This window comes from Mytilus galloprovincialis, chromosome 5 (assembly GCF_965363235.1).
Source record: "Mytilus galloprovincialis chromosome 5, xbMytGall1.hap1.1, whole genome shotgun sequence".
In the NCBI taxonomy this organism is placed as follows: Eukaryota; Metazoa; Mollusca; class Bivalvia; order Mytilida; family Mytilidae; genus Mytilus; species Mytilus galloprovincialis.
In genome coordinates, this window is record NC_134842.1 from 91,420,458 (window position 1) to 91,478,107 (window position 57,650).

Sequence of the window (57,650 nt, forward strand, 5' to 3'; positions counted from 1 at the left end):
TTTTGTTCTTCCCTCGCCGGGATTCGAACCCATGCTACTGAGATATCGTGACACCAAATCGCCTGCACTGAAGCCGTCCCGCTAGACCACACGACCACCTGGGCTTCATAAAAATGAAGCTTTCGGTGGCCGGGTGTTACCTTTTCACGTCAGTTTTAATCTAGCGTCGTACTTCAGTACATGATATATAAGGCATGAAGATGTTATTCTTACAGATCAGCTAAATTACCTATAGTAAAGGATCCTACAAATTAATGTAAGATACAGTCACAGAAAATGATTATATTTATAAGTACGTCTGAGACAGTGACAACTCTATAACAGATTTATCCATCGGATCACCAGCAGTGATGATGATACATGGCTGTGTACATTATGTATATACAACTCGTCTAAACATCAACCAAACAATGTTAGATCTGTAAATTTGCTTTCGCAAATTTGTTTGTTCTTTTTTGTTTTCTTTTTCTTTTGTTTTTCCCATTATTGATGTATAATTGATTTGTCACAAGAGACATACACTGTTTATTATCCACAGTCGTTTCCAAATAAGAAAAAAAAATTGTTGTAATTTTTACTAGCAGTATTATCAATAAAATGGTTCTTGTTTCAAGCCGATGCAGAAGAGGTCGTGGTAGTGTATCCTCATAGTTTAAATTTGACCTTTATCCCACTTTAAGGGGAGGGGGGGGGGAGATGATAAGTGTCAACCAATTCAATACCAAAATTCGAAGAAAAACAATCCTATACAGCATAAATTTTATTTTTTTCTAATAAATTAAATATTTTGAATAAATCTTTTTTGTTATTAGCTATTAATGCAGACACACAACAAATCACTTAAAACACAATTAAAATATCTAGTTTAGAGTCAGAGGGGTTGTGGGTAATTTTATTGTTTGCTCTCCAAAAAAAAATGTAGAGTCATTGGTTGGTTGCTATTGTTAACCAATGACATGTTGTTATTACCCATAATGCCTTAGGTTTTGAAATTGGGTTATTTATTCCTTTTCATCGTAAGCGGCATTAACCTCTGCTTTCTTGCGTGAACAACAAGCATGGAATAAGATGACAATCAGTTCTAAAAGTTCTGCTAGACTAAGAACAGAGAAACCTGCCCATAAACCTAGTTGTCCTCCGATATCACTCACAAAATTCTCATCCTAAAAAAAAAGTGAATTTTCATGAGCATTTATTGTTGTGAACAGTAATAATATAAGTACTCCAGGCAAAAGTGGGCTGATTTTTATAAGCTTTTTATGTTGTATTGTAATGATGACATGATAAGAACTGTTTGCTATTAAGTGTGTGCGTTTGTGTGCTTTTTAAAACTGTTTATAAAGTATAATGTTCTACATACATTTCAGGACATGATTAAAAACTACTACGTCAAGACAAGTTCACAAAAAAAAAAATCAAACGTTAATAGGTGCGCAACACATTCGCAATAAAAAAGGGGGAAGTTACTATCAGATAAGTCACCTTTTAATAAGTTTGATAAAAAAAAAAAACGATATTTGTAAATTCAGATTCCGACTAATAACACTTAAGTATTTAATAGTTTCGTTCATAAGACTTTATTTTCAGTGACAAATATTACTTATCTATTCCGTAAACATATATGTTAATGGGATATAATGATCGAAGCCTGAAATCTTCTAATTATACACAAGTGGACTAATTGTGCTTTTGCGTTTCATTCCACGCCATTCCCGAAAGACCAAGAATTATAAATCAAAAATGTATTTTGGTTTGCATGCATGCATGTATCCTGGTCTTAAAGACATTACGTTGCCTTCGCATTTAATGGAGGGCAGGCTGATCGTGGACAGAGTTCAAATATGAATTTATAACAGGTCATGCGCGTAGCTACGTTTACGTCAAAACGCCCGGGCGTACACTTGAATTTGGTAAAAAAAAATATCATATAAATTAAAAAAAAGAATTGGTAAACAGTACATCAACCTTTTAAGTCTTTCTTCAATGGCTTGTAAATGCGAATAAAAGTGACGAAAATTAGTATCATATTATTTCTGTCATATTCGAAATCTACCGTTAATTCTATACTCTCTCCTGTATTTTTGTTTATTTAGCAATTCATTATGAGCTAAAATTCGATATGTGGTTTTCATTTTTTGTCGAGCCATTGACATTTGTGTCGCGAAATCGAGCTATTTTGATTGTAAATTTCGTCAATGGTGCCAATATTATAACTATTTACATGCAGGTTCATTATGCTGTTTTATATACATACTTAGTTTTAAGATATCAATAACTTTGTCAACATTTGTGAAATTTTACGGTAGCAAAAACTGTTTATGCCCAAACGAGTATCCAGAGCATAATGACGAAATTATATATGATGAGTTTTCCCGTATTCTATAGAAAAGAAAGAATTTCTTTTTGTATTTACAGTCTATAATCGTTAAAATTTATTACATATCAATTTCTTTGTTAAACCTTCGTCGAATTCAATTAAACTTCCTTGAAGTGGTTTTTTTTTTCATGGTTAATTTCAGCAGCCCATTTTTTTCGTTCATCTTTTCTTTTTTGCGCAATTTAAGTCAGACAATCTGGCCACCGTTTAATAGTTACATATTGCATAGAGAGGCAAGCTTTCAAATACTTGTAAGATCTAGTAACGTTGCTACATCAGATGCAGAAGCCATCGTTCTGCTAGGTTCAATTTCAGATGAAAACATTTTACGAAAGAAGTCGAGAACACTTTTTTGCGATTGATCCATCTTGTTTTCACCTCAATGAAAGACCACGCATACTGCTTCGGTAATTATTGAAGGTTATTCACGGCTCCCTTTAATCATTCTTTAAGGTAACTGGTTTGGATGTTTACTCCAAATTAACCCAATGACCGTCATTAGATTCTAAATAGTATTAGATTTATTTTGAATCTAAAAAATGTTGTTGATGGTGAGTATTCAATGACATTCTCGATATCTCTAAAACTTCCGGAGGCTTGTCCCTGCTTATCAACTTCCAGCAGGTTTTTTGGCCTGGATCCGCTTGGGCCTTCATTCTCCTTACCGAGGTTCGGGCGTACACGTAAAAATGACCTAGCTACGTCACTGCAGGTTAACAAAATTATTCTGACAATATATAGTTACATTGACACGTGACAGTTGTGAATTTTTATCAATAAAAATATATAAATTTGATTCAATTCACATATTTTTAAAAAAAAACAACACTATCACATATGGCTTTGAAACGTTTGGCGTTTATTGGATAGCTTACAAAAATCTAATCACTTTTCCTTTTGAAAAAATGTTAACAAAAGTTGTTTGACAAAACAGAATATCATTTAGCGGAAAGATGAACATGTGCATATGTGTATGGTCGGAAGAGACCGGTTTTATAGAGCCGCATCTACTCTGAAACCATACAAAGTCGGAAATATTTGTGATATGATATACAAATTTGACTGTACTTAAATTTGTCTTTGAAACAATCCCCCCACAGAAAACGACAGTTTTGAAAAAATAACCCAATTCGGGGACCGTCATCTATCCATGTCTTATACGTTGTCGCTTAATTATGCTCAGTCGACGAAATGCCCGCGAAATTTGAAAACTCTTTTTCTTGCGACACGTGTCCAATTATAGATCGCGATTTCTACACTTTTCTAATAGTTTATTAAAACTTACTGTATATGCGAGATCCTCTTGTATAACATCTTCTACCAACGATGAGAAAAATATCTTAACATAAGACAAACTGTCACTGAAAATACAACGGTACTAGGGTATAGATCTGCTAATTTCTTAAATATTAAAAGTTACAGACTCTCATTAACAGCAATTTTACTATTATTTTTAATCAACATTTTCCTGCTTTGAGGCAACTATATAGATGATGTTCTTTCACTAAATAATTCAAAATTTGGTGACTATGTGGAACGCATCTATCCCATCGAGCTAGAGATAAAGGGTACTACAGATACAGTTAAGTCGGCCTCATATCTTGACTTACATCTAGAAATAATTGACAATGAGAGTCGGTTGAAAACAAAACTTTACGACAAAAGAGATGATTTCAGCTTTCCAATTGTGAACTTTCCATTTCTAGGTAGCAACATTCAAGCAGCACCTGCATACGGGGTATATATCTCCCAATTGATACGATATTCCCGTGCTTGCATTTCCTGTCATGATTTTTTTGATAGAGGGTTGCTGCTCACAAGGAAGCTATTAAACCAAGAGTTCCAAATGGTGAAGTTGAAATCATCCCTTCGTAAATTTTACGGACGCCATCACGAGTTGATTGACCGTTATGGAACCGTTTCACAAAGATATCCGCGGGATATGTTCCTTACGTCGTAACTACAATCCATCCCATTCCCTTTCACGAATGTGACCTACCGAATTAGACTATTTACCGGATTTGTTATCACATAAGCAACACGACCGGTGCCACATGTGGAGCAGGATCTGCTAACCCTTCCGGAGCACCTGAGATCACCCCTAGTTTTTTGGTGGGGTTCGTGTTGTTTATTCTTTAGTTTTCTATGTTGTGTCATGTGTGCTGTTGTTTGTTTGTCTTTTTCATTTTTAGCCATGGCGTTGTCAGTTTGTTTTCGATTTATGAGTTTATTAGGCTAATAGTTGCTCCTCAGGACAATAAACTTTCTATTCCACTCATATTCAGTCAATAAGTATACAATATAACTACTTAGCAACTGTTTCGTGAAATTATATAAAAATATATAGTTGTATATATCAGAATAGGTAACAAAAGAATAGATTTGTGTTATGATTACTATTCTCATCTACAATTTTTTTAGGGTGTCCTTTGGTATCTTTCGTCCCTCTTTTATGGTGTATGACATCAGATAAGTGAAATTTTCGAGTTTATTTCACATGTTAAATCATATTGTTTTTTTTATTTCACTTGGAAATCACGGTTATTCATCAGAACAAATGTAATAAACTTGTTCTTGCCTTTAGTACAACTTGTATGAGTCCTGAAGGAACTTGAAAAGAGTGTGCCTATCGACATAGGTAGGACAGATCACAAGTTATCGTACACCTTATACATTCGTACTATGCATGCTTTTTCAATGGAAATTGAGACGCCACAGCATTTGCATTATTTACGCATTAGGATACGTGCACGGATCGACGTATATGCAAGGATGTATAGTCTTACTATACAAATCCTTGGTATATGTATCGGTAAGATTTGGGTAAATAATGATTTAGCTAGATCTGAATAAAAACTATATCTGCATCGGGATCGACTTGACTTAACTTATCCTTTCCTCGTATACGTGCTATACCGGATACACAAGCAAATACGCAATCGGAACAACTCGGCCTTTCTGGTTGCACGAAGAAATAACCTCGTATGCATTAGGCGGAGGAATCATTGTCCGGAAAATTTTCCGATTCGATTCAAAATTATATTTTTTCGACTGGACTGGTACATTTTTTTTACCACTACTGATTTAACTTGCTCCTGTCCGGAAAATTTTCCGATCCGATTGAATTTTATATTTTTTCGACTGGAATGGTACAAATTTTTTACCATTACTTATTTACTTTGCTCCTTCTTTCGCGCCAAAATATTTGGCAGAGTTAAAGTTCTTGATTACTCTGTGATATGTAACCAAATTATAGCGCCACCTGGAGGATAGAACTTCTTTGTGTCGCGGATCACTACAATTCCGGCCAACAATTTAAGAAGAATTTCTCCGTAGTGCATACGAGGCTATTGTACTGCGTAGCGAGAATGGCCGAGTAGTTACGATTGGCAAATACGTGAATATTATAAATGCAAATGGCGCTCTAACTAAATATTTCTTATGTATTTTCTGAATCATGTTCTTTTTCACCCATACCTTATACTTTCCCTTGAGTCATTTGTTTCCATAACAGTGTTTAACACCACTGCATAGTTCTCAGCTGGGTATTGAGTCATAAAAATATTCTTTTTGAATGATGTTTGCCTGAAATGATACATATAGAACTACTATTATAGATAATACATTAACATGTTACTATATCATCTTCGTCTCTGATAAAAATTAGTTGTGTATTCTTGTTTTTTGTCTTGTTTTTTATTTTGAGAAAATCTCGACATAACCTTAAGCAATAAAACCCTTGCTCAAACTGAATTGAGCATCCGTTTTGCCGTTTTCGATTTAAATATGCAAGCAAGTCCAGATTTGGGACATTCGGTTCCTCGAATAGACAGATAGTCACGTTTTCTGCACGTTTAAGATAAATTTGAGCTATTATTTCTTGGGTCCGTAGATGGTCTGTTGCAAATTAAAAAATTCTGGCTCATATACTCAATGTAATGTTTAGATGCAGTAAATATAATAGAGAGTGTGTCATGCTCTCTGCACGTTTTAGAATCATTAGAAATATTGTTTGTTGGTCCGTAGGTGGTCTGTTGAACGCTTAAACTTCAAGTACTATATATACCATAGTTTTACGAGTTAACATATTTAAACAAACGAATCCGAAGGATGAGTTTGTTTAAATATGTTAATGAGTAAGACACATGGTATATAAAATTTGTAATATAAATAAAATGATTGACAGCTTCAAGACCTTCAACTAATATTGGAAATTGATCACGTTACAGTTTTATCCAATGAAATGGAAGCTCGCGCAAGTCACTTTTGCGCTTCGTGTATGATCGTCTGTGTACTTCATGTAATAGAACCCCTGAATTTGCAGAAAGTAAAGAAAATGTCGGATTTTCCCTGATTTGTTTTTAGTTTTGCGCCCCGTGTATGATTGTAGGCGCAGGTAATTTCATAATGTCATCAGACTGAGGTAAACAAAAATGTCGGATTCCAGCGACAAGGATTTTAAAATAATTATTCTAATGACGGTAAGAATTGTTTTTTTTTTTTGTTTTCAATGTATCATACAAATTTATCATATTTTACAGAATTTTCATCTAATTGAAAAATGCTTCTCTTCCGTTATTTTATTAGATTATTTATTAAAACACAATTTTAATGATAAAATAATATTTTAACAGTGGCGGATCCAGGGGCGTAGATAGTGTACGTCCCCTAATCATGTTTTTTCACAGATATTTGTAGCCGATATTTATTCCTTTTTGTATAGGTACCCCCCCTTTTTAAATCGAATTTAAATTGAATTTTCGCAAAGGAAATGATAGTGTTACATTTTATTTTTTTCAAAACTGAAAAAAGAAACATTTAGTACTTGTTTCCAAAATTAAGGGAATTCGTAACAATTCTATGTAGTTTGAAAAGGGTTTCTTGAAATGTGGTACACATAATTTATTGCTTTTTCTTATAAAATGAAAACAAATGAAGATCTTGACCTTTTAGTACGTTTTACAGTTTCCTAAATATTTTAGAGGCGGATACATTTAAAAAAAAAGGTGGAGCTTCAGCCATGGAATAACATGAAAATGAATATGTTATACCATGGCTGAAGCTCCGCCTTTTTTCCTTCGGATTCTAGTCGAGTTGCATATTTAATTAGCAAAGTATGGTACAACTTAAATTTGCATATAATATACCATGGTTTTCCCTCACCACACTTTTTAAGCAAATTATTTCATAAAAACATCAAAGGAAAAAATCCAATTTATGTTACAAACATAATTTTCTCTAGAGGCAGAGGAAGTTTTCATCATTCATTCCGGTCCGTACCATTTTTCAGAACCTTCCAATTTCGTTAATTTTAAAATGTGTGTTTCCTTGTTCGGAAAATGTATGCAATATTCGCCACTGAAAGTTAAGCAAACAACAACAATCGTAATAATGATATTGACATTTTAAAAAGGAGGCACATGGTCACTCTATATCATTTATGGCGACACTATAGAGAATGGCAAACTATTCGCCATTGGTTCATCAGTTTTACGCCAGTTATCGCCAGTTGCGTTCGTTTAACATGTGTTTGGTTTATCGTGACATTTACTTTATTTCCTAGCTCCTATTCACATGATACACATGTTTAAACACGTTTCAGCTGTAATTAAGTCAAAAAATTTGAAAGCAACTGTAATATGAATAAGCTGTTCCAAAAACTTACTTTTAATAGGCATAACTGTCTTCATGACCTCATATTACATGTGTAATGTGCTTGTCTCGTATTAAGCGGGTACTGGTTCGAACCCAACCGGGTCAAATCAAAGGCTGAGAGATTAATATTTTTGCTGCTTCTCTGCGAAGCACGTAGCGTCTAGGAATAAGAGTAAACACTAGTAGACTCTGACTCTGAGTGACGGATGTGTCCTACGGACTGATATCTTGTGAAATAGCATTTTTTTTTTAAATTATCCGACAAATTGTGTAGGTTCTCAAAACAGGGGTTCTCCATATATATCTAATTACAAAAATAAAATGTGCTTTTTCTTCTCGGAAATTCGGTAACTATAGCGCTTATTTTCCAGGATATTCGGAATAAAACCCCTCACATGTTTTTTCAATGGTTGACATTGTTTCATGTCCATTATAAATAAGGTTGTAAGTTTCTCCATTGAATTATTTCATAATTTTCATGTTGGGGCATATATGGTATTTTTTCTCATTGTTGAAGGATTTACGCTTGTCTTGAATTATTTACGTCTGCTTCATTTTAAATCTGTCTTTAATTATTTACTTCTGCTTCATTTGAAATTTACCGACCGTGCAAAGGCTGTTTAGCCAGTCAAGGTCGTCAAAAACTTCCATTTGTTGTTTGAAATCTAGGGGATAGTTGTCTCGTTGTCTACCATACCACATCTCCTTATTTTTGAACTGAAAATTTCTGTTTTCCTTGATTTTTTTGCCCAAAAAATCTTAAATATTTCAACCTTTTTTTCTTCTACAAATATTGAAAATAAAATAAGTTAATTTCTGAGTCCTGAGTATGATAATCATACCTAAAGTTTGAATGAATTTAAGGGCTCAATCGGCAATCTTCGGTTGACTCCGCTACTCTCCTTCGTCCTTAGATGAGGTACGGAAGCGGCCGAGTTGTGACGAATGTGTAAGGGCTGTCATCTTTGATGAGTTTTTACATAGGAAAAACTATAGTGGGAATAATTTGTCATTGACCATAGTAACCAATCGATGACATGTTCTAAAATAACATATAACGAAACTGTTCTAGCAGACAGAACTGTGAACAACGTTATAAAATAAATATTAAAATATAAGAGTGTGTAAAAGAGTTTTTAAAGAATAAAAAATAACGAACCAATAATACTGAAAAATTGGCAAAAATAGAACAGAGAACACTTGGGTGTGAAAATATAAAGAATAGGGAAAATTTCTAAAAAATTAAAGAATGGAGAAAATGGCAGAAAAAATTAAAGAATGGAGAAAATAGCTTAAAAATTAAAGAATGGAGAAAATGGCATAAAAAATAAAGAATGGAGAAAATAGCATAAAAGAAAGACAACCGAAAATGGCTAAAAGAATCAAAGAATACAGAAAATGGTTAAAACAATAAAGAATGGAGAAAGTGGCATAAAAAATTAGAGAATGGAGGAAATAGCTTGAAAAATTAAAGAATAGAGAAAAATGGCATAAAAAAATTAAAGAATGGAGAAAATAAGGACCCCTTCCCCCACCTAGACCCTCATATAATAACACCGACGTACCTGCATGGCATTTTGCATTTACAATTCAATTCGCTTCCTGATAATGCCTCTGTAGTGGCCATACACTCTATCTCTACAAATTAAAACAATAATGCGCAGAAATCTTACACAGAGTTTGAAAATACCATTGATAATAATTCGTTACTGTGTTTTTACTTTCATGCAGTTCAAATTTCGGTATTTCAACTGTTTGCAAGGTTCTAAAGTCGAGTTTTTTTTTCTTGTCCCCGACTTTCTTCCATAAAAAGTTCAGAAAGATATATTTTAGTAGTTTTATCATACTAAAAAAATATCTCCTTTAGAACATTAATACATTAAAACACATATTTTATTTCCAAATGGGAGCCTCGATGTGGCATACAGATACATTACATGGTATAAGAACAGATTGATCCAAATAGAATAGAGATAGCAATATTAAAAACCGTGTTCTGGAACATATCAATGATTAAGTATTCAAACTAAGTACATAATAACATTCCTACTTTAAATTAAAGCGTTTTGTTTTAATTTTTTTAAAGACTGGTTGAAAATCGAAGAGTAAAAAAAAACAAAACATTAAAAGCATATAATAATATTTGTCTCTATCAAGTTGTAAAGATTAATGCTTTAGTTCAGAGCTTCTATAGCTGCCTTAATGAATAAAATTGCTAGTTAATCTTACCTAATGTTGTTTTACACATGTTCGTAACTGCTAAAGCTAATCTAACCTGATGTTGTTTTGCAAATGTTCGTAACGGCTAAAGATAATCTAATCTAATGTTGTTTTGCACATGTTCGTAATAGCTAAAGATAATCTTACCTAACGTTGCTTTACATATGTTCGTAACGGCTAAAGATAATCTCACCTGATGTTGTTTTGCACATGTTCGTAACGGCTAAAGACAATCTTACTTGATGTTGTTTTACACATGTTCGTAACGACTAAAGATAATCTTACCTGAAGTTGTTTTACATATGTTCGTAACGACTATAGTTTACATCACCTGATGTTGTTTTGCACGTGTTCGTAATGGCTAAAGATAATCTTACCTTATGTTGTTTTGCACATGTTCGTATCGGCTAAAGTTAACCTTACCTGATGTTGTTTTGCACAAGTCCGTAACGATTAAAGATAATCTTACCTAATTTTGTTTTGCACATGTTCGTAACGGCTAAAGATAACCTTACCTAATGTTGTTTTGCACACGTTCGTAATGGTTAAAGATATCTTACCTGGTGTTGTTTTGCACACGTTCGTAACGATAAAAGATAATCTTACCTGATGTTTTTTTGCACACGTTCGTAATGGTTAAAGATAATCTAATCTAATGTTGTTCTGCACATTTTGGTTACAGCTAAAGATAATCTTACCTAATGTTGTTTTACACATGGTCGAAACGGCTAAAGATAAGAAGTCATAACTACTCAGACATTTGCACTCCTTTCTGACTGCTATACCAGTACATCGTTCCATGCAGGGCTGTAATTTAGTACCAAAAAATAACACTAGTTACCTTTGATTAACGAATGAACTTATAAAAAAAAATCAATTTTCATGTCCAAAATGTAGCCATGGTGAATTGATTATTTTCTTATTGTTTTTTTGTCAATGTTTTTTTTTTTTTTTTTTGCATTGGCACATGTTTTTGAAAAAAAATATTACCAACATACTTTATATAGCGTTTTTTTTTTTCAGCGACAAGTGACTGTGGTGTTTAACATTGAGATTGTATGTGAAATGAAATAATTCTTTGCTCTTTGTAATTTGTTGACAATCTAATTAAAAACCGATCTCTCATCGCTCCTGTTTCTGATATGTCGCGTGGGAGATCTAACGAAACCCGCTCTGAGGTCACATGTGAGTGACCTCGTAGGTGTTTCTTTTTCGACCAATGAAATTGAGTCTTCCACGATCTTGAAAGTTTAACGTAAGGTAAAGGGATGTAACTCATTTTATTTACGACGAAATGGTCAGTCAAAGTAATTCATAAACTTTTTTGATTGGTTTATTAATAGGTCGTCAACTCATTTGCATATCATTATAAATTCATTACTTTTAGTTCACTCACAAATTCAAATATATTTTTTATTGCTAATCAAAGCGCCCACAAGGAGCAGAACAATCAACATTAATTACATACAAAGGATTACAAGTGATTCAATATGATTGAGACACAATGTTATAAAAAAAAAACGAAAAAAACAAAAACAAAAACAACCAAACCAAAAAATATTTATTAAGACAAGTACAAGAATACAACAAGCACAGTGTTTAATAATATAAGGGGGGTCACTGGGCATTTCTATATCTATATATCATTTAAGGAAACTTTCCTATATGAGGATAAATTTTCCAATAATTCTCCGAGTTTCTGGAGTATGAAAGTATCTTCAGAGGACATTAGCCAAATAAATTGTGATTTAATATCTAAACCACTAAAATTTTTAAACCGTTGTTTTATTTCATTTAAAAAGTTGAAACGAATATTTGAAAGTTTGTGGCACTGAAGAAGAAAATGAATTTCATCCTCAACCTCAGTACCGCACAATTTACAGATACGTTCTGACACTGTCAGATTTTTGTACCTTCCCCTCTCAATCTCTAAATCGTGAGCACTGATACGGAATTTTGTTAAATAATGTCTATATCTAAAATTTTCCTGCAAAAGGTAATTTTCTAAGCAAAATCTGCTTTTAAAAAGTCTATAAGTTCTGAGCTTGTTACCATATAGTTTATTGCCTCTGAAATCATTATTAAGCTCAGTTTGCCATATTAAATCATATTTTGATTGCATCTTTTTGCATAAATAGTTTTTTAACTTCGTCTTTAAATTAAGTGCATAATTTTCATTGATGCTAAAGTATTTAAATAAAGTTTGAATACTGGTATACCAGCTCTTTTTCTGCTCATCATGTAGAGATTTTGAGAGGTTGAAAGCCTCTTTTAATAATAAGTCATCAGATTTTTTTAAACGTATATAATATTTAAACATATTTAACAAAACCTCCAAAAATAGAGGATATCTGCCCAGTTCACCCATAACTGCAATATTTGTTGCTTTTTTACTTACGCCAAGTATAAATTTACAAAAGCTTAAATGAGCCTTCTCTACTGCCAGGTCTCCACATAGTTTTTTGAAATAGTTATCCCCTTGAGTGTTTAGTTTGTGAAAGTTAATGTCACCCCATATTTCACTGCCATACATTAAGACGGATTTAACTGTATGGTCAAAAACATGAATGAGAGTTTTTATTTTTGGTTTATGACCTGAGAAACATTTTTTTAGTTTAAATAAGGCCTTTAACCCTTTATTATACATTTCATGTTGGGCATCTGTAAATTTGCCATTAATACTAAATTTGACACCCAAGTAGGTATAATTTTTTGTGTTCGTTAGGGGGGTATTATTTAAATGAAATTGAGTAGAAAGAAGTCTACCAGAATTGCTAAAAATCATGACTTTGGATTTAGTAATATTAACTTCCAGTCCCCAATTATTGCAATAGATCTGTAGTTTATCAAGACATTCTTGTAGACCCCTAGGAGTTTCAGAAAGCAAAATTAGATCATCTGCATACATCAGACAATTAAGTTTTGTATTATTTAGTTTAACTGGAAAGCAATCCTTATCAAATATTTCTGGAATATTATTAACAAAAATGTTGTATAAGATGGGACTTAAATTATCTCCCTGTCTCACTCCTATAAAAGATGAAAAAGTGTCAGTTACATGATTAGGGTCAATTTTCACTGACAATAAAGTTTTACTATATATATCTTTAACAACATTATAAAATAGATCACTAACACCAAGTTTTCTTAATTTATAAAATAAGCCTTCATGCCAAACTTTATCAAAGGCTTTTTTGAAATCAATAAAGCAGGTATACAAATGTTTTAAACCTGTTTGAGTATATTTATCAATAAGACATTTCATGACAAACATATGATCTGAAGTACGCTTGCCTTTGCAGAAACCAATTTGCTCAGGACAAATGATATTTCTTTTAATACAAAATTTTTCTAATCTTTTAGTAAGAATTTTTGTAAATACTTTACTGAGACAACTAGTCACAGTTAGTCCACGATAATTTGATGGATCATCCTTTGAACCATTTTTAAATAAGGCAGTTATAAAACCATTAGCCCATATCTGAGGATAGTTTCCAGTTGAAAGTATTTTATCAAAAACATGATTTAAACTTTTAATCAGAAAACTTTGACTGTTTTTTTATCATTTCACTCACATGTGACCTCAAAGCCGGTTTCGTTAGATCTCCCACGCGACATATCAGAAAACAGGAGCGATGAGAGATCGGTTTTTAATTAGATTGATTTGTTGATATTTCCTTGCTTATTATCTGCTGGTGGACCTTGCGTACCCGAGAGACCTACCAAATTACACATATTATCGGGTTTGTACTAACACGTGTAACACGACGACTGCCACACGTGAAGCATGATCAGCTAAAGCTTCCAGAGCATCACCCCAGATTTTGATGGGGTTTATGTTGCGCTGTCATTACTTTTCTCCGTTGTTTCTTGTGTACTACGGTTTGTCTGTTGGTTTTCTTTTCATTTTTAGCCATGGTGTTGTCGGTTTATTTTCGACTTATGAGTTTGACTGTCCGTCTGGTATCTTTCGCCCCTCTTTTACCAATCCAGAAGTCAGCAATTTTATGAGTTATTTTTATCTTCTGTAAATAAGCTGTTTACAAAAATATTCAGTGAATTTTCAAAATACTAAGGTATAGATTGCCTAAGCCGCATTATTAGCACAACTTTTTGGAATTTTCGGTTATCAATGCTCTTCAAATTTGTATCTGAAACAGATTTGATTAGAATGTTACTTATAGTCTCATGCAGGCGACACTCACGTCTGGTGTAGCAAATTATAATCCTGGTATCTTTGATAATTTTGAAACAACCACTGGATCGAAGCCACTGCCGGTGGACGCGTCCCAGAGGATGGTCTGTGTAACACTTGTCAATTCAAAATTTAAAAAAGTTTTAAAATTTAGGTTTTTGGAATATTTATCGAAGTTTTAAAATATCAAAATTCCAAATTCTTAACTCATAAAATTGAGAATGGAAATAGGGAATGTGTCAAAGAGACAACAACCCGACCATAGAGCAGACAACAGCAGAAGGTCACCAACAGGCCTTCAATGCAGCGAGAAATTTCCGCACCCGGAGGTGTCCTTCAGCTGGCCCCTAAACAAATATATAATACTAGTTAAGTGATAATAAACGCCATACTAAACTCCAAATTGTACACAAGAAACTAAAATTAAAAATAATACAAGGCTAACAAAGGCCAGAGGCTCCTGACTTGGGACAGGCGCAAAATTGCGGCGGGGTTAAACATGTTTATGAGATTTCAACCCTCCGCCTATACCTCTAGCCAATGCAGAAAAGTAAACGCATAACGATCCGCATATTAAAATTCAGTTCAAGAGAAGTCCGAGTCTGATGTCAGAAGATGTAACCAAAGAAAATAAACAAAATGACAACAATACATAAATAACATCAGACTACAAGCAGTTAACTGACATGCCAGCTCCAGATTTAATTAAACTGATTGAAAGATCGTGTCTTCATCATATGAATATCAGGTACAATCCTTCCCGTGAGGGGTTTAGTATCATACCATCATAACATATATGAGAAGAACATAACCCGTGTCATGCCAACAACTGGTTTTTAAATAAACGTGTTTAGTTCCAATGCAAAGACCCTATAAGTGAATCAATATTAACGCCAAAATATGCAATCTTTAATGACCTGACAACAGTTTCGTAACTATATCTCTTCTTAATAAGTCTATTTAAAGGTTTTGTTAGCTTCTAAGGTGAATACTGACATTTTTGTGCTTTATAAAGAATATTTCTATAACATATTGGATGTGAAATACCTGAAGGTATAAAATGTTGAGCTATATTTACGAATGATGTCCTTATACCGATGATAAAATTCAGTAAACGTTTTGACTAGTTTGTGATATCGAAAACCCTGGTGTAATAATTTTTCAGTAATACATAAATTTCTCTCGTTAAAATCTAAAACATTATTACATACACGAGCGAATCGTACAAGTTGAGATATATAAACACCGTAAGATGATGATAAGGGAACGTCAGCATCTAAAAAATGGATAATAAACGACATATTTTGGTGGTCTTAAAATTTTTCGCTTGTTCGTTAATATACTGATTGTTGTATTTTGCCAATTTGTGACATTTTGACTGAGCGTTGATTTGTAATTGCAATGCATACTTAGCAAGAGATGTTTGCTTATAGTCCTCTTGACGCATCCAGTATCGGCCCATTTTAAATTCATTCGGTTCCCTTGGGTTTTTCTTCCTTGATTTGCACACAGTTTGAAAAAAGGAATTAATTCAATGCCCCGGCTTTTAAAACATTATTGCCATGCATCATTTTAACTTACCAGAACACTTGAATACGTGTTATTTGAGTCGCATAGTTCTTCCGAGCCTGCGTATCGAATAAACCTTTCTTGCCTCATAGCTATATTGGTCTCAAACTTCGTTGACACAGATATTCCCTCGCTTTTCAGTTGTGCTTTGTATTGTGAACTGTGAATAGCTAACCTGACTCCTGCAGTTGCTGTGACGAATGGTATATAATCATGTTGTTGAACATCAAGCAATAATTCCAGTCCTGAAATAAAATGTATATAAAATCAACATTCAAATGAAATAAATTTTTTTGATTCTCAGGGTGTAACTATTATAATTTGTATATTACACAGTTCAATTTAAAAAAAAAATAACCACTTATTAATAACATAACTTGTGACTTTTATAGTGTAAAAATCAGTGTAAAAGAGAGGCTAAAGATACCAAAGGGACATAACTCATAAGTCGAAAATAAACTGACAATGTCATGACTAAAATAGAAAAAAACAAACAAACAACAGTACACAAAACTCAACATAGGAAACTAAAGACTAAGCAACACGAATCCCATCAAACGTAGGGTGGTCCTAGGTGCATGCACCGGAAGGATAAACAGAACCTGTTCCAAATGTAGCTTTTGATTGATATGGACATCACATTTGCAACTCCAAATGATTTTAAGTACAAATAGTCATTCGCGGACCGTCATAAAACTTTGATCAGTACTCGAAGTCACATAATTTGTAATTGAAACGCCAAATCCTGCAACCAAGAAAAAGTATTCATCCTTCAGTTATTCACAACATGTATACAAGTAACGTATACACAATGCTTTGATATCACCACAAAACACATTATTGAGATTTGAGTGGCGCCATTTTACCATTCTAGAGTTATACCCCTTTATAAATGGAAAAGAAATCTACTGATCTTTTTGTTTCCATTCTCCTTCTTTACTTTGTCTGAACCACATTTTATGAAACTAATACACGGCGCTTATAGCATACAAAGTATAATAACAATATAATATATATATATACATATATATATATATATATATATATATATATATATATATATATATATATGTATCTGAATATAAATTTCAAATAATCAGGCATATTTCATTATCACGACGTATTTGAAATGCATTTTTATAACCAAAGGACTTGACCCGATCAGGTAAAATTCATCAAAATATATACATTTTTCTGGTCATTTTTGTACTTACCATACGCTGGTCCTGCTAGATTTGTCGGGTTTGAAGAAGGTGTAAATTTGTAGCATGTTCCATAGTACTCGTCTCGTACTTTTTGTATTTCTCTGAAAGTATAATTTATTTAAAAAATACTACGACATGTTTTGCGAATATAAATGAAGCAATACTGCATTAAGTGCACAATCACGTCTTTCTGTATAAACAAATCCGTAATCCGTTACGCCAGCCACTTTTATCAAACCTTGTGCAATGTATACATGTTTAACAACACAACATCAGAGCAAACTGTAAAATATAAGTTGAAAAGTGCTAAGCTTAGCACACATCTTGCCAACTAATAAACAGTCAAATGAAAGTATTCTATGACGCCATAAGCAGTCTAAGAAAAGTATTAGATTGTAAAATACCATGATATAAGGGAGTTCGCTTCTCAGTTTCAAAATAAGTAACTATTCAAAACACTAGTTTATATTGATAGCGGATAAATAAAATTTTTCGAGATGATTAGTCATTGCAGTTTTGGCGGGAAACTATTCTCTCTTGACTTTTCATAGCTTTATCATTGACAAGTTTAAGTTCTAAACAAGAGTGCACACAGTGAAAAAAAGACTAAGTGCCTCCGTAAAAACGCAGTCGGTGGACACAGTGAAAAAAAGACTAAGTGCTTCCGTAAAAACGCAGTAGGTGGACACAGTGAAAAAAAGACTAGGTGCCTCCGTAAAAACGCAGTCGGTGGACACAGTGAAAAAAAGACTATATATATTAAGTGCCTCCGTTAAAACGCAGTTGGTGGACACAGTGAAAAAAAAAGACCAAGTGCCTCCGTAAAAACACATTCGGTGGACACAGTTAAAGAAAAACTAACTGTCAACGTCAAAACTCATTCGGTGGACAAAGTGAAATAAAGACTTAAGTGCTTCCGTAAAAACGCAGTCGGTGGACACAGTGAAAAAAAGACTTAGTACTTCCGTAAAATCGCAGTCGGTGGACACAGTGAAAAAAAGACTAAGTGTCTCCGTAAAAACGCAGTCGGTGGACACAGTGAAAAAAAGACTAAGTGCCTCCGTAAAACGCAGTCGGTGGACACAGTGAAAAAAAGACTAAGTGCCTCCGTAAAAACGCAGTCGGTGGACACAGTGAAAAAAGATTAAGTGCTTCCGTAAAAACGCAGTGGGTGGACACAGTGAAAAAAAGACTAAGTGCCTCCGTAAAAACGCAGTCGGTGGACACAGTGAAAAAAAGACTATATATATTAAGTGCCTCCGTAAAAACACATTCGGTGGACACAGTTAAATAAAAACTAACTGTCAACGTCAAAACTCATTCGGTGGACAAAGTGAAATAAAGACTATAAGTGCTTCCGTAAAAACACTTTCGGTGGACACCGTTACATAAAGACTAACTGCCAACGTCAAAACTCATTCGATTGACACAGTTTTATAAAGTGATTACTTACGATGAAGAACAGTTCCTTGACTGGTAAGAACACTTCACGATGAATTCATTCTGCGGTACATTATATCCATGTATATCTGTATCAGCATAATCTCCCATTCTAAGATGTAAAACTTGATTTGCAGTCGTCAAAGGATCAGTTCCTGGTAAATAAACAAAACTCTTATATGTATTTAAGGGTCTTGATGTGGGGTTTCTATATTTAGTTCTTATAATTATTATATATTTAATTGATCCAACTTTTTGTGTACTATACATATGTGGATGTCTATTTTTCTTTTTTTTTTTTTTTTTTCTTTTTGGGCTGCTTGTTTGTTATCTATATCAACCACACTTGTAATAAAATGCATTAGTATTAAAAAAAACCAACATACTATAGATTCTTTATCTACTTATTCTTTAAGAACTTAAATAGTTCTCGTTTAACTTTTTTTTTTTTTTATCTCATTGTTTGTATTGTATTATAAAAAAATTATTGATGTTGTAATGTTTATGCCCTTTGGGGCCCATAATTGGAAATAAAAATATCTTATCTATCTTATAATTTTATTCCAATTTTCCGTCATTATTTTATTATTTGCCAATTATATTAATTTTAGCTTAGCATCCCATTATATTTTATTCTCTATTTCTTTTGGTCCGTGTTTTCTCTATTCTTTATATTTATCACTCATGATTATTCTCTATTCTGTAAACACTATCCAGTTCCTCGTATTTACGAATTATTTTAAAAAATTATTTGTGTAGTGGTCATCAAGATTTCCAGAAGGGAGCTGCACTGTGCTGGTTTTTAATTATCTAGATATAGGAAGATGTGGTATGAGTGCCAATGAGACAACTCGCCATCCAAATAACAATTTATAAAAGTAAACCATTATAGATCAATGTACGGCCTTCAACACGAAGCCTTGGCTCACACAAAACAACAAGCTATAAAGGGCCCCAAAACTACTAGTGTAAAACCAATCAAACGGGAATGTTTATCTGTGTATTTAAACAACGTCTAGGTTTAGATAGGAATAAGGGGGGGGGGGGGGGGGGGGGGGGATTTAACAATCTGAATACTAAGTATTCTATTTTTAATGTGATACTTATGATAGCTGTTAAATAATTGTATCATCCCGAAATTGAGAAGACTATGAATACAAAAGAATAATTTATTGGAAAATCTCGTGCAATAAAAAATAAACAAATATTGCAATTGATTCAATATTCCACTAAAAATATGTATATGTCGTGTAAGAGTTGCGATTTTTGTACATGTTATAGTTTTTATCATTACTTAAGGAAGTTCGCTGCTCATTTTCAAAATAAAAACCTTTCCATAACATTAGAATATATTGATAAGGGATTAACTGAGGAATCAAAAAAGCAAAAAATATATAAAGGTCAATGTGCTTGTTTTTGAGATATTAACCATAGCAATTTTGGCGGGAAAATGTTCTCCCTTGATTTTTCATAGCTTTATCATTCAGTTAAAGTTCTCAAAAATTATTAAAAAATAAATAAGATTTTATAAGACATTTACAAATGGCTTAAAATTATACTTGTAAAAGATTTATAAAAAGAAGAATGGGGATCCATGGGCAATTTTTTAAGGCATTCAAATGGATAAAACCAGAGGATTTCGAAAATCTGACAAAATTCCAAAACATGACAAGCAAACATCCTTTAATAATACCTTTTAAAACACACAACAAACATTATTCAGTATACTCACCTGGGCTGCGTTCAATATCGTAGCGGCTATTTAGCGCTACGTACATTTTCACTATTGAACGTGTAGCTATATACTAATTGTTACATAGATATTGATAGCAGCTACGTAGCGGCTACGTAGCTGCTACGATATTGAACTCAACCCTGATGAATTATAATTGTAACTTTCCACCAGGGACTTTCTATACTAAGTTAGTATACTAAGTTAGTATAGACTGTCCCTGTTTCCTGGCAATAGTAAAATACTTTCATACATTGAGACTTAAGATACCAGTTGATAGCCAGGATAGATATTAAAACAAAATCCTTGGTATGTCGAGAAAAAAATCCTCTACAAACAAAACCCTGTTTTCAAAGGAGAGGATAGAAATTTTAATTATAAAAATAACATTCGACTCATGTAATGATCTTATTAGTTATCAAAAATTAATAAGTTGCTGAATAAGATTTACATCAGTTGTGCTCAGGGCCAAAAAATGTTGAATGAGCAGATTTAGTAATTCCAAAGTTATTCAAAATTTAGCGTGGTCCAATGAAAACCATATTCAGTCTCTCTGACGTTTATAGAGTATGCATATGAGACCTTGATTTAATTTTCGCATGCATGTTTACAAAAAATAGCGGGGTATTATTCAAAATTTTAAGGCATTTTCTTCAAAAATTTCAGATGACCCTGAGTGATCTACTTTGTTGCCATTGGGGAAATGTATTATTTATTAAACAGGTTCACTCTGTTGTAGGCCATGTTGGACTACATAAAACATACAGTGACCTGAAAACCCCAAATGGCAACATAAGCTGTGAAGCAATAAAAACATGTCTGTCACATTGTGATCACTGTGCTCTAATGTATGCTTTTATTAAACAGGGTCACTCTGTTGTAGGCCATGTTGGACTTCATAAAACATACAATGACCTGAAAACCCAAAATGGCAACATAAGCTGTGAAGCAATAAAAACATGTCTGTCACTTTGTGATCACTGTGCTCTAATGTATGCTTTTATTAAAAAGGGTCACTCTGTTGTAGGCCATGTTGAACTTCATAAAACATACAATGATCTGTAAACCCAAAATGGCAACATAAGCTGTGAAGCAATAAAAACATGTCTGTCACTTTGTGACCACTGTGCTCTAAAGAAAAAGAACAACACGTTCTGAGCTTTTGATTATAATTGTTCTTTATTGTTCAATCAATTTCAAATGTATATCCTGCTATATTAATTTGTTTTCAAATTTTGTACAGCTAGGTTAATACGCTTTGTAAGCAATATTTTGTACAAGTTAAAACCCTTTGTAAGCAATATTTTGTACAAGTTAAAACCCTTTGTAAGCAATATTTTGTACAAGTTAAAACCTTTTGTAAGCAATATTTTGAACAAGTTAAAACCCTTTGAAAGCAATATTTTGTACAATTTAAACCTTTTGTAAGCAATATTTTGAACAAGTTAAAACCCTTTGTAAGCAATATTGTGTACAAGTTAAAACCCTTTGTAAGCAATATTGTGTACATGTTGTAACATGTACGAGGTACTTTTGTACATGTAATAACTTGTTACTTTCGGTGTACAATTTATAACATGTACAATATTTCTGTACATATTATAACACATGTACAAAATTGCAACTTGTATACACGACATATATACTAAAAATCTATTGTATTCTAAGTTTAATTTATCAATCATTTTGTTTGAGAATCAGGACCCAGCATTTCAAACTCCTGAAGTTTGCTCTTATTCACAATAATAACTTTATATGTTGAAGGTCATACGGGGACCTATACTTGTTAACTACTATGCTATTTGGTCTATGGTGGAGAGTTGTCTCATTAGCAATTATGTCACATCTTATCATTTGTATGTTAGTCATAAATACGGATATATCATAAAACTAAACTATGTTTATGAAAGGGTAAACTTATTTCAGGACCTGGACGTTATGTAACAATTTGAGAAAAACCTTACCGGTTGTGTAATTCTCAGTGTGTTGATCTGTGGTTGGCTGGAACAAAATATAATAAAGATATGAATTATATAATACATCATAGTATAATATTTTGGTTTTTCATAGGCAAAATTGTTTGTAGGTGTATTTAAACTTTGAAGCAAGGAATACATGGTGATTGATATTAATGTGAACAATTTTTTACTTCTAAATTCAATTTTATTGCACTTTATTCGTAGTATATGTATGTTCAGAGTATACAGAAAAACGCAAACCGGAAGTCTAATCTGACTTAAAATTTCGTCCAATGACGGGACAATATCCGGATGACTTTTTTCTCGTTTTTCTCCCAAAATAACTCAATCAGAATAATCATATGAATGGATGACAAATGCGACTATGTACTGTACCTATAGGACACAGAGGCGTGTTGATTAATTTTTTGTGGAAAGAAGAGAAGCGACACACAAAATGAGGTCTTCTCGTTTAATAGTATAGATTGTGTTATTTTTAATTCTACTTTATTCTATCTATTTCGGAGTTTAGTATGACGTCTACCATCACTGAACTAGTATACATTTTTGTTTAGGGGCCAACTGAAGCACGCCTCAGGGTGCAATTTTCTCGCTGTTTTGAAGACCCATTGGTCTCCTTCAACTGTTTTCTGCTCATTGGTCGGGTTGACACTTTGACACATTCCCATTTCCATTCTCAATTTCATTTCCGTCAAAACATTTTAAATGATGAAATCAGTATGAACATTTATCGAGAAAAAAGTTTATTTCAATTGTAATTTTATAACACATGGGGATGTTCATGAACCGGTTGAAAAAAAAAATAATGCAATCAATTCCCGAATTTTTTTCTAATGAGTATCTTTAGAACATCTATGGAATCATACATGTATGTCATTATACCACATTACATGTATAGAAGACAACACTAGTATTTCATTAAAACACATTTTTAGAATCAAACCTGTATTTCATTGAAAAACATGTTTCAGAGTTAAAATCTGTACATCATTACAGCTAATTCCCTAATGCATGTAAACTGAAACTTTGGTTGGTTTGCTTGCTTTGTTTGTATAAAATGTTTATTATATATATATCTTTATTCTCATCACCAAATACATAGGTACAGAGAAGACATGCATGTATAATACAATATATAAACTACATAAACATATTCAAGCTTTGTAATTAAGATTGACATCTTCAAACAATATATTGGCATAGTGAAACCTGTTGATATTATATCTAAATTTAATTAAAGGTTATCCCAATGTAATTGTACAATATACAAACATTGAAAGCAAGCTAACTAAAGTCTTACTTTACATGCATTAGGAAATTAGCTGTAAGAACCCGTTAAGAATCATACCTCTATCAGTGAGTCTATGTCATTCAAACACCTAAATCTATCATGAGTGAAATTAAACACCCGTATAAAATCATGCATGTGTGTCATTAAATCACCTATTTAGAATAATTTCTGTATGTCATTACAACAATTTCTGTCTGTCATTAAACACCTGTTTATAATTTTTCGCGTATGTCATTTTATTTTATACACCTCTTTTATAAAACCATAAATGTATGTCACTAAAACACCTGTTTAGAATCATACCTGTTTGTCATTGAAAAATCTCTTACAACTTATTTTCTAATGCGAGTAAAGCAAAACTTTGGTTGGCTTGCTTGCTTTGTTTGTATAATTGTTTATACAAGCCTTGTAAATAAAATTGACATCTTTAAACAATATATATATGTATAGTTTAACCTGTATACTAGTATATAATATATGAATTTGGTGTTATCCTAATGATTGTATACACCTTGTAACAGTGAATGGAGATTCAGCCTGGAAACCATCTTGTGTAAGGCAGTGGCGAACTGTTATAAATCATTGGAATCGTTTAAGGTATATGAACACTGATCGACTTAATAAAAGAATTCATAACTGGACGGAAAATAGTTTTAGGCGTTTTAAAGCATGTAAAAATTCAAATTATAGACTGTATCAGCAGTTTGAATCGTGTAAAATTAGTTACTGGTATAATGACAGGACAATTCACAAAACTACAGTGTTAGCCAAAATAGAAGATAAACCGATTTTAAAAATAAGTGGACGGAAGATCTCCATAGAGTTTCTGCAAGACGTATGGATGGTGGTGGTAACAAATTAAGGACATAATAGAACATTTTAAACCGAAATTAGTTGTGAACTTTTTTTAAAAACACTATTATCTCCTGCTCAACGTAGAGCGTATTCGCAATTCAGATGTGGGGTTGCACCTATACGAATCGAAACCGGGCGCTTCGAACGTTTAACAATGCATGAACGGACTTGCTTTATGTGTGAAAATAAAACTGAAACTGAGGAGCATGTACTAATTGAATGTCCGTTTTATGACGATTTAAGGGACGAACTTTATGAATATATAAACAGTGTAGATGAGAACTTTAACATATTTACGAACCGTGAGGAACTGTCTTTAGTGTTGGGGTGCCAAAACGTTAATCTTATTTACAAATGTGCCAAAACCTGAAAATCTATTTTAGACAGAAGGAAACGTTTTTTTTTATATCGATAATTTTTAGACTGTAAAGTTTTTGTAATTTGTTTTAGAAATCTTAATAAGTACTTGTACATAGTTTTATAAAGTCCTTTTATTGTTTGATGAAATTTTACTTTTTGTCTCTCATAATTCTTTTAAAAATGGCATTGATATATATTTATGTTTTATGATATATGTAAATATTGTATTATGTATATTAATGGTGAGACGTTATTAAACTATCTATCTTTCTATCTATCTATCTATCTATCTACAATTAGAATATAAAAAGCAAGCAAGCTAACTGAAGTCTTGCTCTACATGCTTTAGGAAATTAGCTGTAATTAAGATACAAAATACCCGTATGTAATTAAATCGACCAGTATGCTATAAAGACAAATATAAGCTCGAATCCCCATATGGAATTTACTGACCCCATACATGTCATGATAGGTCACTAGCACACTATGTAACGAATCATTATCATACCGACTATCTTGTCATGTGGTATTTAGACTAGTATGCTATCAAAGTGATGAAGTCTTCAATATCGTATACGATAGCATTAAGAACCTACTTCCTTTGGTCTATACAAAACAATTGCCAACAATAACAACTTGTTAGCTTTAAATGTGTGTTATGATTTTTTTTAATCGCTTATCAGCAATTCCTTCGTCTGTTGAAACCTTTCAGATTTTGCCTAAACACCATGTTGTTTTTTTTAAAGGGACGTAAGACCAAGTGCTTCTAACCGTGTATTAAAATAAGCCCCTACTACTAACCCAATGTAGAATATACACGGTCTCCACGCGGTTGCTTAAAACCAATCGTATGCCTAGAGGGTAAGAATGTCTAGGAGGTTAGATAAAGAATAATACCTTAACTTGTATATATAGGGTCATACCTGTATAGCATCATCGAAGAACGTGGGGTCTACTTTTAATGCCTTGGCTGTTTCGTTGACGATTTGATAGAACGCAGCTACTTTCTTGACTTTGTTATAACTCAATGGATTTAAATTACAAAAAGTTATACTTGGAAAATCCAACTTTGAGTAAGTAGTCGATATTTGTGTGTTTACACTTTCGCTGAAAATTAATAAATAGAATAAATTGAAATACGTGTATACCTTTTAACTATAGCAACAACTCTGTTGTATTCGAACTAAAACTGTTGAAGCATCGATCTCAACCATTCGTCACAACTCGGCCGATTCCGTAAGAAGGAGAGTAGCGGATTCTTCCGAGGATTGACGATTGCAATCTCAATATCACCTCCACCGTTACGAGCGCACTGAACTACTTTTCCCAATACAAGGAGGTTCTGGATTTGGAGTCTTTCATTTTTTTTATTCTTTAATTATTTAGGTCATCTTTAGATATAAGAAGATGTGGTATGAGTGCCAATGAGACAACTCTCCATCCAAGTCACAATTTATAAAAGTAAACCATTAAAGGCCATGGTACGGTTTTCAACACGGAGCCTTGTATTTGAGCACACAAATAATCTCTATTCATTGTATAACGGGCTATTTATTTATTTTTGCATTAAAACCATATAAATATAATTAATGTTGTTAAAAAGGGGTGTGGTGTCAAAACCAGAGGATTGTGATAGGGATATTTTGTGTAAATTATGCATCTTCATTTGGAACTATTTGAAAAGGATATTCTTCATAAATATGATACTTTTGAACTTTCATTGACAAACTGTTCGGTCATAAAATGTCATTATATTGTTAAACTATTCATTATTTTATCCACAAATGTAACCGGACTGGCTACTGATTTGAAGTTGAGAACGAGCTGCAACCAACGATCGATTACAGACGTTGGCGATGCCAACGGTAGACGATGACTAGGATCTAGTCACTTGACTGAGAATACTCGCTTTAACTCCACTTGTAGAATTAGACACAAGTCCTATGTAGTAGTTAACAATTTAATGATTCAGTATGGAATACATGCAGTTTTACAAAATTATGTACTTTTAACACATTGAACAGATTGATACAAATTGAGCGGATGTTGTCAGTCCGAATGCCCGACTCTCACTGAAGTTACAAACTTCAGAAAACATATATAAATCAAGAATTTACATGGTGACAATTTCATGATAGAAAGGAGATAACTGAATGACAATGAAATAATACGATAAGAATTTGTAAGACATAATAGTGTCCTATGAAAAAGTGTCCACGTGGACAGTTTTTCCAAGAATTTTGGAAATTTAATAATGTCCATTGCCATGGAATAGTGTCCCTCAAATGGACAGCTTTTTACTTCAAAAGATTGGAAATAGTGTCCACCAATAGGACAAATTTTCATAATAATTGCTATTAAATTGTGTCCTCTAAGGGAAGTAATACAAATGTCATTAAAAAGTTTAATTATACTTGAATTTTTATTAAAATATGAAGGATTGATGAGAAATTGATTAATATACAAATGTAAACAAACAAATAATGGATGGAAGTGAATATAGAGAAATTTAAGTTCTAAGAAATCCCCAGCAAATGGTAATGTCAATGAAAGAATAACAATAAGAAGGAATGTAAAATCAAATCAGAAGATCTTTACTAACTATGTCAGAGAACATGGAGAAGAAGGCAATAGAAAATAAAAAATGTCCATTGCCATGAAATATTGTCTCCTAAGTGGACAGCATTTTACAGCAACAGTTATGAAATAGTGTCCATCTACAGTACTAATTTTTTTTGTAGTGAATGTTAATAAATTGTGTCCTCCAAGGATTAATACTGAACAGCACCTGTTACTTAAAATGTATTACTATAGTATTAATGAATGGGTGTTTTTATAATGGCCCTGTTATATGTCCAAGGTCTGTTATAATGGTCGAGGAAGTCTGTAATGGCCCGAGGCAACGCCGAGGGCCATTACAGACATCCGAGGCCATTATTACTGACCGAGTACATATAACAGAGCCATTATAAAAACACCCATTTCTTAATACATTTATTAACCAACTGAATAAAAGTGTATGTGTTAATATACCAAATATCCAAGATATATCCATGGGAGACATTATTAAATCCTACAAGATTATAACAAAAATCTGTCGTTTGAGCTTTAGGCTAAATAGCGCCGTAATTGAAATGACTAAAGGATTAATTATTCTTTACGTAAGAAAACTTAAGAACTATGTAAAGCTGTGACTTTATCTATTATTTACAAAAAGAATTATCTTGAAACAAATTTCTGACTTTGTGAAAATATACTTGACACTTAATTATTACTTATAATACAAAAAGCTTTACAAAAAAAAAAATCGTTACATCATATTGAAATTACTTTGACGGACAAATATTGCAAAGAAAATGATTTCGATAAAATAATGAATAGTTTAACAATATAATGACATTTTATGACCGAACAGTCAAATGAAAGTTCAAAAGTATCATATTTAAGAAGAATACCCTTTTTAAATAGTTCAAAATGAAGATGCATATATAATTTTCACAAATTAAATTATCCCTATCACAGGATACCGAAAGGTAATTAAATTCTAAAGCCTGAAGTACAATGGATAGTCTAGGACAACAATGATCTGTCAGATTGAACAGAAGCACTTATGGCTCAAATTGAGATTGACAAAATATAACTGATTAATTACCTTGTGTACTGACCAATAAGGCGGTATATCTGAAAAACACACATTGAAAACGATCCTAAACAAATACAAGTCCAGAAAATCTTCTGCAAGATATAGGTAGCATCTCCGAATCGTCCAATTCCGTGGATAGACGTATAACCAGAAAACTCTTTCAGCTTCGAGACCAACATCTTGCTAAGTTGAGGTCGTCCGAAAAAAGGAACCAAATGCAGTTGCCACTGAATTTATATGCATACGGTGTTACATACGGGAATTTTAATTTTAAATTCAATTTAAAATGCACAATAATTCGCTATAGAAAATAGTGTCTAACAAGAATTCAGTCTGTCAATAGATTTCTGTTGCCTATCTCTGGGCATGTTAACAATGAAAGCTTTTTATCCGATTAAATTATTTGTCCAATGGGATATTCAATAATTGATGAAATGAAGTCCTCTAGGGACGATTTTAGTCATTTCAAGACTTGATAGTTACAATTGTCAGGAGATTCTAAAATTGATCTGTTCAAATTAGCAACACCGAATCAATTGAAATTTGAATTTCTCAACAAAAACATCTTAATACGAAGGCTTTTCAATAGTGTTAATTTTGGTTTCAATATTGCTGGTTAATTTAAATACTACAGAAAAACGCGTCGGACGTGTAGAAGAAGATACATCTTAAATAAGTCCAGGAAAAGTACCTAACTATGTTTTAACGGAGATACAAGCAAACCAACATCGTTTGAAATAAAATTGAGAATGGAAATAGTGAATGCGTCAAAGAGACAGCAACCCAACCAAAGATAAAACACAACAGAAGACCACCGATGGATCTTCAACACAGCGGGAAAATCCCGCACCCAAAGACGTGCTTCAGCTGGCCCCTAAACAATAATGTATACTAGTTCAGTGATAATTGAGGCCATACTAAACTGCAAACCATCTAAATGATCTCAAATTCAAAATCATACGAGACAAAGGACAGAGGCTCCTGACTTTGGACAGACGCAACAATATGGTTTAAAGGTTAACACTAAAGGTGAAAGAATGATGAAAGGTATTCCTAAACAATAACAACCAATCAATCATCTCTAAAATAAAAGCTCAAACTGACTTAATCTGCTGATTTGAAAAAAAAAAAATATGTTCTTCAGTTTGATTTGAGGGTCTTGATAAGGGTATTTTTAATTTTTTAAAGCCAATTTTCTTTAGTCTTTATAGATAAATTCCATTGTTCTGTTCTTTATGTTCAAGTACCCCATCATTCTCTAGTTTTGCCTGTTTGTTTCTTTATTCTTTTTTTTTTTGGGGGGGGGGGGTCCCATTTTCTGTAGTAATTGTTCATTATTCTCTATTTTGTAAACCCGCATCCATAGCCTCTTGTATCGATAGATTTCGTAAAGGAAACAATATAAAAAGTACCGAAATACAGTTAATGTTCCGGATTCAAATGCAGAAATATTAAACAAATCTTTTACATTCATCCTTCAAAATGTCTAACGCAATGGTGACTGAATAACATCGATATCAGTTATGATATAATTGAAAAATTCAAACATTTAATATGTAGTAAAAAGAAAAGAAACAAAAAAGGCGTATTTAAAAGACAATAATTCCTTAACTTAAAATGTTGATGGTATTAAAACCATGCAATTGTCTATTGAATTTTAGTTACTTTATCTCTTTTGATATATTAAACCGTGCGTTTGCAAATGTTCCACAAGAAATATGTTTTTCTAATTTTGCTTAGTCAAGAGAAATAATAATGATATTGATAAAACATCTTTTCGTGACAGGGGTATACAATGGTGTGTCCAATCTGTGACTGCATGGCCAATTGAATTCTACATACATGTAGTTATTGGGGTGGTTATCCAATATTTTTGTAACTCGAATAATTCATACCTTTTCCATTATCGGCCTATTTTACTTGCACAATTTGTTATAATTCGCAAAGTTATATCTTGTTTTAATAGTCATCTTTTTTAAAACACAGCGCAATGACCATACGTTCTTCCGGGTTGGATAGGCTCTATTCCTTTCGGAGTATGATCGGGTATTTTCATTGAATTACCATAGATTGATTATATGTGTGTCATTAATTGTTAAATTAATACTTAATCATAACATTGTCCTGGAAACAGAGCTACGGAAGACTTAGTTATTAAATATTAAATAGTTTTATCATAATACGAAGTCAGATAATTGATTCTTAAACAATTAACTAAGGTTACTCAATTAAAGAAATCGGCCTGGGGACCTATATATACGAATTACACAGCAAGACATGTAAGAACTTCATGTATATTAAGAATTATGAATTATGAAAAATAAAGTTTCAGGGAAAAGTTGAAGTAAAGGTCATAGAGATGTATCATAATTATCACCGTGCATATACGAGAACTAAAGTTTAAATCAAAGAACTGAAGTACTGAACATCGGATGACTCGCGCAAGTTCTCGTACTTCAGTACTTTGATTTATTAATATGTGGGGGGGGGGGGGGGGGGGGGGGCATACACTCCATTACAATATTATAACACGAAGGAGTATTTAAATTGCTACAACCAAAAAGCCTGATATGAGTTCTAATTTCCAGCTTTTAACAAAAACAATAAATGATGAAGATTTTTTATATGTCGAAAGTCAGGAGCCTCTGGTCTTTGTAAGTTGTTTTTTTTTAATATTTTAGTTTATTTATATATTTCGGAGTTAAGTATGACGTCCATTGTCTCGTAATGCCAGCGTCACACATTGGCGTATAGACCAGCGTGCACCGAACGTACAGAGAAAATTGACAAAGTCGGTATACGTTAGTTGCACGTCAGAGGAACGCTACGCAATCAATAAATGCGCGTTACCGGTATGCGCGTTGCATAGTTTGAAGTACGTCAAAATACAAAGTTATACGCTTGGTGAACGCTACAACTCGAGGAAATTTTTATGCAGCATAAAAATTTAATCCAGCTCAAGCGTGTGTCTAGCGTATACCTGTACGCTACACGCACGTTATACATACGCTACAAGCGCGTTTAACGCACTACAGATAAGTTTGAGACACGTTTAGGGCACGTTGTATACACTTCGATATCGTTCGACTTTAACTAAAACGTATACGGGTGTCTTTGTAACAGAACGTCCAAGTACGACCGGGACGCGTCTCAAATACGTCCAAGAAACTTTTTTCCTTTGTAGCGTGCATTCCATCTACGCTAGACAAACGCCAGGCATACGCAACCATACGTTTCTTGAACGCCCGATAAACGCTTAGGTACCGTTACGCTTCTCGTATGCCCAATACACGCTTAAAGCTCGATTTACACACGTTACAGATATGATTAACAGGTTGAATGCATCCAAAATTACTAGCGTATTGGGAGCGTATATGATTTTTTAACACGCCCGGCCTACGTCGGAGCTATACGCTGATGTGTGACGCCGGTATTAGTCGTAATGAGTCTTGCATCATATATTAAATCATTAATTAGTCCAGATGTTGCATGATCTTGGTGAGACAATGATAATTATGAAAAGATATTTCTGCTCTGACTTGTTTTTGTATTTTTTTTCTTTTGGGGAACGGTCATTTATCTTCAAGGAGGGGGTATGTTTTTTTCCTAAAACATATAACAATTTGATTTATAGCGTTGGAAAAAATCTGACTAAAATAAAAAAAACACACCTTCCCAACCCCGTGAACTTAAATGGTTGCTTCTTTAGATGTTTGATTTAGGCTCTTTAGTGAATCTTGTTCGGACGACTTGCATCTGTCGTACATTAATCCATCTGCGTTAGCCAAAATTTACAATCCAGTCCCCTTCTTTCTCTGAAGAAGAGGGAACTAGATAGTAACCCTTGGCTAGCGAAGATGACATACATGTGGTCTTTTACAATCACTTCTAATTGGCGTTTCGATCCCGAGGGTATCAGCAGCCTCGTAGTCAATATTGATGTGTTGACATGGACTAGTATGTGTACGGTCATTACTATAAATTAAATATATATAAAATTATTTGATACTCTTAGGTATAATACCTTCAGTCGTAGATAGCCTTATCCGAAATTATATCACTTTTTTTCCTAATTGTTGTTTTCAATGCTTGTAAAACTTTGATACTATTATTTTTCTTCTGTTTTGGATCGAGCGCTACTGGTGAGTCTTATGTAGACGAAACGAAAGTCTGGAGTACCAAATCTTAAGCTTGATTTGAATGGCTGATTTGTTTTTCGGGTCCGGAGTTCAATATTCATGTTACTATGGTAACTCTGAAATGATAATCCCATTCTTTTGATTCCAAACGATTTTTACATGTATTATATATCAATTCTTACCAACTTACACTTTTTTTTATTACTTTAAACAATTTTGATAGAATGTTGATTATCTATTCGGACAGAATTTTTTTTTTACGTAAAATGTTACATTCCAACAAAATATAGTTGTTAAATTTTGCATAAAATTAATGTAAAGTCAAGGTTGTGTTTTCCAAACATGTCTTTTTAATCTGTCAAAAGTACATACGAATGATACTAAATAAAAAGATTGAAATTAATGTCCGATTAGTAGCATCTGTTCGGAATGTTTCCTTTATTAGTTCGATATGCATGCTAAATAGATAAAATATAATAATTTGTAAGTTAACCTGATATACGACAGCTGTGTTAAATTGATTGACAGTTAATTGCGATTATTCGCTCGGTTTCATCACATGAAATGCCTCGAATTTTATTCATAAAAAGGAATCTCATACTAGTTTCTTTATTTTTGTTTTTCGCGGTTTATTTCGTAACCTCTTGGCATGGCTTTAAATACTTGTTAAAAGAAGAAATAGGAAGTAAAATTAAGGAACCTCTATTTCTGAAAGGTAAGCACTATGTATACTGACCCAATCAATATATGATTATCTTACCCCATTCTAAAAGGGATAAGGTATATGGAAATCACACTTTAGGTCCGTCGTCCGTCTATCCACCCGTTCATCCAAGCATTATTCTCCTTACTCTTTTCTTGGGTGTTACTCAACAGAATAGATTCGTATTAAGTCAGATGCTTGATAGTAAAGCGTTGTAATCTGAGTGCTTTTCGTATTGGTCGGACACGTGTTTGTGAAAGTATGGACCTATTATGACAACGATGGGCGTCAAGTTGGTTACCTATTCCCTATTCCCTATTCGTTACCTATTCCCTATTCCCTATTCGTTACCTATTCGTTACCTATTCCCTATTCCCTATTCGTTGCCTATTCGTTACCTATTCCCTATTCCCTATTCGTTACCTATTCGTTACCTATTCCCTATTCCCTATTCGTTGCCTATTCGTTACCTATTCCCTATTCCCTATTCGTTACCTATTCGTTACCTATTCCCTATTCCCTATTCGTTACCTATTCGTTACTTATTTGATTTTTAATATCCTTCCCCCTTTTTAATTATGGCATGGAATAGTTTAATATGGCTGCCGTTACCATGGAAACGGCACAATTGTGAAAAAAATCAGTTTTTGGTTTTTGGTGAACTGTTTGAATATGCATCAACTCAGAATCATCATATTTTAAAACATTGTAGGTGCCCACTATATACAGGTGTTGGATGATTTTGGCGATCATTGGAACTACTATGTTGCCATGGAAACTACACCAAAATTTTCAAAATTCTCAAAATGCTCAAAACTTCATGAAACTTCACAGTAATGATGAGCAACATTGGTAGATGTGGCATTTGGAGTTGGAATTTCCAAAATAGGTCTTGTTACCATGGAAACAATGCAAAAAGGTCAAAAATTTCAAAAATAAGAATTCTGAGTAAACTGGATGAAACTTTCCAGAAATGGTAACTGGCATAGGCAGAGTTGGATTTTGAAGTTAGAATTTTCAAAATGGCCGCCGTAACCATGGAAACAGCAAAAATATAAAAAATTTCAAAATGTTCAAACTTAATGAAACTTTGCAAAAATGTTACTAGACATCTGTAGATGCTCTCTTTGACTTTGAAATTGTCAAAATGGCTGCCGCTCACCTGGTAATAGGGGGAAGGGTGCCATCCGTTATTGCTAGCAATTACAAATCTAGTTGTTAATACTCTTACATATGGTAATAGTTCTAAATTTGTTGAGGTAAAATGATCTTTTTATGACCTATGTATATGTGTTTGTGCTCAACCGATCCTGTTACTTCATGTTCGATACGCATTTGTTCCTTACTTGTTTTTTATACGTTCTACCTTTTAACTGCTTTATGTCCGTATGTTTGAAGATGGATCTTGGTTCGACGGGATGAAATCACCGTGTTAGCGCTTGCATAAAAAAGAAGATGTGGTATGATTGCCAATGAGACAACACTCCACATTAAACCAAAATGACACAGAAATTATCAACTATAGTTCACTGTACGGCCTTCAACAATGACCATAGCCCAAACCGTGTAGTCACCCATAAAAGGCCCTGACATGACAACCTCATACAATTCAAACAACAAAACTGACGGCCGTATTTCATAAACAAAAATAAACGGAAATATGTAACACAAAAACAAACGATAACTACTTAATTTCAGGCTCTTGTCTAGAGACAGGCACATACTAACATAATGTGGTGGAGGTAAACATGTAAGCAGGGTGTACATCGTTTCGGAGCATGCTATTACCTTGTTTAATTCGTTCCATCACTCACTTATAATTCGCTTATAATACGAGTATCTTACGTTGCACCTTTTAAAACATCATTTTCAATTGTTTTGTTGTCTCTGGTGGAAGATTTGGGTTCTTAGAGGTGATATAACTCTATAAGTGCATTTGTATTCGTTCCAGAGCTCGGATAATACCTTGTTAAATATTCGTTACTTATTCGCTTTTAAAAAGTTTGTTGTACGTTGCACCTTTTAGAAAAGAATTTTCAATTAAGTTCATATCTGTGGTGGTAATAATGTGTTCTTATAGATGAAATACCCCTATTAGCGCATATGTACTCGTTCCAGCGCTCGGATAATACCCTGTTACTTATTCGTTCCTTATTTGCTTTTAATGCATGAGGTATACGTTGCACCTTGAAATAAATCGTTTTTTAATTGTGTTCATGTCTCTGGTAGTAAGAATGTGTTCTTAGAGATGAAATGACCCTATTAGAGCGCATGTACCCGTTCCAGCGCTCGGTTAATACCCTGTTACCTATTCGTTACCTATTCGTTACCTATTCACTTATAGTACGTTTGTTGTACGTTGCACCTTTTAGAAAAGGATTTTCAATTAAATTCATTTCTCTGGTGGTAATAATGTGTTCTTATAGATGAAATACCCCTATTAGCGCGCATGTTCCCGTTCCAGCGCTCGGTTAATACCCTGTTACCTATTCGTTACCTATTCGTTACCTATTCACTTATAGTACGTTTGTTGTACGTTGCACCTTTTAGAAAAGGATTTTCAATTAAATTCATATCTCTGGTGGTAATAATGTGTTCTTATAGATGAAATACCCCTATTAGCGCGTATGTACCCGTTCCAGCGCTCAGTTAATACCCTGCTACTTATTCGTTCCTTATTTGCTTTAAATGCACGATGTATACGTTGCACCTTGAAATAAATCGTTTTTTTATTGTGTTTATGTCTCTGGTGGTAACAATGTGTTCTAAGAGATGAAATTACCCTATTAGAGTGCATGAACCCGTTCCAGCGCTCGGTTAATACCCTGTTACCTATTCGTTACCTATTCGTTACCTATTCGTTACCTATTCACTTATAATACGTTTGTTGTACGTTGCACCTTTTAGAAAATGATTTTTAATTGTCTCCCTGTCTCTTGTGGTAACAATGTGTTCTAAGAGATGAAATTACCCTATTAGCGCGCATGTACCCGTTTCAGCGCTCAGTTAATACCCTGCTACTTATTCGTTCCTTATGTGCTTTAAATGCACGAGGTATACGTTGCACCTTGAAATAAATCGTTTTTTAATTGTGTTCATGTCTCTGGTGGTAACATTGTGTTCTTAGAGATGAAATGACCCTATTAGAGTGCATGATCCCGTTCCAGCGCTCGGTTAATACCCTGTTATCTATTCGTTACCTATTCACTTATAATACGTTTGTTGTACGTTGCACCTTTTAGAAAAGGATTTTTAATTGTCTCCATGTCTCTTGTGGTAACAATGTGTTCTTAGAGATAAAATTACCCTATTAGCGCGCATGTACCCGTTCCAGCGCTCAGTAAATACCCTGTTACCTATTCGTTACCTATTCGTTACCTATTCCCTTGTAATACGTTTGTTGTACGTTGCACCTTTTAGAAAAAGATTTTTAATTGTATCCATGTCTCTGGTGGTAACAATGTGTTCTTAGAGATGAAATTACCCTATTAGCGAGCATGCACCCGTTCCAGCGCTCGGTAAATAACCTGTTACCTATTCGTTACTTATTCGATTTTAATGCGCGGGATATACGTTGCACCTTGAAATAAATCGTTTTTTAATTGTGTTCAAGTCTCTGGTGGTAAGAATGTGTTCTTAGAGATGAAATGACCCTATAAGCGCGCATGTACCCGTTCCAGCGCTCGGTTAATACCCTGTTACCTATTCGTTACCTATTCGTTACCTATTCGTTACCTATTCACTTATAATACGTTTGTTGTACGTTGCACCTTTTAGAAAATGATTTTTAATTGTCTCCATGTCTCTTGTGGTAACAATGTGTTCTTAGAGATGAAATTACCCTATTAGCGCGCATGTACCCGTTCCAGCGCTCAGTAAATACCCTGTTACTTATTCGTTACCTATTCACTTATAATACGTTTGTTGTACGTTGCACCTTTTAGAAAAGGATTTTCAATTGTGTCCGTGTCTGTGGTGGTAACAATGTGTTCTTAGAGATGAAATGACCCTATTAGCGCGCATGTACCTGTTCAATCGCTCGGTCACAGTAATACCCTGTTACCTATTCGTTACCTATTCGTCACATATTCGCTTTTAATACGTTTGTTGTACGATGCATCTTTTAGAAAAGAATTTTCAATTAAGTTCATATCTCTGGTGGAAATATAGTGTTCTTATAGATGAAATACCCCTATTAGCGCATATGTACTCGTTCCAGCGCTCGGATAATACCCTGTTACTTATTCGTTCCTTATTTGCTTTTAATGCACGAGGTATACGTTGCACCTTGAAATAAATCGTTTTTTTAATTGTGTTCATGTCTCTGGTGGTAACAATGTGTTCTTAGAGATGAAATTATCCTATTAGCGCGCATGTACCCGTTCCAGCGCTCGGTAAATACCCTGTTACCTACACGTTACCTATTCATTACCTATTCACTTATAGTACGTTTGTTGTACGTTGCACCTTTTAGAAAAAGGATTTTCAATTAAATTCATATCTCTGGTGGTAATAATGTGTTCTTATAGATGAAATACCCCTATTAGCGCGCATGTTCCCGTTCCAGCGCTCGGTTAATACCCTGTTACCTATTCGTTACCTATTCGTTACCTATTCACTTATAGTACGTTTGTTGTACGTTGCACCTTTTAGAAAAGGATTTTCAATTAAATTCATATCTTTGGTGGTAATAATGTGTTCTTATAGATGAAATACCCCTATTAGCACGTATGTACCCGTTCCAGCGCTCAGTTAATACCCTGCTACTTATTCGTTCCTTATTTGCATTAAATGCACGAGGTATACGTTGCACCTTGAAATAAATCGTTTTTTAATTGTGTTCATGTCTCTGGTGGTAACAATGTGTTCTTAGAGATGAAATGACCCTATTAGAGCGCATGATCCCGTTCCAGCGCTCGGTTAATACCCTGTTACCTATTCGTTACCTATTCACTTATAATACGTTAACTTTGTTGTACGTTGCACCTTTTAGAAAAGGATTCTTAATTGTCTCCATGTCTCTTGTGGTAACAATGTGTTCTTAGAGATGGAATTACCCTATTAGCGTGCATGTACCCGTTCCAGCGCTCAGTAAATGCCCTGTTACCTATTCGGTACCTATTCGTTACCTATTCACTTATAATACGTTTGTTGTACGTTGCACCTTTTAGAAAATGATTTTTAATTGTCTCCATGTCTCTTGTGGTAACAATGTGTTCTTAGAGATGAAATTACCCTATTAGCGCGCATGTACCCGTTCCAGCGCTCAGTAAATACCCTGTTACTTATTCGTTACCTATTCGTTACCTATTCACTTATAATACGTTTGTTGTACGTTGCACCTTTTAGAAAAGGATTTTCAATTGTGTCCGTGTCTGTGGTGGTAACAATGTGTTCTTAGAGATGAAATGACCCTATTAGCGCGCATGTACCTGTTCAATCGCTCGGTCACAGTAATACCCTGTTACCTATTCGTTACCTATTCGTCACATATTCGCTTTTAATACGTTTGTTGTACGATGCATCTTTTAGAAAAGAATTTTCAATTAAGTTCATATCTCTGGTGGAAATATAGTGTTCTTATAGATGAAATACCCCTATTAGCGCATATGTACTCGTTCCAGCGCTCGGATAATACCCTGTTACTTATTCGTTCCTTATTTGCTTTTAATGCACGAGGTATACGTTGCACCTTGAAATAAATCGTTTTTTTAATTGTGTTCATGTCTCTGGTGGTAACAATGTGTTCTTAGAGATGAAATTATCCTATTAGCGCGCATGTACCCGTTCCAGCGCTCGGTAAATACCCTGTTACCTACACGTTACCTATTCATTACCTATTCACTTATAGTACATTTGTTGTACGTTGCACCTTTTAGAAAAAGGATTTTCAATTAAATTCATATCTCTGGTGGTAATAATGTGTTCTTATAGATGAAATACCCCTATTATCGCGCATGTTCCCGTTCCAGCGCTCGGTTAATACCCTGTTACCTATTCGTTACCTATTCGTTACCTATTCACTTATAGTACGTTTGTTGTACGTTGCACCTTTTAGAAAAGGATTTTCAATTAAATTCATATCTTTGGTGGTAATAATGTGTTCTTATAGATGAAATACCCCTATTAGCACGTATGTACCCGTTCCAGCGCTCAGTTAATACCCTGCTACTTATTCGTTCCTTATTTGCATTAAATGCACGAGGTATACGTTGCACCTTGAAATAAATCGTTTTTTAATTGTGTTCATGTCTCTGGTGGTAACAATGTGTTCTTAGAGATGAAATGACCCTATTAGAGCGCATGATCCCGTTCCAGCGCTCGGTTAATACCCTGTTACCTATTCGTTACCTATTCGTTACCTATTCACTTATAATACGTTAACTTTGTTGTACGTTGCACCTTTTAGAAAAGGATTCTTAATTGTCTCCATGTCTCTTGTGGTAACAATGTGTTCTTAGAGATGGAATTACCCTATTAGCGTGCATGTACCCGTTCCAGCGCTCAGTAAATGCCCTGTTACCTATTCGGTACCTATTCGTTACCTATTCACTTATAATACGTTTGTTGTACGTTGCACCTTTTAGAAAAGGATTTTCAATTGTGTCCGTGTCTCTGGTGGTAACAATGTGTTCTTAGACATGAAATGACCCTATTAGCGCGCATGTACCTGTTCAAGCGCTCGGTCACAGTAATACCCTGTTACCTATTCGTTACCTATTCGTCACTTATTCGCTTTTAATACGTTTGTTGTACGATGCATCTTTTAGAAAAGAATTTTCAATTAAGTTCATATCTCTGGTGGAAATATAGTGTTCTTATAGATGAAATACCCCTATTAGAGCATATTTACTCGTTCCAGCACTCGGATAATACCCTGTTACTTATTCGTGTTCCTTATTTGCTTTTAATGCACGAGGTATACGTTGCACCTTGAAAGAAATCGTTTTTTTAATTGTGTTCATGTCTCTGGTGGTAACAATGTGTTCTTAGAGATGAAATGACACTATTAGAGCGCATGTACCCGTTCCAGTGCTCGGTTAATACCCTCTTACCTATTCATTACCTATTCGTTACCTATTTACTTATGAAACGTTTGTTGTACGTTGCCCCTTTTAGAAAAGGATTTTTAATTGTCTCCATGTCTCTTGTGGTAACAATGTGTTCTAAGTGATGAAATTACCCTATTAGCGCATGTACCCGTTGCAGCGCTCGGTAAATACCCTGTTACATATTCGTTACCTATTCGTTACCTATTCACTTATAATACGTTTGTTGTACATTGCACCTTTTAGGAAAGGATTTTCAATTGTGTCCGTGTCTCTGGTGGTAACAATGTGTTCTTAGAGATGATATTATCCTATTAGCGCGCATGTACCCGTTCAAGCGCTCGATTAATACCCTGTTACCTATTCGTTACCTATTCGTTACTTATTCGCTTTTAATACGTTTGTTGTACGTTGCATCTTTTAGAAAAGAATTTTCAATTAAGTTCATATCTCTGGTGGTAACAATGTGTTCTTATTGATGAAATACCCCTATAAGCGCATATGTACTCGCATTTGCTTTTAATGCACGAGGTATACGTTGCACCTTGAAATAAATCGTTTTTTTATTGTGTTCATGTCTCTGGTGGTAACTAAGAACACATTGTTACCACCAGAGACGTGGACACAATTGAAAATCCTTTTCTAAAAAGTGCAATGTACAACAAACGTATTATAAGTGAATAGGTAACGAATAGGTAACGAATAGGTAACAGGGTATTAAACGAGCGCTGGAACGGGTACATGCGCTCTAATAGGGTCATTTCATCTCTAAGAACACATTGTTACCACCAGAGACATGGAGATAATTAAAAATCCTTTTCTAAAAGGTGCAACGTACGACAAACGTATTTTAAGTGAATAGGTAACGAATAGGTAACGAATAGGTAACAGGGTATTAACCGATCGCTGGAACGGGTACATGCGCTCTAATAGGGTCATTTCATCTCTAAGAACACATTGTTACCACCAGAGACATGAACACAATTAAAAAAACGATTTATTTCAAGGTGCAACGTATACCTCGTGCATTAAAAGCAAATAAGGGACGAATAAGTAACAGGGTATTATCCGAGCGCTGGAACGAGTACATATGCGCTAATAGGGGTATTTCATCTATAAGAACACTATATTTCCACCAGAGATATGAACTTAATTGAAAATTCTTTTCTAAAAGGTGCATCGTACAACAAACGTATTAAAAGCGAATATGTGACGAATAGGTAACGAATAGGTAACAGGGTATTACTGTGACCGAGCGCTTGAACAGGTACATGCGCGCTAAAAGGGTCATTTCATCTCTAAGAACACATTGTTACCACCAGAGACATGGATACAATTAAAAATCTTTTTTAAAAGGTGCAACGTACAACAAACGTATTACAAGAGAATAGGTAACGAATAGGTAACAGGGTATCAACCGAGTGCTGGAAAGGGAACATGCGCGCTAATAGGGTCATTTCATCTCTTAGAACACATTGTTACCACCAGAGACACGGAAACAATTGAAAATCCTTTTCTAAAAGGTCCAATTTACAACAAACGTATTATAAGTGAATAGGTAACGAATAGATAACGAATAGGTAACAGGGTATTTACCGAGCGCTGGAACGGATACATGCGCGCTAATAGGGTAATTTCATCTCTAAGAACACATTGTTACTACAAGAGACATGGAGATAATTAAAAATCCTTTTCTAAAAGGTGCAACGTACAACAAACGTATTTTAAGTGAATAGGTAACGAATAGGTAACGAATCGGTAACAGGGTATTAAGCGATCGCTGGAACGGGTACATGCGCTCTAATAGGGTCATTTCATCTCTAAGAACACATTGTTACCACCAGAGACATGAACACAATTAAAAAAACGATTTATTTCAAGGTGCAACGTATACTTCGTGCATTAAAAGCAAATAAGGGAGGAATATGTAACACGGTATTATCCGAGCGCTGGAACGAGTACATATGCGCTAATAGGGGTATTTCATCTCTAAGAACACATTGTTACCACCAGAGACACGGACACAATTGAAAATCCTTTTCTGACAGGTGCAACGTACAACAAACGTATTATAAGTGAATAGGTAACGAATAGATAACGAATAGGTAACAGGGTATTTACTGAGCGCTGGAACGGGTACATGCGCGCTAATAGGGTAATTCCATCTCTAAGAACACATTGTTACCACAAGAGACATGGAGACAATTAAAAATCCTTTTCTAAAAGGTGCAACGTATAACAAACGTATTATAAGTGAATAGGTAACGAATAGGTAACGAATAGGTAACGAATAGGTAACAGGGTATTAACCGACCGCTGGAACGGGATCATGCGCTCTAATAGGGTAATTTCATCTCTAAGAACACATTGTTACCACCAGAGACATGAACACAATTAAAAAACGATTTATTTCAAGGTGCAACGTATACCTCGTGCATTTAAAGCAAATAAGGAACGAATAAGTAGCTGGGTATTAACTGAGCGTTGGGACGGGTACATGCGCGCTAATAGGGTAATTTCATCTCTAAGAACACATTGTTACCACAAGAGACATGGAGATAATTAAAAATCCTTTTCTAAAAGGTGCAACGTACAACAAACGTACTATAAGTGAATAGGTAACGAATAGTCAACGAATAGGTAACAGGGTATTAACCGACCGCTGGAACGGGATCATGCGCTCTAATAGAGTAATTTCATCTCTAAGAACACATTGTTACCACCAGAGACATGAACCCAATTAAAAAACGATTTATTTCAAGGTGCAACGTATACCTCGTGCATTTAAAGCAAATAAGGAACGAATAAGTAGCTGGGTATTAACTGAGCGTTGGAACGGGTACATACGCGCTAATAGGGGTATTTCATCTATAAGAACACATTATTACCACCAGAGATATGAATTTAATTGAAAATCCTTTTCTAAAAGGTGCAACGTACAACAAACGTACTATAAGTGAATAGGTAACGAATAGGCAACGAATAGGTAACAGGGTATTAACCGAGCGCTGGAACGGGAACATGCGCGCTAATAGGGGTATTTCATCTATAAGAACACATTATTGCCACCAGAGATATGAATTTAATTGAAAATCCTTTTTTATAAAGGTGCAACGTACAACAAACGTACTATAAGTGAATAGGTAACGAATAGGTAACGTATAGGTAACAGGGTATTTGCCGAGCGCTGGAACGGGTACATGCGCGCTAATAGGGTAATTTCATCTCTAAGAACACATTGTTATCACAAGAGACATGGAGATAATTAAAAATCCTTTTCTAAAAGGGGCAACGTACAACAAACGTATTATAAGTGAATAGGTAACGAATAGGTAACAGGGTATTAACCGAGCGCTGGAACGGGTACATGCGCTCTAATAGGGTCATTTCATCTCTAAGAACACATTGTTACCACCAGAGACATGAACACAATTAAAAAAACGATTTATTTCAAGGTGCAACGTATACCTCGTGCATTAAAAGCAAATAAGGGACGAATAAGTAACAGGGTATTATCCGAGCGCTGGAACGAGTACATATGCGCTAATAGGGGTATTTCATCTATAAGAACACTATATTTCCACCAGAGATATGAACTTAATTGAAAATTCTTTTCTAAAAGATGCATCGTACAACAAACGTATTAAAAGCGAATATGTGACGAATAGGTAACGAATAGGTAACAGGGTATTACTGTGACCGAGCGCTTGAACAGGTACATGCGCGCTAATAGGGTCATTTCATCTCTAAGAACACATTGTTACCACCAGAGACACGGACACAATTGAAAATCCTTTTCTAAAAGGTGTTACGTACAACAAACGTATTATAAGTGAAAAGGTAACGAATAGGTAACGAATAGGTAACAGGGTATTTACTGAGCGCTGGAACGGGAACATGCGCGCCTTTAGGGTAATTTCATCTCTAAGAACACATTGTTACCACAAGAGACATGATGATAATTAAAAATCCTTTTCTAAAAAGGGCAACGTACAACAAACGTATTATAAGTGAATAGGTAACGAATAGGTAACAGGGTATTAACCGAGCGCTGGAACGGGTACATGCGCTCTAATAGGATCATTTCATCTCTAAGAACACATTGTTACCACCAGAAACATGAACACAATTTAAAAAAAGATTTATTTCAAGGTGCAACGTATACCTCGTGCATTAAAAGCAAATAAGGAACGAATAAGTAACAGGGTATTATCCGAGTGCTGGAACGAGTACATATGCGCTAATAGGGGTATTTCATCTATAAGAACACTATATTTCCACCAGAGATATGAACTTAATTGAAAATTCTTTTCTAAAAGATGCATCGTACAACAAACGTATTAAAAGCGAATATGTGACGAATAGGTAACGAATAGGTAACAGGGTATTACTGTGACCGAGCGCTTGAACAGGTACATGCGCGCTAATAGGGTCATTTCATGTCTAAGAACACATTGTTACCACCAGAGACACGGACACCATTGAAAATCCTTTTCTAAAAGGTTTAACGTACAACAAACGTATTATAAGTGAATAGGTAACGAATAGGTAACGAATAGGTAACAGGGTATTTACTGAGCGCTAGAACGGGTACATGCGCGCTAATAGGGTAATTTCATCTCTTAGAACACATTGTTACCACAAGAGACATGGAGACAATTAAAAATCCTTTTCTAAAAGGTGCAACGTACAACAAACGTATTATAAGTGAATAGGTAACGAATATGTAACGAATAGGTAACGAATAGGTAACAGGGTATTAACCGAGCGCTGGAACGGGTTCATGCACTCTAATAGGGTAATTTCATCTCTAAGAACACAATGTTACCACCAGAGACATAAACACAATTAAAAAACGATTTATTTCAAGGTGCAACGTATACCTCGTGCATTAAAAGCAAATAAGGAACGAATAAGTAACAGGGTATTATCGGAGCGCTGGAACGGGTACATACGCGCTAATAGGGGTATTTCATCAATAAGAACACATTGTTACCACCAGAGATATGAACTTAATTGAAAATCCTTTTCTAAAAGGTGCAACGTACAACAAACGTACTATAAGTGAATAGGTAACGAATAGGCAACGAATAGGTAACAGGGTATTAACCGAGCGCTGGAACGGGTACATGCGCGCTAATAGGGTAATTTCATCTCTAAGAACACATTGTTACCACCAGAGACACGGACACAATTGAAAATCCTTTTCTAAAAGGTTCAACGTACAACAAACGTATTATAAGTGAATAGGTAACGAATAGGTAACGAATAGGTAACAGGGTATTTACCGAGCGCTGGAACGGGTACATGCGCGCTAATAGGTTAATTTCATCTCTTAGAACACATTGTTACCACAAGAGACATGGAGACAATTAAAAATCCTTTTCTAAAAGGTGCAACGTACAACAAACGTATTATAAGTGAATAGGTAACGAATAGGTAACGAATAGGTAACAGGGTATTAACCGAGCACTGGAACGGGTACATGCGCGCTTATATGGTCATTTCATCTCTAAGAACACATTGTACCACCAGAGACATGAACACAATTAAAAAACGATTTATTTCAAGGTGCAACGTATACCTCGTGCATAAAAAGCAAATAAGGAACGAATAAGTAACAGGGTATTATCCGAGCGCTGGAACGAGTACATATGCGCTAATAGGGGTATTTCATCTATAAGAACACATTATTACCACCACAGATATGAACTTAATTGAAATTTGTTTTCTAAAAGGTGCAACGTACAACAAACTTTTTAAAAGCGAATAAGTAACGAATATTTAATAGGGTATTATCCGAGCGCTGGAACGGATACAAATGCACTTATAGAGTTATATCACCTCTAAGAGCCCAAATCTTCAACCAGAGACAACAAAACAATTGAAAATGATGTTTTAAAAGGTGCAACGTAACTTCGTAAGATACTTGTACTCGTATTATAAGCGAATTATAAGCGAGTGATGGAACGAATTAAACAAGGTAATAGCATGCTCCGAAACGATGTACACCCTGCTTACATGTTTAACTCCAGCACATTATGTTAGTTTGTGCCTGTCCCTAGACAAGAGCCTGAAATTAAGTAGTTATCGTTTGTTATTATGATACATATTTCCGTTTATTTTTGTTTATGAAATACGGCCGTCAGTTTTGTTGTTTGAATTGTATGAGGTTGTCATGTCTGGGCCTTTTATGGGTGACTACACGGTTTGGGCTATGGTCATTGTTGAAGGCCGTACAGTGAACTATAGTTGATAATTTCTGTGTCATTTTGGTCTAATGTGGAGTGTTGTCTCATTGGCAATCATACCACATCTTTTTTTTTTTATGCAAGCGCTAACACGGTGATTTCATCCCGTCGAACCAAGATCCATCTTCAAACATACGGACATAAAGCAGTTAAAAGGTAGAACGTATAAAAAACAAGTAAGGAACAAATGCGTATCGAACATGAAGTAACAGGATCGGTTGAGCACAAACACATATACATAGGTCATAAAAAGATCATTTTACCTCAACAAATTTAGAACTATTACCATATGTAAGAGTATTAACAACTAGATTTGTAAATGCTAGCAATAACGGATGGCACCCTTCCCCCTATTACCAGGTGAGCGGCAGCCATTTTAACAATTCCAAAGTCAAAGAGAGCATCTACAGATGTCTAGTAACATTTTTGCAAAGTTTCATTAAGTTTGAACATTTTGAAATTTTTGATATTTTTGCTGTTTCCATGGTTACGGCGGCCATTTTGAAAATTCTAACTTCAAAATCCAACTCTGCCTATGCCAGTTACCATTCCTGGAAAGTTTCATCCAGTTTACTCAGAATTCTTATTTTTGAAATTTTTGACCTTTTTGCATTGTTTCCATGGTAACAAGACCTATTTCGGAAATTCCAACTCCAAATGCCACATCTACCAATGTTGCTTATCATTACTGTGAAGTTTTGAGACTTTTAAAAATTTTGGTGTAGTTTCCATGGCAACATAGTAGTTCCAATGATCGCCAAAATCATCCAACACCTGTATATAGTGGGCACCTACAATGTTTTAAAATATGACGATTCTGAGTTGAAGCATATTCAAACAGTTCACCAAAAACCAAAAACTGATTTTTTTCACAGCCATATTAAACTATTCCATGCGATAATTAAAAAGGGGGAAGGATATTAAAAATCAAATAAGTAACGAATAGGTAACGAATAGGGAATAGGGAATAGGTAACGGATAGGTAACGAATAGGGAATAGGGAATAGGTAACGAATAGGCAACGAATAGGGAATAGGTAACGAATAGGGAATAGGGAATAGGTAACGAATAGGTAACGAATAGGGAATAGGGAATAGGTAACGAATAGGCAACGAATAGGGAATAGGGAATAGGTAACGAATAGGTAACGAATAGGGAATAGGGAATAGGTAACGAATAGGGAATAGGGAATAGGTAACCAACTTGACGCCCATATGACAACGTGTGTCTAAAATGACTAAACACAAGACCTTTGTAGGGGTAGTTTTTAATTTGCTCAACTCGTAAAAGTCACACTTGTAAAGACATCTATTTTCTAATGAAGCTTGTGTTTTTGTTGTTCGTTTCTTTGGGTTGCTTTATCATTATTAAAGAAATAATAATAAATATTTAAAGTCACCGAGAAAAAAATTAAGAATATTATACCAGTAACGTAACGTTTTTAAAATAAACATGGTTATTATACTTCATGTTAAAATGCCATATTTTGATTGGCTAATACGAGGGTGTTTATTTATTCTATCACATAGCTAAGCGTGTGACAATTTTTTTGAATGTCACCCTCTCGTCCGAAAATATGATTCAGTATAATATTGAATTAAAAAAAACACATAGCTGAGAGGGTGATAGAGCAGATTCGTTCCCCTCGAAAAAGCATTGTCAACCTTGGCTTATATTTATATATTGTCGTATTTTGCATTTGCGGCACTTGTAATTGAAAGTAGACAGATTTGTGGAACAAAACTCCATGGCCACATTACATCGATATGGTATAATATGTTGTTCAATAGCTTCAAACAAACTTTAAAATAACATGATATATGGTATAAAATATCAACGTTATATACATATAATTTAATTTTGGATGTAACGCGTCTTCTGATTGGCTGACGTTATTTTGTTATGAGCCCATAGACATAATTTAGTCATGTGGCCGTGACGTCATCAACGTTTTTTCATGGTTTTCCACGGTTTAAAATGGAATTTAGAATTAAATTATAAGAAATGACTGTAATATTTTTTCTGTCTATTCGAAATAACATAAAAAATGTGGTGCACACTGTTAAATAACCCGCTACGCGCGTTATTCAGTGTGCACCAAATTTTTTATGTTATTTCTTCATAGACAGAAAAAATATTACAGTCATTCCTTAAATTGATCTCTACAAAATCAGATTCGTGAAAATATACATATCTTTTGGATAGAATAGAGCAGAATAGCTTTAAATATAGGTCAGCGTGACTCACTGTATGTTAGCGCGACTGATACGCTATCCAAGATATATCTTTACTAGGTCAGAGTGACTCACTGTATGTTAGCGCGACTGATACGCTATCCAAGATATATCTTTACTAGGTCAGCGTGACTCACTGTATGTTAGCGCGACTGATACACTATCCAAGATATATCTTTACTCAAAAGGGAGTAGAAAGATACCAAAGGGATATATTCAATAGCATTAGTTAAAAACAAACTGACAACGCGTTTGTAAAAAACTAAAAAAATCGACATTTGACTAGCTACCAGTGTGATTAAAATGCAAAAAGAAAACTGCAAGTGCATACAAACTAATCGTAACAATAGTTGCATTATATAAAAAAATGATACACTATAATTAAGAAAAAATGTGTCATATGGAAACATGTAGTGTCATGATCGGAATGATGTCTCAACCAATACGTTTTTAGGTCTTTCTTTCACACTCCGTTTAGGATCTCTTTCCATAAATCTTTCCAAAGCAAAACCATTGTACAAAGACAAAATTACAAAAAGTAACAAACTCAAGTGAAAATTCAAATCGGGAAGTCCATTATCAAACCACATCAAACTAAAGAAAACAACTACAATATGGGTTCAGGCTTTTCCTTATGTAGAAAATGATGGATTAAACCTGGTTTTATAGCTAGCTAAACCTCTCACTTGCATGAGAGCCGCATACAAAATTCGATGATCATAATGACAGTTATTTTTGTCATACGTAACACAAAAAAGGCAATGTAAAAACAATGTAATTATTTTATTCGTTTTCTTATTTTATAAAATCTTTTTTTTTATTTTTGACAGGCAACAATAAAATGGAAAATTCGGCAACTTTAGTCTCGGTGTTGTACGATATAAAACGGGAAGAATGGAAATCATACAAAAGATCATTCCAAACGTATCTTCGGTATTTTACCAATATACTAAAACTTAAAACAAAGCTGGTTTTGTTTTGTGAAAATTCAACTTTACAACTTTTGAAGTCTAACAGTGAATATCTTGCTCATAAAAATATACATACAATTGTAATACCATATTCTCAACTGGAGTATGCTAAATTTCGGAGCAAAATAGAAGAGACGTTGTCGTCTGAAGAATTCCAGAGAGATAATAAAATGTTAAACAATCCCGAGGGTTACTCAGCTGATTATATTGTATTAATGAACAATAAATTATCATTTATGAAAGAAGCTGTGGAGAAGGACCCGTTTCATACATCCCATTTTTTCTGGATCGATGCCGGATATGGACATGGAAACCGGTGGTTCTTTCCCACGGCATCAAAATACTGGGAACCAAAGAATCTGCTTAAATTGAAGAACAAAATTACCTACATTAAATTGTACGAGAACCCAGACGCCTTTAAAGGATATGAGTTACAGATATATAAAGAACAAGCTGCACCTGTTTTAAACGGTGCCTTTTTTGGTGGAGACAAAGAGTCAATAATTGAATACTATCATCTATATGATTCAGTTTTTAAGGAATATTTATTTACACATAATATCGTAGATGATGATCAAAACATAGGTATTTTCTGTTATTATCGACGACCTGAACTCTTCAATCTAGTTTTCGGAGATTGGAACGATGTGATGAAATTATTTGGTTAATATATTATTTTATAAGTGATTTTGTATCAGACGAAGACTTCTTTTCTATGAATATTTTATGTGATTTTTTTGGCAAACTTCATTTTGTATCGAAAGCTCGCCACACTAACAGTAATGCATCAAATACTAAATGCACATTACATTGTCTTACTACTTGCTATATATGCGGTATGAGTTTTTGCTTAATGTTAAAGGCCGGACGATGACTTATAGTTGCCAACTTCTACGCCTGACTCAGAGGGAGAATTGTTTCAATTTACAAGCACAACACATCTCATTTTTACATGCAATCTTATATGATAGACAGAACAAAGGAATAATCAGATTGGAAATATAATTCAACAATTAAACTTCAAAGAGTTTTAGCTGCGATATATCGATATCTTATAAAGAACTTAACCCTCAATGTCAAGAGAACGATTATATACCACTGAGCTCACATGTGTAACGATTATATACCACTGAGCTCACATGTGTAACGATTATATACCACTGAGCTCACATGTGTAACGATTATATACCACTGAGCTCACATGTGTAACTGTTCATGCATATATTTAAACAGATAAAGCACACATTTGAGTGGTGTCACTTTTACCCTTCTTCAGTTATGTATATTTATAATCTTATATTATCCAATATTATCCAAGCGGGGGCATTATCTGTGTCCCATGGACATATCCCCCATTTATCTTCATTTTTGTTGCCTGTTTACCCGTCATTGAATGTTGTAACCTTTGTGCAGAAATATTGAGGACACATTGAGATTAAAGTGTTTATCAAGTTGTCCAGTTTTTTGGGAGAGTAAAAGTTCAGACATATTTTGTTGAACTAAATAATTGGACCAATTGGGTCAAACCATACTAATACTACATGTTTGCAGGTTCTCGGATACCATCTCGAATATTAAAAACACATCATTCAGAAATGCACATTATCTGATCCTCTTTTTATTTGAGTTTTGGCTGCTATTCAAAATCAAAATGTGGAACATATCTTATCGGAATCATTTGGCAATATTTGGAATCTTCTGTTCCTTTAATTAAATCTCTCCAGAGCACACTCAGCTAGCTGTGTTCCATTGACGGATCATTTAAAAAAAAGTCATAAATATATTAAAAAAGAAGCTATTCCAAAGTTAAAATGTTGAAAGGAAAACCCCCAATAGAACGTTGCACATGCATACAATTTAATTAGTATGGAACGCCATGAATGCCTTATGTTGACGATCAGCATTATATGCAGTGGTCACATTATTATATTTAGTGCTCACAACATCATATGAAGTGGTCACACCATTATACGTACATATTTATACACACGAAGCGATCAAAGCATGTTGGCCAATATGTAGATTTGATATTTAAAAAAGCAATGTCTCACTAAATAAAATCTATGAACGGTTGGCACTGATTTGAATTATAATTGTTTCCTCCATGACAGTCTTGAACATTAATTAAAACTAAATACTATAGTATTAAATAAAAGACACTGCTATTACAGTGTTTGGTACAGGTTTGCACCACAGTTCAACATAGAACCCTATGGGAGAAAACCAGAGACCTCTTTATGTCAGAGAACACTATCAAACATCCAAACATACTATACACTCTGATCTGTGTCCACACTTGTCAATTAAACAATTTAATTAATAGATTTTACATGAATGCGTTGCTAAATTTTCTGTGGAACAATGCAAGAAGGTCAACTTAAAAAAGAAAGCAAGCGTTAGCCTAAACTCAGGCTAGCGAACAATAAGAACAGTCCAGGCGATTATTGTTATTCGTAATATTCCTCAAACTTGTAATATTACGACAAATAGTAACATTACAACTTTGTGTAATATAAGGCCTATATTACAAAAAAGCGTAATAATCAATATTACGAATATCTGTAATATGGTTTTTCTATATAACAAAACGTTTTTAAATTGTTTCGCTCCAATTGGAAATCGAGAATAGAAATATGGACACTCAGGTCCTTTTCCGACCGACAACAAAAGCCTTGCCAAAGATGGGCGTTTCCCGTTTGGCTGTATTGGAAGTACAAGTATGCAGTTATGTCCAGTTAGAATTGAACATACAGAGAGAGTGTCAAGCTCTATAGGCGTTGAGAACTTGGTTTCATCTCCCTATCCAATGTAACCCAATGTTCCAGTGACGGTCTAGATTTGCCGACTTTCACCACAAACGGCCTTTATTACACAACCTTCATATTGTATTTATTGTTTATTTGTTCAATTCCTGAACATGCACAAAAAATATGCCACTAGACGTCAAACAAACAACAATCAATAATCTAAAATTGTCGTTTACAAACTTGAAAATGTTTAAAAAACTTAGGATTCAACTTCCTCAGGCAAAGTTGACCGTAGATAGCTATATTACTTTTAAGTCACTTTTGCTCTTTTTGCTCTTCAATAGGTCCAGTTCTTATGCATCATTGACTTTCAAATATTCAGCTTTGAGCGTTCCAGATGCCGTTAATTGTTATTTGTATCAGCCTTAATTGTTTTACATGTGAATAAAAGATAAAATCATAAAAAAACATTAACTAGGTTGCAAATGATTAAACGGCCTTTCATGGTGTGTTTTTTTTGTCGAAGCTGTGACTTTTGTCGCAGAAAACTCGACATAGGGATAGTCATCCGACGGACGCGGTGGCGGTGACGTTACTTAACTTCTTAAAAGCTTTACATTCTAGAAGATGCAAGACCTAGATGCTTCATACTTTGCTTATATTTGCCTTATGTTACGAAGTTTCTGTTAGTCACATGTCCAATATGCAATAGGTCAACTATGTTTGGTGTACGGAAATATTTTATGATGTTGATGTCAATCTCACAGGTTTTATTTGACCTTTACCTCATTTTCACGGTTCGTTGAAAAGTGTTAAGTTGTTTTGTGTTTTGGTATGTTTTCTAAAATTATAAGTGACAGGTCAACTATATTTGTTGTATGCAAGGATCGTAAGCTGTACATGTCTGTCTAGTATGCTTTATCTGCCGTTGACGTCATTTTCATGGTTCATTGGTCAATGTTTAGTTTCCTAGGTAACGTCTATTTCTTATAAACTATAAGCAATAGGTCAACTATATGTAGTGTATTGAATGATTGTAAAAGAGGGACGAAAGATACAAAAGGGACAGTCAAACTCATAAATCTAAAACAAACTGACAACGCCATGGCTAAAAATGAAAAACAAAAACAAACAACAGCACACACGACACAACATGGAAAACTAAAGAATAAACAACACGAACCCCACCAAAAAACTAGGGGTGATCTCAGGTGCTCCGGAAAGGTAAGCAGATCCTGCTCCACATGCGGCACCCGTCGTGTTGCTTTTGTGATAACAAATCCGGTAAATAGTCTAATTCGGTAGGTCACATTCAAGAAAGGGAAGGGGATTGTAGTTACGACGTAGGGAACATATCCGATATCATTTGTGAAACGGTTATTCCAAAACGGTCAACCAACTCGTGATGGCGTCCGTAAAATTTACGAAGGGATGATTTCAACTTCACCATTTGGAACTCTTGGTTTAATAGTAAAGTATACATGTATATGTCTCGTTTAGTGTATATTAGTAAAACCTTGACCTCATTTTCTTGGATCATGTTGAGTTGATGTGAAACTTGCAAGAAAGCTTCATATTTAGTACTACATGTATCATAATAAAATCAATGATTAGTAAAGAAGGCGAGACATTCCAGCGTGTGCACTCTTCTTTTATTTAATTCTTTAGTTTTCTTGTCCCTATTTTGAAAACTCAGGGGTTCGCAACTGTAATATATATAAATATCAATCATAAAATATTTCAAAAAACGGAAAAAAGTAGCATGAAATGGAAAATATTAGCATTATGTCGAAAATGGAAAAATATTGAGCAACATTGAAATATATTTTGTGACTAATTAGGAATATCTAATTATTCTTCACTTAATAAAAGATATAAACTAGTATAAAAACAGTTTGAAATACCAAAAATGGCTTAATTTTTGTCCACATTTTCTTTTAAAAACCAAGGACCGTTTGATAAAAACCTCGACGTTTTCTAGATTGATTGATTGTTTGTGTTCTAACGAAACTTTTAAGCCCCAATTTTGGGCTATTTCGTGGCGGTCAGTTTAATGGGTGGAAGAAGCGGGAGCGCCCGGATAAAACAAATGACCTTCGATAGGAAAACTGGCAATCCAAGTCAATTATGATTGGAGTTCCTGGACGTTTTTAATGTTGCTATCGAAAAAAAATTAATAATATATAACGCTGATTTCTATTTTAGTGAAATTGAAGAAAATTGTGCATAGTTTGTGCTTAACATATAACTATATAGCATGTCATGGACAAAGTGATTGTACAGGAAAGGCCCAAGTAATTGTACAGTTAACTTGCAAGCGATTGTACAATTAATGAAATATCCGACATTGAGATAGTAATAAATATAAGAAGATGTGGTATATAGTTATCAAAGGTACAAGGATTATAATTTAGTACACCAGACGCGCGTTTCGTCTACATAAGACTCATCATTGACGCTCATATCAAAATATTTATAAAGGCAAACAAGTACAAAGTTCAAGAGCATTGAGGATCTAAAATTCCGAAAAGTTGTGCCAAATACGGTCAAGGTAATCTATGCTTGGGATAAGAAAATCCTTAGTTTTTTCGAAAAATTCAAAGTTTTGTTAACAGGAAATTTATTAAAAAAATACCACATTATTGATATTCATGTCAGCACCGAAGTATTGAATACTGGGCTTGTGATCCCCTCGGGGACGAAACTTCCACCAGCAGTGGTATGAGTTCCAATAAGACAACACTCCAATTGCAAACAAGACACAATTTAAATAAGGGCATATACGATAAGCATGGGGACACATTCAACTGCTATGCATTCACACAACATGAGCAACACACACTGTGGTATATAGATATAAGAAGATGTGGTATGAGTGCCAATGAGACAACTCTCCAATCAAGTCACACTTGGATGGAGGTTATATATCAGAAAATGTACATTTTTTTTCAATGTTTTTTGACATTATTTATCGCTGTTGTGTGACACTTTTGATCGATTTACTCTTAGCTCAACCTATCTTAGGAACACTATTTAAATGCGTACTATTACTACTATATCGTTTTTTATTATTTGATTGGAGCAGAAACGATACACGATAACATTTTAGTTCATTAAATTTTCCATCTAGCAACTTATAAGTTTTGAATGTCGGTGCCCCGCTTGACAATATCCCAAATGACAAAACAACAAACACATTTTGTTTCGTCATATTTGACTTCATTTCGTTTCGTGTTTTTTTTTTCTTGTTTTACACTTAACATGTGAATGAATGAATAATTAATTTGCGAAAGGAAAAATAACATGCTATTGCAATACATAAACAAGTATATACATACAATGTGGAAAACATGCGTCATAAATGAATGATAAGTATGTTCTCTTTTCGTCCGTTTTCCAAGTTTTTATTTCTAACTTAATCATCGACACAAAAAAACTTTGATAAACGGGAAAAAATCAAAACGGCAAGTTAAGTTACGTATTTTCAAATTGATTAGATATCTAAACTCTCAAATTTCAAACTAGTTTTGGAATTTTGAAATTTTGATTTTTACGAAATTTTCCGCAAAACTAAAAAAAAAAAAATTTTTGGAATATCGATATTTTGAAACTTCGATCAAAAATCGAGAAATAATTCGAAAAAGAAAATTTAAAAATTTGTTTTCCCTATTTTTAATTGTTTAAGTGCTACACGGACCGATAACTGCAAATTTACGTTACAATTAACATATTGCATGTTCTTTGTATAAATATGCGTGTAATATTTGCCACTGTCCGTTATTTTTTTTTATATCCATCAATGGTAAGCCATCAGCACTGTGCAATAGTTGTGCAAATCTTCTATGGTTCAGCGAGATGAGACGTCCGATATTGAATTTGGTCGATTCTAACATCATATCTGAATGAAATTATCATGATCGTATATAAGCAAATTATAGATTTTTGTTAATTCCAAATCATAATTATAATGCATTCGATTGTATGCACAAACGTGTGAACATAGCCAAATATACCAAATGTATGTGCATTTAACGCGTTATCGAAACGTATTGTGTGCACATCTTCTTATAACGTCAACAATACATGTGCAGGTCTATTGGTAACGTCTATGATATTTTTTTGTAACGTCACAATAGCGCCCAGAAGAAACCTACTTCTCTGTTGTCGAAAGGAGCTTTTACTTCACGACCGCAAACATTAGTGTATATGATAAAACTGACCATTCTTTGAAGATATTGAGATTTAAGAAGAATTCATCAAAGACGAAGGTAAGTTGCAATTTTTATATTTATACAAATAGATCGAAAATATTATACTTTGATAGAGATCCACTCGATTTCCGTAGTAGTCCTGATATAGATTGTAAGCGGTTTTGTTTGGTCTTTGTTTTCAAAACATTTTGGAAATACATAAATCATAAATAAGTTTGGCATTATGTTGTATGATCCACCACTGTCCCAGGTAAGGAGGAGGGTTGGAATCCCGCTAACATGTTAACCCCGCAAAATATTCTGTATTTATGTGCCTGTCCCAAGTCAAGAGCCTGTAATTCAGAGGTTGCCGTTTGTTTATGTGTTACACGTTCATTCTTTTTACATAAATTAGGACGTTAGTTTTCTCTTTTTAATTGTTTTACTTTGACATTTCGGGGCCTTTTATAATTGACTATGCGGTATGGGTTTTACTCATTGTTGAAGGTGGTACGGTGACCTATAGTTGTTAATTTCTGTGTCATTTTGGTATCTTGTGGCGAGTTGTCTCATTGACAATCATACCACATCTTCTTTTTTTTTATATTATATTTGGTATCGATGTATAATAGACAGATTTTTCGCCTGTTTAAGATAAATATTTAAATGAGGTCCACCATAAATTAAAAAAAATCTACATTTAAGCTAGCTATTATTTGGAAGAGCATAGTAAAATAAAAGGAAATATATTTTCATTAAGTAATTCTGGCTTAGTTGTTGGTATTGCATAATAGTCAAATCTAACTTTTGAACGCTGGGATTGAGAGACAGGAATTAACTTGTTT

The 57,650-nt window shown here is 34.1% G+C and overlaps 3 protein-coding genes across 3 annotated transcripts in view; 2 read left to right on the forward strand and 1 right to left on the reverse strand.

Moving 5' to 3' along the window:
- Positions 1–747: 747 nt before the first annotated feature.
- On the reverse strand, positions 748–28,896 carry LOC143076704 (degenerin-like protein asic-2). The gene is made up of 11 exons (XM_076252546.1): positions 28,531–28,896; positions 25,802–25,985; positions 22,358–22,394; positions 18,675–18,816; positions 17,231–17,322; positions 16,029–16,261; positions 10,951–11,059; positions 9,598–9,670; positions 5,855–5,962; positions 3,663–3,738; positions 748–1,163 (listed from the first exon to the last, which is right to left on the reverse strand). The coding sequence occupies exons 1-11, from the start codon at positions 28,698–28,700 to the stop codon at positions 1,002–1,004; spliced, it is 1,386 nt and encodes a 461-aa protein (XP_076108661.1). The 5' UTR covers positions 28,701–28,896; the 3' UTR covers positions 748–1,001.
- A 4,281-nt stretch (positions 28,897–33,177) lies between these two features.
- On the forward strand, positions 33,178–51,835 carry LOC143074830 (protein HtrL-like). Its single transcript, XM_076250080.1, has 2 exons — positions 33,178–33,375; positions 49,728–51,835. Exons 1-2 carry the CDS (start codon positions 33,225–33,227, stop codon positions 50,534–50,536), a joined length of 960 nt encoding a protein of 319 aa, XP_076106195.1. The 5' UTR covers positions 33,178–33,224; the 3' UTR covers positions 50,537–51,835.
- A 4,923-nt stretch (positions 51,836–56,758) lies between these two features.
- The window catches only part of LOC143076705 (uncharacterized), a 7,448-nt gene continuing 6,556 nt past the window's right edge, over positions 56,759–57,650 (forward strand). Inside the window, exon 1 of the mRNA XM_076252548.1 lies at positions 56,759–56,883. The gene's annotated coding sequence lies outside the window, so the exon portion shown is untranslated. The remainder of the gene's footprint in view (positions 56,884–57,650) is intronic.

Coding starts and splice junctions, on each gene's coding strand:
- LOC143076704 (XM_076252546.1), bottom strand. CDS start 28,700: ATGTTGGTCTCGAAGCTGAAAGAGTTTTCTGGTTATACGTCTATCCAC. Junction 11,060..16,028: donor ACACGTATTCAAGTGTTCTG/GTAAGTTAAAAT, acceptor ACTAAATTACAG/CCCTGCATGGAACGATGTAC. Junction 3,739..5,854: donor GACTCAAGGGAAAGTATAAG/GTATGGGTGAAA, acceptor TTGTATTTTCAG/TGACAGTTTGTCTTATGTTA.
- LOC143074830 (XM_076250080.1), top strand. CDS start 33,225: ATGCCTCGAATTTTATTCATAAAAAGGAATCTCATACTAGTTTCTTTA. Junction 33,376..49,727: donor GGAACCTCTATTTCTGAAAG/GTAAGCACTATG, acceptor TATTTTTGACAG/GCAACAATAAAATGGAAAAT.